General features: G+C 46.8%; 1 protein-coding gene across 1 annotated transcript; it reads right to left on the reverse strand.

Moving 5' to 3' along the window:
* Nucleotides 1–15,000: 15,000 nt before the first annotated feature.
* foxred2 (FAD dependent oxidoreductase domain containing 2) lies at nt 15,001–58,645 on the reverse strand. The gene is made up of 10 exons (XM_033013052.1): nt 58,547–58,645; nt 53,912–54,039; nt 51,702–52,251; nt 46,110–46,361; nt 34,442–34,726; nt 32,916–33,082; nt 26,468–26,633; nt 22,087–22,328; nt 16,718–16,888; nt 15,001–16,045 (listed from the first exon to the last, which is right to left on the reverse strand). The coding sequence occupies exons 3-10, from the start codon at nt 52,223–52,225 to the stop codon at nt 15,945–15,947; spliced, it is 1,908 nt and encodes a 635-aa protein (XP_032868943.1). The 5' UTR covers nt 52,226–52,251; nt 53,912–54,039; nt 58,547–58,645; the 3' UTR covers nt 15,001–15,944.
* Between the last annotated feature and the right edge of the window lie 338 nt (nt 58,646–58,983).

Raw genomic sequence — 58,983 nt, forward strand, 5'->3', positions numbered from 1 at the left:
GCCTACTCCTGCACCTATTGTCTATTGTCTATTCTAATAAGAAAATGGAATTCACTTTGTGAAACACGGGATGAGTAATGTTCAATCCTTTTGATAAAGTAATCCTTGTGTGCCGACCTGTACACGTGGAACCGACAGTTCAAGGGAATAGGTAAATGGGAATTAGTGAATAGCAGAAGGGATTACTGCAGATTCTCCGAGCTCTCCCCACCACCCTTCCCATTCACCGCCCAGGAATATAAAGGGGTAACAAACAGTCTGTTCAGCTGGAAAGGGTGTAGAGAAGATTTACGAGGATGTTGCCAGGACTTGAGGGCCTGAGTTATAGAGGAGAGGTTCGCCAGGCTTGGACTTCATTCCTTGGAGCACAGGAGGTTGAGGGGTGATTTTATCGAGGTGTATAAGATCATGAGGGGAATAGATACGGTAAATGCATAATCTTTTACCCAGAAAGGTCTATCAAGGTCCAGAGGACATCGGGTTAAGACGGGAAAGGAAAGATTCAATAAGAACCTGAGGGGCAACTTTTTCACACAGAGGGAACAAGCTGCCAGAGGAGATAGTTATCAGCCATGAGGCAGGTAGTTTAACAATGTTTAAAAGGCATTTGGACAGGTTATTGTATAGGGAAGGTTTAGAGGGATATATGTGGGCAGGTGGGACTACTGTAGATGGGGCATATTGGTCGGCGTGGGAACATTGGACTGAGGGGCTTGTTTCCATGCTACAGACAATAGACAATAGACAATAGGTGCAGGAGTAGGCCATTCGGCCCTTCGAGCCAGCAATGTGATCATGGCTGATAATCCCCAATCAGTACCCCGTTCCTGCCTTCTCCCCATATCCCCTGACTCTGCTATCTTTAAGAGCCCTATCTAGCTCTCTCTTGAAAGCATCCAGAGAACCAGCCTCCACCACCCTCCGAGGCAGAGAATTCCACAGACTCACCACTCTCTGTGTGAGAAAACATGTTTCCTCGTCTCCTTTCTAAATGGCTTACCCATTATTCTTAAACTATGCTGCATGAATCTAACAGTCAGCTGGGCTTCCTGTCCTGATTTAGGATAGAGGATTTCTGAAATAGCATGTCTCCACAATGTGCACGAGTGTGTAGGGTGTTAATTGAGAACGGGTTGAGGTGTGAGGGGTTCTCGACAAGGTGGAAAAATCCAAGGGATGAGTGGTGACTTGTGGGATGTATCATGGGCCCATCTTGGCCATGGGCTTGAAGGAAGCTGTAACAGGAGAGAAGTTTTGTGAAGATGTTGAATGGTAACATGTTAGCAGTGTTGGACAATACAGCTCACCCCCTCCATGACACACACTGGTCAACCTAAGGAGCACCTTCAGCAACAGACTGGTTCCACCAAGATGCAGCACAGAACGCCACAGGAGATCCTTCTTCCCTGTGGCTATCAAACTGTACAACTCCTCCCCCTTCTGTCGTGGGGTAGACTGACTCCCCTCTCCCCCCCCCCCCCCAAATCTTTCCACATCCCCAATCCTTTCCACTCGTCATTCAATTTCATGTTTCATGTACCTTGTGTTTTATGACTGTCGGCAGATCAATTTCCCTCCTGGGATAAATAAATCGTATCGTGTATTCAACAGATGTGTACTCCAGAGAGGTCAGTTGCAAGCTATTCAAGAAAGATGATTAGGTGACGAAGGGGCAGAATAAGCAGCATTCCTAACTTTTAGGGCTTGAAAAACGTGGACTGGATGAGGATTTACCACAGCTTCCTAAATGAAGATATACTCAGTGGGTCGGGCAGCGTCTCTGGAGACCATAGATAGGCGACGTTTCTGGTCGGGACCCTTCTTCAGGCTAGTTTTGGGGGGGGGGGGGGGTGGAGAAAGCTGGAAGATAGAAGGGGCTGGACAAAGCCTGGCCGGTGATAGGTAGATACGGGTGAAGAGGTTTTGATCGGACAGAGTTGAAAAGACCGAAGGTGTGAGATAAGAATAGAAGAGGTGGCAATTGTGAAGCCAGAGGAAAGGAAGGGGAGATATGGGTGTGAGTGCAGAAGGGAACAGGGAAGGAAGGATGTGGTGTTTGAGGGCTAGTTACCTAAAATTGGGGAATGCAATGTTCTTACTGTTGGATTGTAAGCTACCCAAGCGAAATATGAGGTGCTGTTCCTCCAGTTCGCATGCAGCCTCACTCTGGCAATGGAGGAGGTCTTCTTCTTCTTCTTGCGTATGGCGTGCACAGCCTAAAGTTGGAGGACAACTTGTTCTATTTGATCTTATTTGATTGTGCACACCGGGTTGATTGCATTCGTCGAAACAGGGCGGACCACGTGAAGGTTGCAATCTCCCACCCCAAATGGAGGAGGTCCTGGTTCGCTACTCTCAGTCTATCTTCAATGCAACACATTCTCTCTTGTGCATTAAATCCTCTCCCGTTTTCTCCTTAAGCAATATGCCTGTGAAGGGTCCGTGAGGTACACAGGGCTCCGTCCATCAGGGTCCAGTGCTCAGGACCTTAGACTGCGGCCCTTCCACATGGACCCTCTGCAGTGCGTCCCTCAGCAAGTAATCCTGCATCTTTGATCAGGCTCCTATGTAGCTCTTTAGAGTATCTTAAAACATTTCTGTGGCAGCTTTTACAGCCTTCGGTTAAGATTAAACTAGTTACAGCAACAATTCCATTTGAATTGTAACACAGAAAATGTTACTGTATTAAAGAAAGTATAAAATTGCAAATTGTTCTCGAACCACAAACTATTCAAGTTTAGAGACACAGCACTGACACAGGCCCTTCGGCCCACCGAGTCCATGCTGGCTAGTTCGATGTTATCCCACTTTCTCACTACCCACACACTACGGTCAACCTACAAACCCGCACGTCTTTGGGATGTGGGTGGGAACCGGAGCACCCAGAGGAAATTCAGTGATCACAGGGAGAACGTGCAAACTCCACACAGACAGCAACCGGGGTCTCTGGCGCTGTGAGGCAGCAGCTCTACCAACTGCACTACTGTGTCACACTAATAATCTTAAAGATCTTAACAGCTATGTCCTTTTAAAAATAATTTCATCTCTCCTAGTATATTTTTGCCGAATTCTTAAATCAACCTTTGTGAATTATCGTCCATTCCGCCCACAGAACCAGATTGCTCCTTCATTACTCTGCCGAGCTCTTAAAGTCAAGAGTAGAGTCGCTGAAACGCGTTCAAGAACTAGGAGATGCAGTGCAGCTTTGATCAGGCAATCAGGTTTTGTTATCTGTAGTTTCACGGATCAATGAACCCTCACACCTCCTTGGTTCACATTTCATTGGAATGTCTGCTGCTCATTGACCCCACAGCCACATTTATATCAACGGGTCGATGGTTGAAAGGGTCAAGAACTTCAAATTCCTGGGCGTGCACATCTCTGAAGATCTTTCCTGGTCCGAGAACACTAACGCAATTATCAAAAAAGCTCATCAGCGCCTCTACTTCCTGAGAAGATTACAGAGAGTCGGTTTGTCAAGGAAGACTCTCTCTAACTTCTACAGGTGCACAGTAGAGAGCATGCTGACCGGTTGCATCGTGGCTTGGTTCGGCAATTTGAGCGCCCTGGAGAGGAAAAGATTACAAAAAGTAGTAAACACTGCCCAGTCCATCATCGGCTCTGACCTTCCTTCCATCGAGGGGATTTATCGCAGTCGCTGCCTCAAAAAGGCTGGCAGTATCATCAAAGACCCACACCATCCTGGCCACACACTCATCTCCCTGCTACCTTCAGGTAGAAGGTACAGGAGCCTGAAGACTGCAACATCCAGGTTCAGGAATAGCTACTTCCCCACAGCCATCAGGCTATTAAACCTGGCTTGGACAAAACTCTGATTATTAATAACCACTTTCTGCTATTTGCACTTTACCAGTTTATTTATTCATGTGTGTATATATTTATATCATGGTATATGGACACATTTATCTGTTTTGTAGTAAATGCCTACTATTTTCTGTGTGCTTAAGCAAAGCAAGAATTTCATTGTCCTATACAGGGACACATGACAATAAACTCACTTGAACTTGAACTTGATCATGAAGCTGGCCCAGACCCCGGGTCAAGTTTGTCCCAAATTAAATGACCTTTGAAAAAGTCTTCACCAAGGCACCTTGTCTGCACTTTGACCTGGTTGCTAGGCAGCAGGTTTACATTAATCCAATAAAAGTATTTCACATTACATTTTAAGCTGGTGTAAAGTGCAGCTAAAAGCAGAAAGTTCACCCTGAGTGCGGCTTTAGTGGCAACGAGAGTTGGGCTAAGGACTATGATTTCTGCACCCTGTTGCTCCACAGACTATTATTGTTGTTATTGCACTATTATTCTTTGTTTCTTGTGTGTACATATGTGAGTGTGTGCGTGTGTGTATATATATATTATACACAAAAAGCTGGAGTTACTCAGCGGGACAGGGCAGCATCTCTGGAGAGAAGGAATGGGTGACGTTTCAGGTCGAGACCTTTCTTCAGCCTTCCTTCTCCCCAGAGATTCCTTCTCTCAGTCCTTCTCTCCAGAGATGCTACCCGTCCCGCTAGCCATTCCGTCCCAGCTTTTTGTATCTATCTTCGGTTTAAACCAGCATCTGCTGTTCCTGCCTACACACACATAAATATTTATATATATGGAACCGACTGACTGGCATCTATTGCAACCCCATTGACTCTCACAGCTAGCTAGACCACACTTCTTCATTATGTATATACTATATATATGTATACGTGAGGATGTGTATATAAACACACACACTGCACTGTTTTTTCTTGTTTATTATATTGTTTACAGTGTACTATGTTTACATATTCTGTTGTGCTGCTGCTAGTCTTGAACTGATGGGGCCAACAATTACAGAACACTGCTGAATATGGCACTAATGAATGTAGAGATGCTGAGCACGTCAGAAGAGGTTTTGTTTAAGAAGGAACTGCAGATGCTGGAAAATCGAAGGTAGACAAAAATGCTGGAGAGACTCAGCGGGTGAGGCAGCATCTATGGAGCGAAGTAATAGGCGACGTTTCGGGTCGAGACCCTTCTTCAGACTGATGTGAGGGTGGGGGGGCGGGAAGAAGAAAGGAAGATGTGGAGCCAGAGGGCTGAGGGAGAGCTGGGAAGGGGAGGAGAAAGTAAGGACTACCTGAAATTAGAGAAGTCAGTGTTCATTTGTGCACTGTTTTTGCACTGTTCTTGATTTTGTGAATGTGTAGGGAGGAACTGCAGATGCTGCTTTACACCGAAGGTAGACACAAAAAGCTGGAGTAACTCAGCGGGACAGGCAGCATCTCTGGAGAGAAGAAATATATGCACCTTCTCTCCAGATATGCTGACTGTCCTGTTGAGTTACTCGAGCATTTTATGTCGACCTTGTTTTGTATATATATTTTATTCTGAATACAATTCTTCCCCGACGTATGCAATGATGACGCATAAACTTACACTTGCGTAAACAATTCTGTACTCAGATCGTAGTGCGATCAAGGCAGTTTGTGATTTCCACCACACTATACGATACATCGGGATTTAAGAGAGAGTTAGATAGAGTTCTAGAGGGGCTAGTGGAGTCAATGGATATGGGGAGAAGGCAGGCACGGGTTATTGATTGGGGAAAATCAGCCATGAGCACAATGAGTGGCGGTGCTGGCTCAAAGGGCTGAATGACCACCTCCTGCACCTATTTTCTATGTTTCTATCTAGGTTGCTGCTATTTTTTCATCATGATTAAAACCGGCCTCGACTAAAAATAGGTTGCCGCTTTAAAAATCAATCATTTTTTCGTCGCAGGTCTAGTCGAAGCTGGTTTTCTTCATAGTCGAGGAAGGTTTTCAACATATGTATAGGAGGTGGTAGGAGGTTGCAGGTCACCTCTACTGTGATTTTTTTTTCTGGGTGGCAGCCAAGGTCACCAGAGGTTGCTGTTGTGGGAAAATTATTGAGAAACAAGATTCTGAATGACAGATTAAATCTACCCTTGTTAAGGCAGGGATAAATGGAATTTATTGAGAGTGTGGAAACAGACTCTCCGGCTCACTGAGTGCACGGCGACCATCATTCACCCGTACACTAGTTCCGTTAACGCACTTTGCATCCTACACACAGTAGGGACAATTTACAGAAGCTAATAAACATAAAACCTGCACATCTTTGAAATGTGGGAGAAAACCGGAGTGCCCAGAAAAAACCCCACGGACACAGAGAGAACGTACAAACTCTGTACAGACAGCACCTGAGGTCAGGATCGAACCCACGTCCCTGGCGCTGTGAGACACTGTGCCCCCCCCCCCCCAAGGATAGTCAACATGGTTTAGTGAGGGGGGGGGATTTCTGTTTGACCATTTTGATTTATTTATTCAGAGGAATCAAAAATGTATTGATGTGAATAATGTTGTTGTACAGCCCACACAGGAGACTGATCCTAAAGGCTACAGCTCACGGTATCCAGACCACACTGCTATATTAGATCCAGAACTGGTTGCTATTTAGAGAAGTGGTGGCAGAGTTGATTTTGGGATTGGACACCTGTGATCTGTGCCAGTTCCCTTACTGTTCGTCATTTACATTAATGATTTGGAATGAACAGAAGAGGAATGATTAGCAAGTGGGCAGATTACATGAACATTGGTGGTTATGTTGATAGTGAGGCGGGTGCTCTCGACTGCCAGAAGATATTTATCAATTGGTAAGATGTGCAGAGCAACGGCAGATAGAGTTTAATGTTTAATCCTAATGTATTTAATGGTCGGCACGGTGGCGCAGCAGTAGGGTTACTGCCTTGCAGCGCCAGAGACCCGGGTTCGATCCTGGCTATGGGTGGAAACAGGCCCTTCGGCCCAACTCACCCACACTAGCCATCAATGTCCCAGCTACCCTAGTCCCACTTGCCTGCGCTTAGTCCATAACACTCCAAACCTGTCCTATCCATGTACCTGCCCAAATGTTTATGAAACGATGGGATAGTCCCAGCCTCAGTTCGAGGAGTACGTTCTCTCCGTGACCTGCATGGGTTTTCTCTGAGGACCAGTTTCCTCCCACACTTCAAAGACGTGCTGGTTTAAGGTTAATTGGCTTGGTATAAATGTAAAATAAATGTCCCTAGTGTAGGATAGTGTGAATGTGCGGGGATCGCTGGTCGGTGTGGACTCGGTGGGCCGAAGGACCTGTTCCCGCGCTGTATCTCTAAACTATACTGAACTATTTTGGGAAGACTAACATGCACAAAGAATGGTAGGGGCCCCAACAATATTAAGGAACAGAGGGTTCAATGTAAAACTCCTAGGATTGCTGAAGGTGACAGCACAAATGGGTATGGTGGTGACGAAGGCATACGTGATTACATGGTTCACTAGCTAAGGCAGAGAGTACAACTCTATAAGATATTATTTAAACAACAGCTGGAGTATGGTGGGCACTTCTGGTTGCCATGCCATAGGATTACACTGGTGCAGAAGAGAATCACTGGGATATTGGCCGGGATGGAACATTTCAGTTGAAGAAAGTGTAGAAGACCATGGGCCAAGGTCCACTCCAGTGTGATTACTGTAGATAAATGTGTGATGATTTGCATGGACTCAGTGGGCTGAAGGGCCTGTTTCTCTTCTGTATTTTCTACAAATTAAAAAAAAGACACAAGAATTGCTTTTTTACCAAATTCGGTACAGAAGATTTTTTTAAATTCAAATTATTATTTTATTAGCAATACACATATGCTGGCAGTAGATGCAGACAGACAATGACATGTCATAGAAGAGTCCATGATGGAGGCAGACAAGGTTCTGGTCTTTCCTCTCGCTCCTACTGTACATCCCACACTGGGACTTATCTCCACACATCATAGAAACATAGATAATGGGTGGAGGAGGCCATTCGAGCCAGCACCGCCATTCATTGCGATCATGGCTGATCGTCCCCAATCAATAACCCGTGCCTGCCTTCTCCCCATATCCCTTGATTCCACTAGCCCCTAGAGCTCTATCTAACTCTCTCTTAAATCCATCCAGTGATTTGGCCTCCACTGCCCACTGTGGCAGGGAATTCCACAAATTCACAACTCTCTGGGTGAAAAAGTTTTTTCTCACCTCAGTCTTAAATGGCCTCCCCTTTATTCTAAGATCCTTTTTGCCTCCGTGCCCATGAAACCATGTTTCTCTGTGGTGAGCCGACAGGCCATTGAGCAATGGGGGCATCATATTGCAGACTATCTCCATAACTTCCACAGACTTATCCCGCATGGATTTCTCCACTGATCCAGGTCTACACAGAAAACACCTGGAATAAACATGTTCTAAACAGCTCAGTAAAGTCACTGGGTGCAGGAATACATTTGACAAATATCATTTGCTTCTGAAAAAATGATTCCAAAGAAAGGAATGGGGCCAAATGTAATCCTGTTTAGTGGTCCTACTTATGTGGAGAGACTGGAAAAGCCAGGCTACTGATCAAAGGCTCTATGGGCTGAACTTTCCCAGTTTCTTTCCCAGAGGATGCTGCTCGACCCACTGAGTGTTTCCAGCATTCCGATGGCTTCAGATTCTCGTCAACTGCAATGTTTTGCTCGGAAAGCCACGCTTCCTGGCTCCAAGGAGAAGCCTACGGGGAAATGTACCCTTGATGTTCAAAACCCTAGATAGACACAAGAAGCTGGAGTAACTCAGCGGGACAGGCAGCATCTCTGGAGAGAAGGAATGGGTGACCTTTCGGGTCTTGAACCATTCCTTCTCTCCAGAGATGCTGCCTGTCCCGTTGAGTTACTCCAGCTTCTTATGTCCATCTTCGGATTAAACCAGCATCTGCAGTTTCTTCCTATACAAGTTCAAACCCCTACAAGCTTTTGATATTTATAAGAACATTTCTTGAGGCAGGACAGTCAGCAAGTAGCGTAACTAGCAACGAGCCTGAGGGCAGATGTGCAGAGGGCAGAATTGTTTTAAAGCATGATTCAGGCCCTTCGGCCCACCAAGTCCACACTAACCATCTGTACCAGTCCTCCTTTCATCCTTTTTTTATTCTCCCTATATTCTCATCAACTCTTCCCCTCCCAGATTCTACCTCAGGGACATTTTACAGTGGCCACTTAAGCGACTGACTTGCACGTCGTTGGAATGTGGTTGAAAACCACGCGGTCACAGGGAGAACGTGCAAACACCACACAGGCAGCACCAGAAGTCAGCACTGAGCCCAAGTCTCTGGCGCTGTCAGGCAGCAACTCAACTAGCTGAGGAGAGAAGAATATTTTCTCACAACAAGTTTCTATCTGAATTCTGATGCCTAAAGCACTGTTCAAAGATGATTCAACAGTCACTTGTCAAAAGGGGGTTGGATAAATAATGAAAGTGGAAATGTTTGGAGTTCTCTGGGGGGGGAATGATTAACTGGAGTGTATTTTCATGGGGCCAAATTCTGGCAGGGTCTTGTATAGGACTGTTAAATCTCTGTTAGCCTTGCCTGCTCCAAGACACGTTGGATGTCTATCTTCTGTGGGTTATTATTTAATGAATTCCCTGAAAAAGAGAGGACGTGTTGATGTGGGAGACAGACAGGGGATCAGAGGCTCTCCAGTTCTGGCATGTCGCCGAGATTTACCCTGCGAGATTTAACGTGCATCTTTGTAGCAAGATATCTGTTGCTCAACTCTCAGTCCGACAGAGAGTGCTTTTGTTCTCTTATCTCACAGAGTCCAAAAAAAAACGCACGCCTCCCGGACTATAAATAATCGCAGCTCTGGAGGGGGGAGCCTGTCTTTCTGCAGGCAGGCTCTGGCTTGCCTTACCGTCTCCGTCAGTCCGCTCAGCTTACAGTCTCAGTTAGCTGATCCAAGTTTGGTTCACAGCAAACTTCCTGGGCTGGGACGGATAGAACAGAGACAGGATGAAGTACAGATGCTGTAATCTTCAGCAAAACATGAGCCTGAATCATTCTGAAGTCAAGTCAAGTCAAGTTTATTCGTCACATACACATACGAGATGTGCAGTGAAATGAAAAGTGGCTAAATGGGAACTCCACCAGTCCCTTCCCTCCACAGATGCTGCCTGACCCGCTGAGTTCCTCCAGCACATTGTGTGCTGCCAGGCTGGTTACAATTCTTGGTGCGGGTTCCTGCTTCCAGTCACCTTGCCATGAGCTGGTTGACAGAACACGATGGGCAAGGTGACAGAGAGGGCTCTGTTGATGCCTGGGGCCACTCACAATGTTGGGCGAGTCCAGAACCAGGGGCCACAGTCTTAGAATAAAGGGGAGGCATTTAAGACTGAGGCGAGAAAAAACCTTTTCACCCAGAGAGTTGTGAATTCGTGGAATTCCCTGCCACAGAGGGCAGTGGAGGCCAAATCACTGGATGGATTTAAGAGAGAGTTAGATAGAGCTCTAGGGGCTAGTGGAATCAAGGGATATGGGGAGAAGGCAGGCACGGGTTATTGATTGGGGACGATCAGCCATGATCACAATGAATGGCGGTGCTGGCTCGAAGGGCTGAATGGCCTCCTCCTGCACCTATTGTCTATGTTTCTATGTTACACGTTGCTGTCATCTTGTTCAGGGTGGGTGAAGGCACATGGGTGGAAGGTTCACAAGCGGTGATCGTCACACTCACTGCAGCTGAAAGCTAGGGTGGGTATCGTGGGGCAAAGGGTGGAGGGGGGGGGGGGGGGCGGGACACTCAGACAAACTCAATGAACAACTAAAAGGGAGAGTTGATGAGAACACACTCTGGAGGCAACAGTACAGTTGTGAAGAACACTATGGAGTTGGTTGCTGTCCAGACCAGCATCAGCTGCCATCTCCACAGTTGCTGATGCTACATATGCCTTAGAGCTGAGCGTCATCCAATACTGTTCCAGGTTTCAAAATACGTCCCCTTCGTTACTTTAGACTTTAGAGATACAGCGCAGGAACAGACCATTCTGCCCACTGAGTCGGCACCGACCAGCGATCACCCTGTATAGGGAGGTTGCACGGCAGTCGGGTCACGACCCGTGTGACCCGTACTGTTGCCACGCAACGCCAACTGGAGTACACGCGATGAACTGCAGGTAAGCACTCACAATGGATTCCAGTGTAGCGGGCCCGTCTTCTATCCCAGCATCCGGACTCCACAGTGACTGATTCAACACTCGCAGATCCCGAGCCTTCTATCCCCACGGCCGGGGGTGGGGACGAGGTCGGTGGGGGGGGGTGCCGATGCAGCACGGTCAGTGACTCTGGGTGGGCGGAGGGACCTGACTGTCCCCAACTCTGCTGTAGCTGACGGGGACGTAGCCAGGTTTACGTCCCCGTGTGTCCGCTGCCCCGCTCCACCCGGCCCGTGATAGTGCGGCCGCACATTGTGAGACGGGGCGGAGGGCGGCCGTGGCCGGACACCGCGAACCCCGGGGGGAGACCGGGGGCTGTCCCGAGGGATGCGCTCTTTCGGCCGCTTACACCTTGGTGCTCGGGTTCAGAGCAAAGATACTAGAGTATTTGGTTCAGCGCGCTCAGTCACCCTCCACAATTATTTACACCGCACAAATTGGCCATTTCGGCGTTTTTTAACAGGTAAGAAAGTACGCGTTTCATGTGTTAACAGTGTATGCCGGAGGCTGTCATGTCCTCCAGATGGATTGAGCTGCTCCGTGCGTCACACCCTTTGACCCGATGACCTTACGTGCAACCCCCCCCTGTACACCAGGGACAATTTAAAGAAGCCTATTAACTAACAAACCTGCATGTCTTTGGAGTGTGGGAGGAAACCGGAGCACCCGGAGAAAACCCACGTGGTCACAGATACAGATAGCACCCGTGGTCAGGATCGAACCCGGGTCTCCGGCGCTGTTCAGCGGCAACTCTACCGCTGCGCCATTATGCCGCCCAACATCAAGATTCACCCTGTGATCACATTTACATCCATCCAGGGCCATATGCAGGCGGGGGAGGGGGGAGGGCAGGAAATAGGAAATAGGTGGAGTTCCCTTGGAAGAAGAAAGCTAGATTTAAAACATTTACTACGGATCATAATCAGTGTGAATGAGACTTCAAGCTACAAGTCAGCATATGGTGCGTCTGGGGACTGTGAGCAACAGAGGTCACTGCAAAAGTGAGCAGACAGGGAAAGCAGAGAGACAAGTCACACCATGTCCACGAGGCTGGCAGGATTCAAGGGCATGATGGCACTGTGCCTGGTGCTCGTCAAGAGATCCAGTGACTAGACTGTACCCCTCCCACTTTCAACAGACTGCCTCATTGATTACAGCCCAGCACTCCACTGCGGATGCCAGAGAAAGTGAACAAGGGCAACTGTGAGGAGGAGACTCTCTTGGAGATTGGGCTGGCAGCGCTGAGGGATCAGGAAGTACTCTGCCAATACCGTACCTCCCTCAGCCTTCGCAGTTCACACAGCTCCTGATTTTACACCATAGCGGCAAACAGCAACACAGTACCGAGACAGGCCCTTCGGCCCGACCTGTCCATGCCATGTGGTACTGTGGCACAGCATCAGTCCCTGTTCCGATCCTGACAGCAGATTACGGAGTTTACACGTTCTCCCTGTGACCGCATGGGTTTTCTCTGGTCGCTCCGGTTTCCTCCCACATTCCTAGTGCATAGGATGCGAAACTGGGATAACATAGAACTAATGTACTGGTGATCAATGCTGGGCATGGACTCGGTGAGCCGAAGGGCCTGTTTCCATGCTATATCTCTAAACTAAACATCAAAGTTGGCATGAAGATGGACACAAAATGCTGGAGTAATTCAGCGGGTCAGGCAGCGTCTCTGGTGAAAAGGAATGGGTGACGTTTCGAGTCGAGACCCTTCTTCCGGGTCTTCTTCAGAAGAAGGGTCTTGACCCAAAACGTCACCTATTCCTTCTCTCCAGAGTTGCTGCCTGACCCACTGAGTTTCTCCAGCTTTTTGTGAGTCTCTTCAGTTGAAACCAGCATCTGCAGTTCTTTCCTACACATCAAGTGAGTCCCAGTTGCCTGCATTTGGCCCGTATCCTTCCTCTCGCTCCCTCACACAGAGGGTTGAGCAGGGACTGGTTCAGCCTGCCCTCCCATCCAGATGTTAGCAGGGCTGGGGGCTCTGATTCAGTTGGTCACCCACACTCACCACACCTTGGTTAGACAATAGACAATAGGTGCAGGAGTAGGCCATTCGGCCCTTGAAGCCAGCACCGCCATTCAATGTGATCATGGCTGATCATCCACAATCAGTACCCCGTTTCTGCCTTCTCACCATATCCCCTGACTCCGCTATTTTTAAGAGCCCTATCTAGCTCTCTCTTGAAAGCATCCAGAGAACCTGCCTCCACCGCCCTCTGAGGCAGAGAATTCCACAGACTAACCACTCTCTGTGAGAAAAAGTGTTTCCTCGTCTCCATTCTAAATGGCTTACCCCTTAATCTTAAACTGTGGCCCCTGCTTCTGGACTCCCCCAACATCGGGAACATGTTTCCTGCCTCTAGCGTGTCCAAGCCCTTAACAATCTTATATGTTACAATGAGATCCTCTCTCATCCTTCTAAACTCTAGAGTGTACAAGCCCAGCTGCTCCATTCTCTCAGCATATGACAGTCCCGCCATCCCGGGAATTAACCTTGTAAACCTATGCTGCACTCCCTCAATAGCAAGAATGTCCTTCCTCAAATTAGGGTCATGTGTGTTACAATCCCTCGGCCCTCTGACGCATTCGAACTGTGTAGCACTTTCCCGCTGCCTGCCTGCCTGCCTGCCCACTCTTCAGAGTTTGTTCCAAAACACTTGTATTAAATTGCTTCTGCTGGGCTGGTACCTTTCCCTCTGACGTACGTGACTTCCTGAGGCATCTTGTACCCTTTCCATTTGCCAAGCCTCTGCTGATTCATATCCTTCAAGCCGATTACTTGGCACGTGGCCCAGAATGTCCCTGCGTTTGTTCACCATAGTTCAGTAGCATCACCTGCAGCAGCCTCATGGAATTACATTTCTCTGCTGTTGTTTTGGATGAGAGACGGCAAGCGAAGGGCAGCATGGAGACAGGCCAAATGCAAATTGGAGGAACAGCACCTCACATTTCCCTTGGGCAGCTTACAACCCAGTTGTATGAACATTGATTTCCCTAACTTCAAGTAACCCTTGCTTTCCCTCTCTCTCTCCGTCCCTCCCCCCACCCTAGTTCTCCGACTAGTTTCACTGTCCTCCTGATTAATTTTACTGTTTGTTTGCCTCATTGTCAGCTTCCTTCAGCCAGCAATGAACCATTCCACATTTGTTTAAGATGCCGGAAACATCGAAGGTAGACAAAAAGCTGGAGAAACTCAGCGGGTGAGGCAGCATCTATGGGGCAAAGGGACAGTCAGACACGGCCTTGGACCTGGCCCTGCCGAAGATAGACACAAAATGCTGGAGTAACTCAGCGGGACAGGCAGCATCTCTGGAGAGAAGGGATGGGTGACGTTTCGGGTCTCGACCCTTCTTCAGACTTCTGTCTCGACCCAAAACGTCACCCATTCCTTCGCTCCATAGATGCTGCCTCACCCGCTGAGTTTCTCCAGCTTTTTACCCACCTTCCACATTTCCTCGATCATCATCTGCTTTGATCTGTCATTTTTCACACCTTACCCTTCCGTATCTCCAGTTTCCCTCTCCCCTGAATCTCGGTCTGGAAAAGGGTCTCGACCCGAAACGTCACCCATCCCTTCTCTCCAGAGATGCTGCCTGTTCCGCTGAGTTACTCCAGCATTTTGTGTCTATCTTCGGCGGGAACAGGTCCAAGGCCGTGTCTGACTGTCCCTTTGCACTGGGGCCGAGCTGAGTTCAACCACAGATCCAGAAAGCCCGTCGTACGAGGTCTCCGGTTAGAGATAAAGACAAGTTCCCCCAAAACAGAAACAAGAAAAGACAAGAATTCCTTGGAGTCTTGCAAGACTGCATTAAATCTCTTTTGGAATGTGGAGAAGAAGGCAGTGTGTTGCTGAGAACAAGCTTGCCCACACAGAACTTCAACAAAACACAATCTCTCTTAGTGCCTTTGGCTATAAAGCTGAAACATTAAAATCCGACAATTGGGAGGCGCTGATGGATTTATTGTACTTCATTCACATCCTGCCTTTAAAATGTTTCAAAGCCGGATTTGACGTACAGAAACGTCAAGTCTGCAATCTCAACGTTATAGAATAAAGGGGAGGCCATTTAATACTGAGGTGAGAAAAAACGTTTTCAGTTGTGAATTTGTGGAATTCCCTGCCACAGAGGGCAGCGGAGGCCAAATCACTGGATGGATTTAAGAGAGAGTTAGATAGAGCTCTAGGGGCTAGTGGAATCAAGGGTATGGGGAGAAGGCAGGCACGGGTTATTGATTGGGGACGATCAGCCATGATCACAATGAATGGCGGTGCTGGCTCGAAGGGCCGAATGTCCTCCTCCTGCACCTATTTTCTGTGTTTCTATGTTATATATAACGGGATCAAATCTGCAATAAGAAACTTCTTCAAAATGTTTCAGGCTAGCCCCGTAACAAGTAGCAAATCTAATAATATAAAACGGTCTCCCTGCTCTCTGAATGGATATTTTTGGCTCGAATTTCACATATAAATATTACATTGCACAAAATCTAAGCCGGTCGGGGAGATCTCTGGAGAGGTGCAGTAAGGTTCTGATTAAACTGTTCCTCTCTCAGGAGATGCTGCCTGACCTGACGTATACTTACAGCATTTTCTGTTTAATGTCTGAATTTCCCTTATTTGCAGTGTTATGGCTTTGTTTCATCGTATAAAAGTTTGGCGAGTCCCTTGTATATAACAGCAGCGTGGAATCTTCCTGGAATCGTTGCGGCCTGCGAACAAGGAGAAGGTTTGTGTGCACTCTGGTTGTAGTGCAGCACTGGTGCTCAGACCACATGGTGCCTCCTCCCCCATCTTGCAGCTGCAGAGGTGGATGTTGCAGCCACCGGCTTCTCCCTCTGCCCATTAGGGGTCACCACAAAGATGGCAGCCTTCTTGAGCCTGTGCTACAAGCTATCGTTGCCCAGCAACCCTTGCCCGTTTAAGTATCCGTGGCGACAGGAAGGCGGCAGATGCTGTTGAGTCAAGGCAAACTTGAAGCAGGATTCTGCAGGGACAATGGAAACACATAGGGATGAAATCTTTCCCATCAATTCTGATCTTACAACTAAGTATTCTTCAAATCCCATTCCCTGTGTTAAAAAAATGCCGGATCACATTGAATGGCGGTGCTGGCTCGAAGGGCCGAATGGCCTACTCCTGCACCTATTGTCTATTGTCTAAAAGACTTGTAATTAGATAGAACTCTTCCAGAGATGCTGCCTGACCCAAGGAGTTGCTCAGCACTTTGTGCCTATGTTCGGCACTTCACACAAGTGTGTGTGTGAGAGAGAGGGAGTGCGAGTGAGTGAGTGTGTGAGAGAAAGAGTGTAGGTGAGTGTGAGTGGGTGTGTGCGTGTATGTATAAAAGATAGGTAAACATAGTACTAAGAAGGCATTACCCATTCCTTCTCTCCAGAGATGCTTCCTGTCCCGCTGAGTTACTTCCAGCTTTTTGTGTCCAGTTGGGATTGAACCAGAGTCTCTGGCGCTGTAAGGTGTTAGTGTTAATGTGCGGGGATCGCTGGTCGGTGCGGACTGGGTGGACCGAAGGGCTTGGTTCCGCGCTGTATCTCTAAACTAAACTAAACATAGGACTGTCCCCAGCCTAGGGCGAGCAGCTGGAGATACGGGCGTTTTGTTCGCGAGGAAGCGACTTTGTTCCAAGAGGATGTGACACCTGCAAAGTAGTTTCTGAGGTCGGTGTGCAGGCAGGTCTCCAGGAAGCGACGCAGGGGCAGGATGTGAGCTCGTGCAGCGGTCCAGTCGGTCAGGAAGTCCTCCACCACGTGGTGGATGCTGCTCGGTCGCGGCAGTGGCCACTGCTTCGGTCTCTGCGTCATCTCTGTCTCTGGAAACAAGCAAAGAGTCGATCTACTCTCGCCCCTGGTCAGCATGGGCTGCCTTCTCTGTGCCCCCACAACGTGCCCTGTTCATGCACACAGTCAAGGGCTTGTCCCACTTGGGCACCATTTGTGCGTCATTCACGCGACAGGCCGGTAGTGACTGACGTGCGACTGTCGCGTGAAAATCTTCTAGCAGTACGACAGTCGCGCGCCAAGTGCTCTTGAGGGCCCTGCTTCTTTTGGGAGCCATTTGCGATGTTGTTCGTACTTAGTCCGATCTCCGTGGCAAGGATTTTCCCAGTGAAAATTCTTCAAAACTATGTGCGCTTTATACCCGGGTGGTCACGTGGTGCGGCGCTCATATGACACGCAAATGGCGCGCCGACGGCGTACGGGCGGTGCATGGTTACAGACGTTGACGCACGGTGACGCATAATAAATTAGCAGACAATGTTCGTGCGTCACCGTGTGTAACCATGCGTCACCACACGGTACACTACGCCATCAGTACGTCAGTGTACGCCATCAGTACATCAACGTGCGCAAGGGATACGTCACGCAGGTGGCGCGCAAGGATTTTGAGCATTCCAAAATCCTGGGGCGCCGCACATTACCGTGTGTCACTGCATACGCCACCACGCCTCACCACACAAGCGTCACGATGCGACAACCAATTTTCAGGATGTCGCATAAATGACGCGCAAATGACGCCCAAGTGGGCCAGGCCCTTCACTCACACACGTTCACAAGCCCACTCTGGGTGCACTCTGAAGATAGACCGGCACAATTCCCCACACACAGACAAACTGTACACTCCATACAAGGTACTGTATCCGAGAGACTTAGCTCACTGCTATCAATCACATGCCACAGGCTTGTGTGATTGTTTAGTTTTTCAATCCAGGGAAAACCTGATTGAGTGAATAATGGATACTTTACATGTTGGCTCTCAGTGTCAGCTTCAAGCCCATAAAGTGGAAGACATGATCTAGCAGCACGATGGCACAGCGGTAGAGCTGCTGCCTTGCAGTGCTAGAGACGCAGGCTCAATCCATTCATTCATCCTCTGAAAAAAATCTTCCTCACATCCCCTCTGAACCTTTGGCTCCTCACCTTAAATCATGACTTAGTCTTAGACATCTTCTGTCATGGGGGAGCTTCTCATAGATAGAGTAGATCCAATGACCTACATCCTCATCAGTCTGGGTACCTTCCAAGGGAAACAAACCCAGCATATCCAAACTCTGCTCACAATGGATCGACTGGGCTTTAGGCTGAGAGAGGATCTTATAGAATAATAATAATAATAATGGATGGGATTTATATAGCGCCTTTCTAATACTCAAGGCGCTTTACATCGCATTATTCATTCACTCCTCAGTCACACTCGGTGGTGGTAAGCTACTTCTGTAGCCACAGCTGCCCTGGGGCAGACTGACGGAAGCGTGGCTGCCAATCTGCGCCTACGGCCCCTCTGACCACCACCAATCACTCACACACATTCACACACAGGCAAAGGTGGGTGAAGTGTCTTGCCCAAGGACACAACGACAATATGCACTCCAAGCGGGATTCGAACCGGCTACCTTCCGGTTGCCAGCCGAACACTTAGCCCATTGTGCCATCTGTCGTCCCCGAAACATCATAGAATCATATAACATTCTTAAGCGATTGGACAGGCTAGATGTAGGATAAAATGTTCCCAATGTTGGGGTAGTCCAGAACCAGGGGGTCACAGTGTAACAGTAAGGAGCAGGCCATTTAGGACTGAGATGAGGAAAACCGTTTTCACCCATTGTTGTGAATCTGTGGAATTCTCTGCCACAGAAGGCAGTGGAGGCCATTTCACCGGATGTTTTCAATAGAGAGTTAGAAATAGCTCTTAGGGCTAACATAATTAAGGGATATGGGGAGAAAGCAGGAACAGGATACTGATTTTAGATGTGCCATATCATATTGAATGGCGGTGCTGGCTCGAAGGGCCAAATGGCCTACTCCTGCACTTATTTTCTATGTTTCTATGTTAACCGAAACATTTTTTCCCAGGCAACATCCTGGAGAATCTCCAGTAAAATGTAATCCTTATTATAGCGTGGTGACCAGAATTATACACAATTAACGTATGATGAGCGTTCGTCGGCACTGGGCCTGTACTCGGTGGAGTTTAGAAGAATGAGGGGGGACTTCATTGTAACATACAGGAGAGTGAAAGGCTTGGATAGAGTGGATGTGGGGAGGATGTTTCCACTAGTGGGAGAGTCTAGGACTAGAGGTCATAGCCTCAGAATTAAAAGACGCTCTTTTAGGAAGGAGATGAGGAGAAATGTCTTTAGTCAGAGGGTGGCGAATCTGTGGAATTCTTTGCCACTGAAGGCTGTGGAGGTCAAATCAGTGGATATTTTTATGGCCGAGAGAGATAGATTCTTGATTAGTACAGGTATCAGAGGTTATGGGGAGAAGGCAGGAGAATGGGGTTAGGAGGGAGAGATAGATCAGCCATGATTGAATAGCAGAGTACACTTGATGGGCCGAATGGTCTAATTCTACTCCTATCACTTATGACTGACCTTAATATTTCAGTCGTGGCCTTGGCAATGTTTCAACGCTGTTATATTCTAAGCCTCAGCTAATGAAGACAAGCAACAAGTGTGCCTCGTCCATCAGCCCATCTACCCCATCGGAGATCTGTGGTCCACAGAAAGACTTCCCCCAAAACTATCGTTCATTATGTATGTCCAATCTGCCTTGGATCATCCAAAATGTATCACTTCATATTAGTCAGGATTAAGATCCCTCTCCACTATCCTGCCTAATTTACAACTGATCAATATTTTTGAAGATTAAGCCGACCCTCCTCGCCATCAACTACCAATTTTACTTCTTCTGCAAACTTGCTGACTCTGCTGTAAATTCCATGGCCTTTAGCCTTGTGGAGAGGAAGGACATTCTTGCCATGTTTACGAGGATGTTTCCGTAACCGGCTTCCGTCTCCGCACTATTATCCTATTGTAGGTATGTTGCAAAGACTACCTGAAGCGTCGCTGAATATCTGCCGCTGAGGTTGTGCGCGATTTTGGCGCCGTTTAGAGGGGGCGGGTTTAAAACGCGATTTTCTCTAAGCTGTTCCAATCGAAAATGTTCAGCCTAGTTAATTATTAACGAAAAATCGCTGATAGACCCCGTCGCAAAAGCTATTATTAGGTTTAAAGGCCTTGAATAATAGTTATAGTAGTTTAAAAATCAATCTCTAAACCCGCGACCGTCAGCAACCGCAGGGTCTCATAAAGAAAATAGCAGAAGGTAGGTTGTATATTTTTACATTCAAAAGGGCTTCTAAAGATCCTTTTATACAAAATTTAATATTGCGAGTAGCTCATTTTGGGCCCATTATATTCGCGCAGTATTTTTCTGGGCATTTGAGGCACAAATCTACCGCAATGTGAACGTTCTAAACCAGCGCGTTCCACAGGATCCCACTGGAAAGCTGATTTAAATGGGCATTTATTTACAGCAATTGAACACTGAATTCCTTCCATTTGGCCTATAAATTAATGTAAATGAGATTTAAAAATCATGTTTTATTGTGAATTATTTGTGAATATTATTTGGACATTTAGGCTATTTAAAAATGTTAATCATTTATTAAGAAATGGATAGATGTTTAGATCTAGTAATTGAAGTCTGAAATTAGCTACAATTAGGTAACTAACTAATTATATGCTTTAATTTCAGGTCATCCAAGTAAGATTATTTTATATTTGTTTCAGAATGCTTCAATCTATGATAACTGAAAATTTCATTCAGTTCTCTTAATTTTTAAGAAAGTTATGGGCTTTTGACTGTTCACGATCACAACTTTTTTGTTATGTCCATAGAAAATCAATAGGGAACAAGATGCTCATTTCCGAGTATGAAAATGGCCATAACTTTTTAAATACTTGAGATATGAAAGTGAATTAGATGTCAAATTAAACTTATTTTTATGCTTTATCTGATGGGATAAATTACAGACTTGATTTTTAAAATCTCAAAATTTTGTAACATTGCTACCTATTGGATCTTTGGTGCGGAGACGGAACCCGGTTACCGAAATGGGGCCGAAAATTACCCATGAATCTGCCCATAAACGTACTACGTCTTTTTCGTCGAGTGGACCAACTTGCTCGCTATAGGATCTTTGGTATAAACCAGCATCTGTAGTTCTTTGTTTCTGCAAGGTGGACGTTGGGGCCTGCATCCCTGCTGTTTAATACAGTGACTCTGCGAGTAAGGATTGAGTATAGGAGCAGGGAGGTTCTACTGCAGTTGTACAGGGTCTTGGTGAGACCACACCTGGAGTATTGCGTACAGTTTTGGTCTCCTAATCTGAGAAAAGACATTCTTGCCATAGACATTCTTGACAGAGAAGGTTCACCAGACTGATTCCTGGGATGTCAGGACTTTCATATGAAGAAAGACTGGATAGACTCGGCTTGTACTCGCTAGAATTTAGAAGATTGAGGGGGGATCTTATAGAAACGTACTAAATTCTTAAGGGGTTGGACAGGCTAGATGCAGGAAGATTGTTCCCGATGTTGGGGAAGTCCAGAACAAGGGGTCACAGTTTAAGGATAAAGGGGAAGTCTTTTAGGACTGAGATGAGAAAAACATTTTTTACAGAGTGGTGAATCTGTGGAATTCTCTGCCACAGAATGTAGTTGAGGCCAGTTCATTGGCTATATTTAAGAGGGAGTTAGATGTGGCCCTTTTGGCTGATGGGATCAGGGGGTATGGAGAGAAGGCAGGTACAGGATATGTACCTTGTTGGATGATCAGCCATGATCACATTGAATGGTGGTGCAGGCTTGAAGGGCCGAATGGCCTACTCCTGCACCTATTTTCTATGTTTCTATCTTTTCCATGGGAGCCTGGTCAAAGACCTTACTGGAGTTCATGTAAACCACATCAATGGCACTGGTGTGGTCAGCATACTCCGTTACTTCTTCAAGAAACTTAATCAGTCATTCAGGATCTCCCACCAACAAATCTGGGGCGACTAAACATGTTTAACCTCTGTATTAGATCATTTGTGTACCTCGGGGACATTTTTCCCCCCAATACTGTTGACACGTCCATTGGATCGATGGTCAGACAAGACACCGACATGCAGGGGGATTTGAGGCAGCAAAAGGGGGACACAGGGAAGCACACACAAAACACTGACCTGTCGGGATGTGTCTGTAGAAGTAGACAACAGGGTGGAGGAAGTTGGAGAGCCACGCGTGCTTTGGGTCCCCCACGGAACGGCTAGGGTGGAAAACATCTGCCTCGGGTTTGGAGAAGTTGCTCCCGTATTCCAGGTTAATAACAAACAGTCCATTTTCTGCCTTTTTCCCGGTGTTTTGCCAAAGGTGCGGGAGCGCTCCGATCGGATATTCTTCCAAGTACTCGAACTGGGTGGCATTTCTAAACATCCAGAGCAGGAGCAATGTTAACAGGCGGCAGTCTCAGGAACTGTCCCAAATATTGGAGATGCACCGAGATATTTACTGTTAGCATCCCTTCACAAGTTGATAAGTAACAGGAGCAGAATTAGGCCATTCAGCCCATTTAGAGATACAGGGCAGAAACAGGTCTATCTGCCCACCGAGACCTCCCTGTGACCTGCGTGGGTTTTCTCAGAGATCCTCGGGTTTCTCCCACACTCCAAAGACGTGAAGGTTTGTAGGTTAATTGGCTTGGTATAAATGTATAAATGTATAATTGTCCCTAGAGTGTGTAGGGTAGTGTTAATGTGCGGGGATCGCTGGTCAGTGCGGTCTCGGTGGGCAGATTGTCCTGTTTCCGCGCTGTATCTCTAAAGTAAACTAAAACAACTCATGGGATCTTGATTGAACATAGTAATCAAACCTACTTTCTCCTTACAAGTAGGTTCTCCTAAGATAGACACAAAATGCCGGAGTAACTCAGCGGGACAGGCAGCATCTCTGGAGAGAAGGAATGGGTGACGTTTCACGCCGAGACCCTTCTGAAGAAGGGTCTCGACCCGAAACGTCACCCATTCCTTCGCTCCAGAGATGTTGTCTGTCCGGCTGAGTTACTCCAGCATTTTATCTATCTACAGTGTAAACCAGGATCTGCAGTTCCTTCCTACACGAGTAGTTTCTCCTGCTCACTAACTCTTGAGCCCACTCAGTGTTAAACATCAGTCTGAGTCAATAGGCTAAACACAATGAGTGGCCAGAAACCTGGTGTCTTGGTCCCTGTTGCTTTCTTGAAGATTGGCGCAGCGGTAGAGTTGCTGCCTTACAGCACCTGCAGCGCCAGAGACCCGGGTTCGATCCCGACTATGGGTGCTGTCTGTACGGAGTTTATATGTTCTCCCCGTGACAGCATGGGTTTCCTCCGAGATCTTCGTTCTCCTCCCACACTCCCAAAGACGTACAGGTGTGTAGGTTAATTGGCTTGGTGTATGTGTAAATTGTCCCTAGTGTGTGTAGGGTAGTACGCACTCGGTGGGCTGAAGGGCCTGTTTCCGCGCTGTATCTCTAAACTAAACTTCTTCTTCTTGAGAATGAAACATAAATAAACCAAAGGAATAGTTGGATCTCAAGCCGGGTGTTGAGCAGCCAGGTTGTTGTCTCTGTTGGCGTCAATGTCTGCCAGGCCCTGACACAGCTCCATTTGGGATGGGTGATAGAGCGGGCACCCAGAGATGACATGGTTGGCTGTCTGTTGTTCTGCTCCACAGACTAAACTAAACTAAACATGTGGCACCCTCAAGAGAGGGCTGTGGTTGTGGACTACAGATGCATAAAGGCCTGTGTCATGTTATTATGAGATAAGACAGCAATTCCTGGAATGGATCTGAAGATAATCAGTTCAGTCCCATCATGAGCACATGTGGTAATGAGGAACAAGCAGGCAACATCAACAAATGTGATTCATTGGCTGTGTTTGAGAGGTTGCAAGTGGAGGCCATATTGGCAACACTTTTCCGTAAGACTTCACCCTTTTCTGTAGGGACTCTGCTGAGCAGAATAACCTAGATTAGATTTGTGGGGTATTAATCCAGCTAACTTTTCATTTAAGCAATAGGCAATGGTTCCTTCATTAGTAATAGTAGTCTCATTAGTCTCATAGTAACAGCTATAGTAATAGCTGTAATTACCATAGTCTCACAGTAATAGCCCCAGCAAACTCTGAGCCACTCAGGCCCGTCATCAGTGTTTTATTCACAAAATGCTGGAGTAACTCAGCAGGACAGGCAATAGACAATACACAATAGGTGCAAGAGTAGGCCATTCTGCCCTTCGAGCCAGCACCGCCATTCAATGTGATCATCCCCAATCAGTACCCCGTTCCTGCCTTCTCCCCATATCCCCTGACTCCACTATCTTTAAGAGCCCTATCTAGCTCTCTCTTGAAAGTATCCAGAGAACCGGCCTCCACCGCCCTCTGAGGCAGAGAATTCCAGACTCACAACTATCTGTGTGAATAAGTGTTTCCTCGTCTCTGTTCTAAATGGCTTTCCCCTTATTCTTAAACTGTGGCCCCTGGTTCTGGACTCCTCCCACATCGGGAACATGTTTCCTGCCTCTAGTGTGTCCAAACCCTTTATAATCTTATATGTTTCAATAAGATACCCTCTCATCCTTCTAAATTCCAGAGTGTACAAGCCCAGCCGCTCCATTCTCTCAGCATGTGACAGTCCCGCCATCCTGGGAATCAACCTTGTAAACCTACGCTGCACTCCCTCAATGGCAAGAATGTACTTCCTCAAATTAGGGGATCAAAACTGCACACAATACTCCAGGTGTGGTCTCACTGGGGCCCTGTACAACTGCAGAAAGACCTCTTTGCTCCTATACTCGACTCATCTTGTTACAAAGGCCAACATGCCATTCGCTTTCTTTACTGCCTGCTGTACCAACGTGCTTACTTTCATAGACTGATGAACTCTTGGCTCTTATTTCACAAACAGTGCCGGGAAGGCCAATCGCAGCTAGAACAATCTAGACTGGCAGAGAGACACAATATACTGGAGAGCCTATATCTTTGGGATAAACCAGCTTCAGCAGTTCCTTCCTATACAATCAGACTGACCTGGCCTGTCTTCAGTAATGTGGACTAGGGAGGGGGAAACTACACTAGTTACACCCCAATTCCTATGTACAGACACTTTGCAAGAACAAGGTGGAGTCCCCTCTCACATAGATGAAAGGCTTATACATTGCCTGAGTTCATACATATTTTCATACATCATACTGTATGCTCATGAAACAACGAGGACATTAGGTCAAAGGGAAAATAACTGCAGCTTTTCTGTAGTTGCCCTTCATTAAGCTTCATGATAAGCTGACAGGCACGGAGCTTTAATGGTTATTCTTTAACCCAATTAACCTTCACCTTAAAATGACAAAGTGCTGGAGTAACTCAGCGAGTCAGGCAGCATCTCTGGAGAACATGGATAAGTGATGTTTCAGGTCGGGACACTTCTTCAGAAGAAAATTTCACTTGTTCTCCAGAGATGCTGCCTGAGCCGCTGAGTTACTCCAGCGTCGTGCGTCGTGACGCGTAAATGATGTCGCGTAATTTACACGCAAATGACGGCCAAGCGGGACAGGCCCTTTAGCGCCCAAGCATGCTTCTGTTCTGTCTCAACCCGAAACGCCACCCATTCCTTCTGTTCAGAGAAGTTGCCTGTCCCGCTGAGTTACTCCAGCATTTTGTGTCTATCTTCTGTTAGAAGTGAGCCTGACTCACTCAGGTAGGCACTGACCTCTGCAGACGCAGGTGTCTGCTGAGGACAGAGTGAAGGCTCTTCAGACCAGGTAGGACCAGACCAGGGAGATCCACGGGGGCTGTCCAGGATAAGAGAACTGAGCCCGACACAAGGTTCAAGAGATTCAAACTTCAGCAATAGACACTGTGCTCTCCTCCAGCTTGAGTTACTCATTATTAACCAGTTAACAACCCACATAGAGAGTAATTTTAAGCTAACCATGCACGGACAATAATGCAGCACTGATAGGAAACGACTCCATTTATAGGATACCTCTGGATCTTGACACATACATTGGAAATGAAAGCAAAGCAACATATAAAAGAGGAGATGGACTCAAAATGCTGGAGTAACTCAGTGGGTCAGGCAGCATCTGTGGAGATCAGTCTGAAGAAGGGTCTCGACCCGAAATGTCACCCATTCCTTCTATCCAGAGATGCTGCCTGACCCGCTGTTGCTCCGGCTTTTTGTGTCTGTCTTCGGTTTAAACCAGCATCTGCAGTTCCTCCTTAGACAAAAACAATGTTTTTTGTAAAGAGCAGTTGCCCTGCGGAGTTGGCCATTGCTGGAGTCGGGCTTCCATCCCAACTATTTAATCAGAAACAGGTTGTTGCAAATATGTAGAACATTGATTTTTGGGGTTAGATTGAACTGTACCAAACAAACACTATTGTATCACATTATAAACATGGCCACATTGGGTGAAGGAATTCAAACTAAAGAGGCACGAGGTCTTACTCAACAATGGGGAAACATTCCGCTGTATATTAATTAATAATACACCCTTCTGATCGGAGAGAGTAAAGTGAGGGTTACTCACTTCTGCAGCAACACCACGTCAGCAAGGACGCTGAACATCTGATAAATGCCGGAGGCCTCGTTGATGCGCTTGGTGATCATGTTGGTGAGCTGGGAGACGGGCAGGACAGTTGCCGGCCAGTGGACACCATGGTGGCGATGCTCCAGCAGACGGTGAACTGCACGGGCTGGTGGAAGCAACCAGAAACACGGGGTCTCACAAGGGCTCCGTAACCAACATGGCACGGTGGTGCAACGGCAGAGTTGCTGCTTTACAGGGCCAGACACCCGGGTTCGATCCTGACAATGGGTGCTGCCTGTGTGGAGCTTGTACGTTCATAGAAACATAGAAAATAGGTGCAGGAGGAGGCCATTCGGCCCTTCCGAGCCAGGACCACCATTCATCGTGATCATGGCTGATCGTTCCCAATCAATAACCCGTGCCTGCCTTCTCCCCATATCCCTTGACTCCTCTAGCCCCTAGAGCTCTATCTAACTCTCTCTTAAATCCATCCAGTGATTTGGCCTCCACTGCCCTCTGTGGCAGGGAATTCCATAAATTCACAACTCTCTGGGTGAAAAAGGTTTTTCTCACCTCAGTCTTAAATGGCCTCCCCTTTATTCTAAGACTGTGGCCCCTGGTTCTGGACTCGCCCCACATTGGGAACATTTTTCCTGCATCAAGCTTGTCCAGTCCTTTTATAATTTTATATGTTTCTATAAGATCCCTCCTCATCCTTCTAAACTCCAGTGAATACAACCCTATGACCATGTGACCGTGTGGGTTTTCTCCTTGGAGCTCCGGTTTCCTCCCACACTCCAAAGACGTACAGTTTGTAGGTTAATTGGCTTCAGTAAGTTATAAAAATGGTTCTAGTGTGTGCAGGGTGATCGCTGGTCGATACGGATTTAGTGCTGTACATCGAAAGTCTAAAGGCAATCAAACATCACGTCTACGACAGTGATTGGGGAGTTTAACATTATTTTGTAAGTGTTTAGGAGCTGTTCTCAATTAACTGAACCATCCTATCATCAACTAGAGATCAGTTTGGGCCTACCATTTACCTCATAGGAAGCCCTCAGACTATCTTTAATCAGACTTTGCTTGATTTTATCTTGCACTAAACGTCATTCCCTTCATCCTGTATCTGTAAACAGTGGACGGCTTGACTGTAATCATGTTGAATCTTTTTGCTGACTGGATAGCACGCAACAAAAAAGCTTTTCACTGTACCTCGGTACACGTGACAATAAACTAAACTCAACTGAACTGAACACCTGTGACTTCCTTGGTGAGGGTACCCATTCAATTAACGTCACAGATCTCACTGCATATACCAGAGCATCTGATAAAAACTTGCAGCCGCTGCCTGACTTTCACACGTTTTTGTCCCAAGGTGCTTGCTCTGATAGAAGAACCAGGAACTGCACTGCAGGTCATGTGGCCCAGCTAAAGCAGAAATATAGAGAAGTTACTAATTGCTTTACTAGTCACCCATAGCATTCTCTCCTCCTCCCCCCTTTCCATTGTTCTGGGAAGAAAACTAGCACCAAATTACTTTATGGTCTTCTGAACCTAAAAACGATTTGCTTGATCGCCCAAGCATAAATCGAACGACCTTAGGGAAATCTGGTTCTCAGCACAAGTCTGCTGCTGCACAACTAAAAGTCAAAGAAGATATATAAGTCGGGGCAGACAATAGGGGCAGGAGTAGGCCATTCGGCCCTTCGAGCCAGCACCGCCATTCATAGAAACATAGAAAATAGGTGCAGCAGTAGACCATTTGGCCCTTCGAGCCTGCAGCGCTATTCAATATGATCATGGCTGATCATCCAACTCAGTATCCTGTACCTGCCTTCTCTCCATACCCCCTGATCCCTTTAGCCACAAGGGCCACATCTAACTCCCTCTTAAATATAGCCAAATGAACTGGCCTCAACTACCTTCTGTGGCAGAGAATTCCACAGAATTCAATGTGATCATGGCTGATTATCCCCAATCAGTACCCTGTTCCTGCCTCCTCCCCATATCCCCTGACTCCGCTATCTTTAAGAGCCCTATCTAGCTCTCTCTTGAAAGTATCCAGAGAACCGGCCTCCACCGCCCTCTGGGGCAGAGAATTCCACAGACTCACAACTCTCTGTGAGTTTATACGCTTGATTCTAACTTTATTAACTTTAATATATAATTCAGGCCAAGACCTTGCCTTGGCTGAGCAGTGGATTGGCCTTTGTTAGAGGTTCTTTGCTGATCCAGTGATGCAACATCAGACGCTGGGCCAAGATGTCTAAAAGCTATTAGTGGAGAAGATAAAGTATGTTCGGCCTTTTTGTTGGTCTCGGTCCAGTAACCCATTTGATTGTCACGAGCCATTTTTCTGCCTCGCTTACTTAATATTAGATTATCTCTCTACCCAGAGTTAAGACAGATGAGGTAAATCATTTAAAATCAAACAGTAGGTTGGCAACACAGAGTGCTGAGCGAACAGAACCGTGATGCAAGCTGGGACAAAAGTCGCAGAGCTTCAGAGGGAGAAGTATACTAAATATGCAGGATAACAGGCGGGCCCAGACAGCATTCCAACACCATCGGTTTTATCTGATTCTCGACCAAGATAAACAGGACGGTTTCTGAAGCAACATGTGCTGCAATAACTGCAAGAAGTGACACATAAGTATAATGGCCCTGTCCCACGGTACAAGCTCATTCCAAGAGCTCTCCCGAGTTTAAAAAAAATCAAACTCGTGGTAAGCACGGAGAATGAACATAGCGGGTACGTCGGAGTTCGGGGACGTCTCTTAGCGGTTCGTTACGCAAACGGCAGGTGCTCGGGAAGATTCGCTAATGGCAGGTAAGCTCGGGAAGACTAGTGAAGATTTTTCAACATGTTGAAAAATGTCCACGAGAGCCCCGAGTACCGTCGAGCGGCCATTACCGTAAATCTCTGAGTTCGAATCAGGGCAAACTCGGGAGAGCTCTTGGAATGAACTCGCACCGTGGGACAGGGCCAGAAGGCAGCATTGATACGCAGCAGCAGAGTGCACACCCAAGTTCAGTTCTGTTCAAGAGGAAACCCTCCAACTAATGTGAAAAATCTCAGGGCCAGAGCAGATTCCTTGTATCCAGTGCACGAGATGATGCGGCAATTCAAAAGTAGCTGACTTGGACCAAGCAGGGGGTTCATTAGTGAGCTCTGCTTCCGAATCCCCATTGACCTTCATTGGGTTGGCACTGAACTTTACTGCAATTCACGACAATGACATCGGTCGTCATGGCGGAATTCAGGAGGACTTCTAATCGTATTATAAAGATTGGGGAAAGCGAACAAAATTGGGAGTCCTTGAATCTTCTTATTATTATTTTGGGTGGGAGATTGCAACCTTCACGTGGTCCACCCTGTTTCGACGAATGCAATCAACCTGGCGTGCACAAAAAGTAGTTTAAACAGAACAAGTTGGCTTACAACTTTAGGCTGGGCAGCATCTCTGGAGAGAAGGAATGGGTGATGTTTCTGGTCGAGACCCTTCTTCAGATTTATGTAACACCTTCTGTAACCTTAGGATGTTTAGTTTAGAGATACAGCTCGGAAACGGCCCCTTGTGCCCACCGAGTCCGCGCCGACCTGTGATCCCCCCATACACTAGCACTATTCTACACACTATGGACAATTTACAATCTTTACCAAAGCCAATTAACCTTCAAACTCTTTGGAGTGTGGGAGGAAACCGGAGCACCCGGAGGAAACCCACGCGGTCACAGGGTTAAACAAAATTGTCTTCAGTTGTCGCCGACAGTGTCGTTGCTTGTCGCGGGTGGACGTAGGTTGACATTGGTTGTCGTAGGCTGTCACCTGTATGATTGTAGGTGGACATCCTAAGTCGCAATGATTGGGTCGCCGGTTGTCAGTAGCTTGCCATAGCTTGACATCGACTAGGTGGTAGGTCGTCGTAGACATTGTCGTAGGTGGGGGGAGGATCCAGTCGCCGCTTTTTCGGCGACCTGCTACGACTGTGAGTCGCCGGCAGTTGCCGAAAAAAATCACCTAAGTGGGACAGGCCCTTTAAGTATTCACTTTATCCTGTATATTCCCTTTATCTTGTATATTTCAACATGTATATTCCCACTGTGGATGGCTTTATTGTAATCCTGTATAGTCTTTCTGCTGACTGGTTAGCGCGCAACAAAAAAGCTTTACACTGTACCTCGGTACACATGACAATGAACTAAACTAAAAAACTAAACTAAATGTATTAGAAAATATGTTAGGGGAAACTAGAGAGGCAAAAAGGTGATAAAGGAGTATTAAGGTCTGCCACTGGGGTGCAATGAGCAGTGTAAACACAGTCGCAGGCCAGATGGACAAATGGTTCTGTTTCTATGCTGCCAACACAATGAAACGTTACCCATTATTTAGGTATGCTACATTCGGAGGGGGCGCTGCTCTGGCAGCAGCCATGTCATGCAGCTCGTCAGTTTTTCAACTTTTTTTTATTTTTTTAGTATGTTTTAAAGTCTGTATTTAATGTTTCTTTGTGTGTTTTGTGTGGGGGTGGTGTGGAGGGGGGGAGGGAAGGGGGAACCGCTTCGGTCGCCTCCTCCACGGAGAGGCGAGTTTTTCCAGGTCGCCTCCCCCGTGGCCTAACATCAAGGATCGACGCGGCCTTTCCCGGAGACGCGCCCGGGGCTTCAGCGGCGGGCGCAGCGTGGACTCTCGGCGTGGAGCGGGTGAGCCCTCGCTGGGGCTCGCTGGAGGGGAGCGCTCCGTTTCGCTGGCCCGGGGCAGCCGGCAGCCTGAAGTCGCAGCCTGAAGTCGCGGTCTGCAGAGCTCCAGCTGGTGCGGCGTCTACAGCCCGGGATCTCACGTTGGGGACCCGGGGGAAGAAGAAGCCATCACTGCCGGCCCGCGGCCGACTTCTATCGCGGGTCCGGCATGGACTTACCATCACCCCTGGAGGGGAGCTTCGACCGCCGGCCCTGCAGTCTACGGTGCTTCTGGCTGCGGCGGGGACTTAAATCTTGACCGCCGGTCTGAGGCCTACAACAACTTAAAGCCGCGGTCTCCGGTGAGGAAGAACCGATCCTGGACTGACTCTGGACTCTGGTCCTGACCACGGGGGGGAAATGGAGGAGGACTGGCCAAATTTTGTGCCTTCCACCACAGTGATGAATGCTGTGGTGGATGTTTGTGTTACAGTTTTATTGTGGTTGTGTGTTCTTTATTATTGTATCGCTGCAGACAACCCAAATTTCCACCAGCCTGGCTGTGTGGCAATAAATTATATCTAATCTAATCTAATCTAATACTTATCTTCAGCGGCGCTGTAGTTCTGCCACTGGCCGTGTTGCGGCTTTGGCGCCTTTGAGGGGGGGGCGCGGGATTAAAATGCCATTTTCTCCTGCCTGTCGGAGTCGATCATTCTCATGCTGCTAAACAGCTGCAGAATAATCGCTCCGACATACGTTCTCGGAAGTTTTTTTTTAAAATCGCTGGACAATTTAATCGTTGGAGTAAAATAAAAATCTACTTCTAACGCCGACAACGGGACGGATCTCACGTACGGGACAAAACATAAGGTAAGTCTTTTATTTTACATATAAACTTGCTTCTTAGAATTGCTTAATCCAAATTTCATTGGCGAAAATGTGATTATGGCCCCATACGAACCGGCAGTGTTTTTCCTGCCGATTTGGTGTTCAAATTCACCGCAACCGCAACTTTCCAAACAATCTCACTCGCAAGATGATTTAAATGCCCATTAATTTACGGGAATTAAACACTAAATTCCTTCCATTTGGCCTATAAATTCATGACATTGAAATTTAAAAATCATGTTATATTGTGAATTATTGTGTGAATGTTATTTGGACACTTAGGCTATTTAAAAATGTTAACCTTTTCTTAAGAAATGGATAGACGTTTAGATCTAGTAATTGAATTTTGTAATTAGCTACAATTCAGATTCAGATTCAGATTCAACTTTAATTGTCATTGTCAGTGTTCAGTACAGAGACAACGAAATGCAGTTAGCATCTCCCCGGAGAGTGACATAGAATATGATTTCAATAAATAAATCTATTTAGGTAACTAACTAATTATATGCTTTAATATCAGGTAATCCAAGTAAGATTGTTTCATATTTGTTTCAGAATGCTTCAATCTATATTAACTGAAAATTTCATTCAGTTCTCTTAATTTTTAAGAAAGTTATGGGCTTTTGACTGTCCTCGATCACAGCTTTTGAGTTAAGTCAATGGAAAAGCAATAGGGAACAAGATGCTAATTTCAGTATGAAAATGGCCATAACTTTTTTAATACTGAAGATATTAAAGTGAATTAGGTGTCAAATTAAACTTATTTTTATGCTTTATCTGATGGGATAAATTGCAGACTTGATTTTTTAAATCTCAAAATTTTGTAAGATTGCTACATTATTTCAGTTCAGATGCCGCAGCCGGCCCTGATACTCACCTGTGTAGCGAAACCCATGGATAAAGCCGCCGGCTGCCTTCCTGTAATCAACGGAATGACTTGCTGTCCCGATAATGAACATCCCTGGAAGGTTTACTGCTTCATAGGTGGCTTTGACCAGTGGGTATTTATCCATGCGACCTCGACCTCTCTGAGGCATAGCAACACTGTTGGGAAGAGCATAGTTGAAGAAATGAATGCTTTATATTTTCTCTTCGACGATTAAGGGTCAGCACAATGCAATCAATCGATCAGATTTATTCATCACATACACATATAAGTGCAGTGAAATGAATTTGCCAGCAGCGGTACAATCAAAAAAGAACACACAATACACAATATAAATGTGACACAAATATCCACCACAGCATTCTTCACTGTGGTGGAAGGCACAAAGTACAGTCAGTCCTCCTCCATTCTTCCCCCGTGGTCGGGGCCATAAACCTGCGCAGGAGGTCAGATAAACCTACGGGAGGCCAGATGTACAGGCCCTCTCGTCAGGACGGTCGAACACACGTCCCGCGGCTCGGAAGTCCTTCAATAAACCGACTTGTAAGATACACTCACCGCTGATTTTCAAGCTGTTTTATTTTGTCCATGCCAATCTAATTAAAGCCAAATACAGGATACGGATGTAGCACAATATTCCCCCCTGCATAAGTAAATTGGTCCCAAGCTACTTCCTAATATCTACGCTGAGTTTCATAGCTTCATGCCTACAAGGTCTTAGTCCAATGTTTGGTTATTTCCCCGAGACTGTCCAACCAACAGAAATATCAACTTCCCAGTTCCATCAAAATCTTGAAAACTTCAATCAAATCATCCCTTCAGTGTCTAAATTCCACAGAATTGAATCTCAGAACATACTTTTCGGTAGATCAGAACTGCGCTTCCTCCAATTGCTGATATATCCTCCCCAACATACCCGTAAGCAAATTCATTGTGTGTTCAGGGCATGAGTGAGTTAGAGTCAAGACCAGAAACGTCACCAATTCCATTTCTTCAGAGATGCTGCCTGTCCTGCGACTGTGTTACTCCAGCATTTTGTGTCTGTTTTAGGTAAGATGAGATACTCCTCTTGGAGATATATACAAGTAGGAAAGTGTAGTGTCCAACAGATTGCATAAATAACAGGTAAAGGTGAAGGGAAATTTTCTGAAGTTTCTACCTGGGGCCTGTCCCACTTTCCCGAGTTATTCACGAATTCTCCCGAGTTTTCAAACTCGCAGAATGTTCGTAACAAGTCCGTAGGAGTCCGTGGATATATCGTAGCGGCTCGTTATGCCAGCTGTAGGTACCCGGGGCTATTTTTTTACTCGTGACATTTTTCATCAGGCAGGAAAATACGTCCCGACTTACCTGATGCCCCGAGTACCTACGGCTGCCATAACGATATATCCACGGACTCCTACGGACTCGTTACGAACATTCTGCGAGTTTGAAAACTGAGGAGAATGCGTGAATAACTTGGGAAAGTGGGACAGGCCCTTTAAGATGTCAAAGGCTTTTTGCAACCACACACTTACTTGCTGAAAATGGAAAAGTCAAATGTCCACCCCAAGCAGCGGATGACACGGTCGTAAGGCAGACGCACCGCAAAGTTATCCGCTCCTTCTTCAGACAGGAGGCGCTGGTCATGAATCGTCATTGACATATCTTGGGAGGCATTGCTCTTGTTAAGGTGATGTTTCAGCCGTAAGTGCAACTTTCCCTTTTTGTCTCGGATTATGACAATGTGGCTCAGGTCTCCCTCCAGCAAGCCATCCAGCGACTTCAGCTGATAGGTGTCCAGTAGGCCATTGTTCACTGCCCTGAGAAGTGCAAGATTGAACAGAACTGTAAAGAGATGTCAGGCACCGAGTACTTCACCTACCACACTCTGTGGCGCAACCACCCAAAGCACTTCTAAACAAAGACACACAATGCCAAAGTAGCTCAGCAGGACAGGCAGCATCTCAGGGGAGCAGGAATGGGTGACATTTTGGGTCGAGACCCTTCTTCAGACTGAGAGTCAGGGGAGAGGGAGACTAGAGATATGGAAGGGCAAGGTGTGAAGACAACAGAACAAAGCAGACAGTGCTAAGGAAATGTAGAATGGTTCATTGTTAGCTGAAGGGAAGGTGACGTGGTGGGAGATTGCCAACCTTCACGTGGTATTCCCTGTTTCGACGAATGCATATATACGAGTGCACAATCAAATAAGATCAAATAGAACAAGTTGTCCTACAACTTTAGGCTGTGCACGCCATACGCAAGAAGAAGAAGAAGAAGAGGGGAAGCTGACAAGGAGGCATACAATCAGTAAAATTAATCAGAATGACAGTGAAACTAGTCGGAGAACTAGGGTGGGGGAGGGACAAAGACAAGCATTACTTGGTCAGAGAAATCAATATTCATACCATTGGGGTGTAAGCAGCCCAAGCAAAATATGAGGTGCTGTTCCTCTGATTTGCGCTGGGCCTCACTCTGACAATGGAGGAGGCCCAGGACAGAAAGGTCAATGTGGGAATGAGAGGGGGAGTCAGAGTGTTTCGCAACCGGGAGATCGCGTAGGCCTCGGCGGACTGAGCGGAGGTGGTCAGCGAAACGATCGGCGAGCCTGCGCTTGGTCTTGCCGATAGCGCGTTGGCCCCAGGACCTCAAGTGGGCAGAGGAATACAGTTCTGGACACCATGCTATCGCAAAGATGCAAGAGCACAGGAGAGGGTCCAGAAGAGATTCACCAGGATTTGACATGGGATGGAACTTTTTCAGGTCATAAGGTCATGTGTGACAGGAGTAGAATTAGGCCATTCGGCCCATCAAGTCTACTCCACGATTCAATCATGGCTGATCTATCGCTCCCTCCTATCCACATTCTCCTGCTTTCTCCCTATAACCTCTATCATCTGTACTAATCAAGAATCTATCTATCTCTGCCTTAAAAATACCCACTGATATGTTGCCCAAAATATTCCAAATGCTGCCTTACCAGCGCCTTATGGAGCCTCAACATTACATCCCTCTATTTGTATACAAACCCTCTTGAAATAAATGCTAGCATTGAGTTTGCTTTCTTTACTACCAATTTGACTTAGAAACATAGAAACATAGAAAATAAGTGCAGGAGTAGGCCATTCGGCCCTTCAAGCCTGCACCGCCATTCAATATGATCATGGCTGATCATCCAACAGTATCCTGTACCTGCCTTCTCTCCATACCCCCTGATCCCTTTAGCCACAAGGGCCACATCTAACTCCCTCTTAAATATAGCCAATGAACTGGCCTCAACTACCTTCTGTGGCAGAGAGTTCCAGAAATTTACCACTTGCAGATTAACCTTTTGGAAATCCTGCACCAGCACTCCCAAGTCCCTTTGCACATCCGATTTCTGGATTCTCCCCCCATTTATAAAATAGTCTGCGCCTTTATTCCCACTACCAAAATGCATGACTCCACACTTTGCTACACTATATTCCATCTGCCACTTCTCGGCCCACTCTCCCAGCCTGCCCAAGTCCTTCTGCAGAGTCCCTGCTTTCTCTACACTACCTGCCTATCCACCTATTTTAGTATCATCCGCAAACTTGGCCACAAAGCCTTCAATCCCCTTGTCCAAATCATTAACATACAACTTGAAGAGTAGCGGCCCCAGCACCGAGCCCTGCGGAACTCCGCAAGTCACTGGCAGCCAACCAGAAAAAGCCCCCTTTATTGCCACTCTTTGTCTTCTGCCATCCAGCCAACCTGCTATCCATGCTAGCATCTGCCCTTTGATACCGTGGGCTCTTCCTGTCCCACTGGGGCGTCATTTGCGCGACATAATTTACGCGTCACGTTACGCCATGCAGCCTCATGTGTGCACCTTATCAAAGACTTTCTGAAAATCTAAGTAAACAACATCTACTGGCTCTCCTTTGTCTGTCCTGCTATTTACTTCTTCAACAAATTCCAGCAAATTTGTCAAGCAAGACCATCCCTAGATTCGATTTTAGACTGCAGAGGTTACATTTGTTTTTCTTGGATAAGAGGAGGCTGAGGGAAATTTTGATAGAGGTACATAAAATTATGAGGGGTATTTGGGAAAAATTGTCTAAAACATTGAAAACAAAAATAAATAAAAATTAATACACCTTAAAAGAGCAGTTAACACTGAAAATTATGTGAAAATCCCCAAAGAACTGCAACTGTAGATTCTGGAAAATCTAAAATAAAAGCAGAAAATGCTGGAATTAATCAGATGATGGGGCCGCATTTGTGGGAAGATAGAGTTCATGTTGACAATGTAGTCTCCTCCACAATGGAGAAACCAAACACAGATGGGATGACTTTCCCTGCGGAGCCCCAGTGGCAACTCCAAGCTTGTCACTTTAATATTCCATCACACTCCCATTCCGATCCACCAGTCTGTGGCCTCTTGCACTGTTTCAATAAGGCCCGGAGCAAGCTTGAGGAACAGCACCATTTATCATTGCACCTTGCAGCCTTCTGGACTCAATATTGAATGACACAGATTCAGGTAACTTAATTTCTCTGTAGATAGACAGACACAAAATGCTGGAGTAACTCAGCGGTTCAGGCAGCATCTCTGGAGAAAAGGAATAGGTGACATTTTGGGTCGAGGTGCTTCTGCAGACCAGAAACAGCTAACAATGGCTTGTTTCCTTCATTTTCGTTACTTTTTTGCATATCTTTCATTCATTGTTCTACATTTGTCTGCATCGTCGTCTATATCTCTCGTTTCCCTTCCCCGTGACTTTTAGTCTGAAGAAGGGTCTCGACCCGAAGCGTCACCCATTCCTTCTCTCCAGAGATGCTGCCTGTCCCGCTGAGTTACTCCAGCATTTTGTGTCTATCTGCTTTGCTTAAGCAAAGCAAGAATTTCATTGTCCTACACAGGGACACATGACAATAAACTAACTTGAACTTGAACTTGTGTAAACCAGCATCTGCAGTTCCTTCTTACACAACTGAATTTCATTATCTGCATCAGTTGTTCATCAGTTGTAGTAGCTTAGTTTGTTTTTTTCCTCCAAATATTTCCCCTCTGGGAGTGCAGAACATGCCCAACCAGACCTGCAGGGCCCATCTTCAGGCTCTGCATTTCGGTGGCACGGTGGCACAGCGGTAGAGTTGCTGCCTTACAGCGAATGCAGCGCTGGAGACCTGGGTTCGATCCTGACTACAGGTGCTGTCTGTACAGAGTCTGTCCCTTCTCCCTGTGACCGCCTGGGTTTTCTCTGAGATCTTCGGTTTCCTCCCACACTCCAAAGACGTACATTGGCTTAATAAATGTAAAAATTGTCCCTTGTGGGTGTAGGATAGTGTTAATGTGCGGGGATGGCTGGTCAGCACGGACCCGGTGGGCCGAAGGGGCCTGTTTCCGTGCTGTATCTCTAAATAAAACTTCACAACTTTCAGAGGTAGACAAAAATGCTGGAGAAACTCAGCGAGTGAGGCAGCATCTATGGACGAAGGAAATAGGCAACGTTTCGGGGTGGAAACTCTTCTTCAGACTGATGTGAGGGCGGGGGGGGGGGGGCGGGAGAAAGAAAGGAAGAGGAGGAGCCAGAGGGCTGAGGGAGAGCTGAGAAGGGGAGGAGAAAGTAGGGACTACCCGAAATTAGAGTAGTCAATGTTCATGCCGCTGGGGTGCAAACTGCCCAAGCGAAATATGAGGTGCTGCTCCTCCAATTTACGGTGGTCCTCACTATGGCCATGGAGGAGGCCAAGGACAGAAAGGGCGGCTTCGGAATGGGGAGTTGAAGTGCTGAGCCACCGGGAGATCAGGTTGGTTATTGCGAACCGAGCGGAGGTGTTGGGCGAAGCGATCGCCAAGCCTACTCTTGGTCTCACCGATGTAGATCAGCTGACACCTAGAGCAGCGGATGCAATAGATGAGGTTGGAGGAGGTGCAGGTGAACCTCTGCCTCACCTGGAAAGACTGCTTGGGTCCTTGAATGGAGTCAAGGGGAGAGGGGTAAAGCGACAAGTGCAGCATCTCTTGCTCTTTTGTCTACGCACTCTGTCTCTAACTGGTACCACCCACCCATTGACCTGCTAACCTTGTTTACAGCTTATCCTCCATGGTCATCTCCGTGGTCATCTCCATGGCCACTCCCTCCAAACCAGAATCTTCTCTCTCTTTCCCAGTTTAAACAACTGCACAATGGGCGGTGGGTGTATGGAACGGGCTGCCGGAGGAAGTAGTTGAGGCCAGTACTATCGCAGCGTTTAAGAAACATTTGGACAGGTACATGGATAGGACAGGTTTAGATGGATATGGGCCAGGTGCAGGCAGGTGAGACTAGTGTAGATGGGACATGTTGGTCGGTGTGGGCACGTTGGGCCGAAGGGCCTGTTTCCACATTGCCTGTGTCTGTGACTAATTAAATCATTTTTTTGTATTTACGTCAACAATGAATGACTTTAAAATTCAATATAAAAAAATATATAAATCTTCCGGGTTACCTCCAACCCTCAAGGCTGTTTTCTCCCTCATTGAAATGAATGGAGATCTCTGAGCTGGCACAGGGCCAGGAGGCAGAGGCATGAGTGTAACTGCTGGAAAACCACAGGGCGTTGGTGTTCCACCACAAGGCTCCAAGGAATGCGATGTTGGAGCCCCGTCAGAAAGATGGCTAGCAGCCTCTTCAGTAAACTGGAGGCTTCCACAGTTCCACAAGCGGCCTTCAGATGACATCCCACTGTCATCTGGCACTCCCTATAAAAATATTTGCACGAATGTTTTGTGGACTTGGTTTGTGTTATCTGGACTCTGTGTTCTCGTCCCATCCCTTGGTTTAATGACCACAGGTTGATCAGAGGTCACGGGGAGGTTGGTGTAACTGCAAAAGAGGCAGGTAAAGGGATGCATAAGGAATAGGAGTAGAATTAGGCCATTCGGCCCATCAAGTCTACTCCGCCATTCAATCACGGCTGATCCATCTCTCCCTCCTAACCCCATTCTCCTCATAACCTCTGACACCTGTACTAATCAAGAATCTATCTATCTCTGCCTTAAAAATATCCATTGACAGCCTTCTGTGGCAAAGAATTCCACAGATTCACCACTCTCTGACTAAAGATTCTTTAATTCTGAGGCTGCGACCTCTAGTCCTAGACTCTCCCACGAGTGGAAACATCCTCTCCACATCTACTTTATCCAAGCCTTTCACTATTCTGTATGTTTCAATGAGGTCCCCCCTCATTCTAAACTCCAGCGATTGCAGGCACAGAGCCGACAAGCGCCCATGCAAAGGGTGGTTCTGGAGCAGCCTCAGCTCTAACTCTTATCCAACTGTTTGGACCAGGGCAGCAGGGAAGTCCAAACACTGTTCAAGGCAGAGGTAACAAAACAAGTGGAGGGGGTAGGGAGGGTTGGGGCGAAAGAGTGCTAAGAAACATTGTATGCATTGTGGATGACACAGTTAAGGGCCTGTCCCACTTTCACGACCTCTGCCGAGTTTGCCCTTGACTCATACTCGCAGCGTGGTCGTCACAAGGTTGTAGGTAGGTCGTAGGTAGGTCGTGATGCTAGTCGTAGGTACTCGTGGCATCAAGTAGATCGGGACGTTTTTCTAGCAAGATGAAAAATGTCCACGGGTAAAAAAGATCGTGAATTAGGTCGTGAAAGTGGGACAGGCCCTTTAGAGGAACAGACATTGTTCTCTGCAGCAAAGACCCCATGTCCTGATACCAAGGGTAAAGATTCACTTATGGGATGGGGAGGGACTTTTTGGAATGCTGATTTAGTTGTCGGGGTCCGCCTTGGCATGAGGGACATCGGTAAGACGAGGGAGGTGGTTTGACTGAAGAAGTGGTATTAGTTCTGGCAAATTGTAAAGCAGCACCACTTGGATAATACTTCCTGCCTGATGCATGTGACAGAAGGTAAATAATATTAGAGAAATAAACGTACAGAGCAAAGCCTGATGTGAGAGATATAGGTTTTGTTTTACAGGGCACTTAGCACCAAGACTCAGGAAAGTGAAGCAGTGCCAGTAGGATGGGCTTCATTTCAATCACGCTGGCAATTTGCATCGTTAGTGATGTCGAACAGGCTTTAAAATAATCGAAGAAGAAGTTCCCGTGATAGTTTAGTTTAGTTTAGAGATACAGCGCGGAAACAGGCCCTTCTGCCCACCGAGTCTGCGCCGACCAGCGATCCCCATACATTAACACTATCCTACACACACTAGGGACAAGTTATAATTATATCAACCCAATTAGCCTACAAAACTGTACGTCTTTCGAGTGTGGGAGGAAACCGGGCTCCCCAGAGAAAACTTTGGCGGCGCGACTCACCCGTTGCAGCGGCCCCTACAGCCTGTCTGTCTTTTTTTTATTTTTTGTCTAGTTAAATGTAGTGTTGGTGTTTTTTTAATACTGGTTTTAAATGTGTATATGTGGGGGGCGGGGGGGGGGGGAGGGGGAAACTGTTTAAAATCTCTTCCCTGTCCGGGAGACCTGACCTTTTCCCTGTCGGGTCTCCGTTGTCGTTGGGGCCTAGCACCATGGAGCGGCCTCCAACCTGAACGACCCGGGGGCTCGGGAGACTGCAGAGATGCGGACTACTCACCATCGTGGGGCTGGCCGGCCTCGCAGCTTGGGGAGCGGTGGTGACTCGCTGCTGCGGCCCGACTCCTGGGGCTCGGAGGCTCCAGCTGCAGCCGCAGGTCCGGTGGACTGGGACATCGGGAGCTCGCGGGTCCGGGGGGAAAGACCGCTTCCCGGAGCTCCCGCAATGCGACTTCTCCAGCCCGGGTTGGAATGACCCGGAGCGGGGACCTACATCGCCCGGCACGGCTTCATGGCCGTGGGACATTCCAGCGCCCGCCGGGGGCTCCAACATTGTGACTTTTAGACCGGGAGCGGGGCCGTAAATCGCCCGGCACGGCCTAAAATGGCCGTGGGACTTAGCATCGCCCGCCTGGGGCTTGGACATCGGGAGAGACATGGAGAACAGGGGAGACAAAAGACTTTGCCTTCCATCACAGTGGGTTCACTGTGATGGATGTTTGTGTGAATTAAATTGTGTGTATGTCTGTAGGAAATTGTCTTTGTTTGTATGGCTGTGGAAACGGAATTTCACTGAGGCTCAAATGACAATAAATGGTATTGTATTGTATTGTATTGTATTGTAAAACCCACGCAGGTCACAGGGAGAACGTACAAACTCCGTACAGACAAGCACCCATAGTCACGATCAAACTCGGGTCTCTGGCACTGTGAGGCAGCAGCTCTACCACTGTGCCACTGTGCCGGGTGGCTAGGAAGCTAATAGGAGCTAATAGGAAGCTTAATAAATCTAAAAGTAACAGAGAGCAGTGGCAGAGAATAAACATTCAAGCCGTGACAGGTAGAGGCAAAAAAAAGCAAAATTGTGTGACAGAAAGTAACTCAAAATTGTAATAACTCAAAGTTTAATGGGCCTGTCCCACTTAGGCACCTTTTTTGGCTACTACCGGCACCCGTAATAGGTCGCCGAAAAATGTTCAACATGTTGAAAATTCAGCGGTGACCAGAAAGACGCTACGACTCTTTGGGTGATTGAGGAGACTACTCACGACATGAAGCCTGTACGGTTGTGAGTAGTCGCCCAAAGAGTCGTACTTTGTCCTGGTCGTCGCTGGATTTTCAACACGCTGAAAATTTTCGGAGACCTGCTGCGGCTATGACGGGTGCCGACAAGTCGCCGAAAAAAATCGCGTAAGTGGGACAGGCCCATAAGGCTTTTTACTTGATATCATGAGACATTTCTAATAAGATAAATGATTGATGGCACAATTAGAAATACACAAGTTTAATTTCATTACTGAGACCTGGTTGCAGGTTGACCAGGGCTGGGAACGCTTTTTTTCCCGGGAATACAGTGTTCCAAAAGAACGGGCAAAAAGATAATATTGTTACTTCATGAATGTATCGACTGGACGGTGAGTAATGATATAGATGTAGTGGATTGTGATGTGAAATTGGTTTGAGCTTGTTAAGGGCTTGGACACACTAGAGGCAGGAAACATGTTCCCGATGTTGGGGGAGTCCAGAACCAGGGGCCACAGTTTAAGAATAAGGAGTAAGCCATTTCGAATGGAGATGAGGAATCACTTTTTCTCACAGAGAGTGGTGAGTCTGTGGAATTCTCTGCCTCAGAGAGCGGTGGAGGCTGGTTCTCTGGATGCTTTCAAGAGTGAGCTAGATAGGGCTCTTAAAAATAGCGGAGTCAGGGGATATTGGGAGAAGGCAGGAACGGGGTACTGATTAGGGATGATCAGCCATGATCACATTGAATGGCGGTGCTGCCTCGAAGGGCCAAATAGCCTACTCCTGCACCTATTGTCTGTCTATTGAGTTGAAATTAGTAGTCTATAGGCAGCCCCTCTCCCCCAAATTGTTGCCACCTCATGGGACCAAGTGGAATATTAATTGTAGTTTATTTCTTACATGCCTTTATCATAGATTTTAATTTACACATCCGTTGAACAAATCAAAGCAGCAAGGGGAACATTGAAGAGGAATCTGTGTAGTACATCAAGGATTATTTCCTACAGCAATGTGTTAAAGAATATGTTACCCAGGAACAGATTATTTTAGATTTAGTCACATGATATGAGGTAGAATTAATAAGGTATCTTGTAGTTAAGGATCGCCTAAGGACAGCGATTTCTGTGTTGATGGGCCAAAAAAAAGTGGGCTCAACTTAAATAATGACACTTACAAAGCCACGAGGAAGAATAGTAAAGGAGATGTCAATGGATGAGCAGTGGCTGATATTTAAGCAGCCATTCCGTAACATTTAGCAGAAATCTGAGGAGGCAGTTCTTTAGTCAGAGGGTGGGGAATCTGTGGAATTCTTTGCCACAGAAGGCTGTGGAGGCCAAGCCAATGGATGTTTTTAAGGCAGAGATAGATAGATTCTTGATTAGAACGGGTGTCAGGGGTTATGGGGAGAAGGCAGAAGAATGGGGTTAGGAGGGAGTGATAGATCAGCCATGATTTAATGGCGGAGTAGACTTGATGGACCAAATGGCCTAATTCTGCTCCTATCACCTATGACCTTATCGCAATTAGAAAGAAGAACTCAATGAGAAAGAATAGCCATCTGTGGTTAACAAAGAAGGTCAGAAAAATGTTAAATTAAAATCTAGACAATGTGGCTAAAGCTAGGAATAGTCAAGACTGGCATTTTTAAGGAACCAGCAACGAGAAACCTTTTTGGAGTTTGGAAGAACAAGGGGTCATTTTAATGACAAATAACATCCAAGGGAGCACAACAGTGTAGACGTCTGAAGAAGGGTCTCAGCTCAAAACACCACCCATTCCTTCAATCGAGAGATGCTGCCTGTCCAGCTGAGTAACTCCAGCTTTTTGTGTCTATCTTAGATGAGAATGTCTCGAACAAGGAATATTTCAACAAGATACGGGCGGTGGGCATATGGAACGAGCTGCCAAGAGGAGGTAGTTAAGGCTGGGACCGTTTCAACATGTAAGAAACAGTTAGATGGGTACATGGATAGAACAGGTTTGGAGGGACATGGGTCAAACGCGGACAGGTGGGACTAGTGTAGCTGGAACATGTTGGCCGGCATGGGGTAGTTGAGCCGAAGGCCCAAGTGGAAGTGTCCACACTGTATCACACTACAGAGGCAGTAATTTAAATCTGAGGCCATCAGAATTTCTTCACACAGAGGGTAGTGAATCTCTGGAATTCTCCACCTCAGAATTTGTGGGAATGAGATGACTTGAGGTATTTGAAGAGAAGGAACATTATTTTTTGAAAGATCAGGCTTGACTGGTGCAAATGAACCATGAAAAAAGTGAATGGTGGGGCAGGCCCATGGGCGGACATTGGTTTTAAAACAGGGGGGGGGGGGAGGAGGCAGGCCCGCCTGTCCCACCCAGGATTCCCACCCATAGGCAGGCCTTCTTGCCTTACTGTTGGTGGTTAAAAAAGTGAAATAATCTCTGCAGAATAATTTTTTTTAATGAAAGGGATAGTTTGAGGACGCAGACAAAGGGAGTCACACACATACGATGGTTGGCGTGGACCCGGTGGGCCGAAGGACCTGTTTCCACACTGTATCTGTAAAAACTAAAAAACGATCTCTCCTTTCAAAACACTTTATGAACTTAAAAGCCAGACTAGCAGAAATCACTGGTTGAAAATTTGGCTTGTCCCACTGAAGCGCCACTTCCTGTCTCCACTCTCAACACTAGCTTGCAATTATACATGACCGCGAACCCAGCAAGATAGTTCAATGCATTCACAAGAATTGGATCAAAGACAGTCCAACACCAAACCGCACTGGCAGATATTAGGACAAGTGATCACAACCATATTCAAAGAGCTTAGTTTTAAAGAATATATATTAAGTTTAGTGAAGGGAGGAACTGCAGTTTAACCCGAAGTTAGACACAAAATGCAACTCAGCGGGACAGGCAGCATCTCTGGATAGAAAGAATGATAGAATCTCTGCAGAGAAGGAATTGGTGACGTTTTGGGTTGAGACTAGGAGTCTGAAGAAGGATCTCGACCCGAAACGTCACCAATTCCTTCTCTGCAGAGATGCTGCCTGTCCTACTGAATTATGGCCCTGTCCCACTGTACGAGTTCATTCAAGAGTTCTCCCGAGTTTGCCCTGTTTCGAACGCGGAGAATTACGGTAATAGCCGCTCGTAGGTACTCGGGGCTCTCGTGGACATTTTTCAACATGTTGAAAAATCTTCCCAAGTCTTCCCGAGCTTACCGCGTTTCCCGAGTGCCTGCCGTTAGCGTTTTGAGCCGCTAAGAGACGTCCCGAGCTCCGACGTACCCGCTATGTACATTCTACTTGTTTCCACAAGCTTGATTTTTTTTTAAACTCGGGAGAGCTCTTGAATGAACTCGTACAGTGGGACAGGGCCATTACTCCAGCATTTTGTGCCTATCTTAATCTTAGTGAAGACAGCCTTTTGGTCGAAGCCCCACGAGGTGTAACAATAAAAGTGGGAATGCATATATGGCCAGAATTGGAAAGTGGTGACGCACAGCTAGAGAAGGTTATATGGACAGTAACATCCACATAATCAAGTCATTTTTTTTACAAAAGTTCTGATCTCAATCAATCCTTACTGCTAATGATAAAAACATAAAGCATTGAAATCTGAAAGTGTTTCCGAGTGATTTAAGACAGATCAGCTCCCGCTGGAATGAATGAACTGCCGTGTTTGACTTACCGGATGTCTCCCACATAATGCGTGGCCCAAGCGAGCCGTAACCGGGAGCGACTCACGGCGTGGATGAAGTTGGTCACTCCGACAATGTTGTCGGCTGTCTCCAATGCCGCATTGCCCCGACCTAGGATGAGCACCGATTGCCCCACAAAGTCGGTAGGATCCACGGAAACGTTCTCGTAGCCCTCCACGTGCTGGGAGCCTGGGAAATCGGGCACGTTGGGGACCCACACTCCGGTTGCCACCAGCAGGACGCTGTTAGGAGGGAAACAAAAGCCGACGGCAAGGCATGAGAAGAGGTGGCAATCACGTGAACCCGCCTGGCCATCCCCAGACCTTAGGCTGCACGGTGGAGCAGTGGTACAGTTGCTGCCTCACAGCGCCAGAGACCCGGGTTCGATCCTGACTACGGGTGCTTGTCTGTATGGAGTTTGCACGTTTTCCCTGTGACTGCGCGGGTTTTCTCTGGGAGATTCGGTTTCCTCCCACACTCCAAAGACGTACAGGCTTGTGGGTCAATTGGCTTGGTAAAATTGTAAATTGTCCCGAGTGTGAGTAGGGTAGTTCAAGTTCAAGTTCAAGTTCAAGTGAGTTTATTGTCATGTGTCCCTGTATAGGACAATGAAATTCTTGCTTTGCTTCAGCACACAGAACATAGGCCCTTGGTATTGTCAAAAACCAGCATTGACTACAAAACAGATAAGTGTGTCCATATACCATAATATAAATATATACACACATGGATAAATAAACTGATAAAATGCAAATAACAGATAATGGGTTATTAATAATCAGAGTTTTGTCCGAACCAGGTTTAATAGCCTGATGGCTGTGGGGAAGTAGCTATTCCTGAGTGCGGGAATCGTTGGTTGGTGCGGATTCGGTGGGCCGAAGGGCCTGTTTTCTTGTTGTTTCTCTAAACTAAGAACTTGGCAATCCAATTTAGCACCTAGTCCAGGGGTGGGGAAACTGCAGCCTTAAGGCTGCATGCGGCCTTCTAGGCCACTAAGTGCGGCCTTTTAAATGAGACCAAATTTTGTAGAACAAATCCTTTTATTTTTATTAATATGTTTTTGTTCGTCTTTTAATATTTTTAATTTAATCTTAAAATGAACATACTTAAAATACCAAAGAGTAAAAGAAATTCAACAAAATAATCCTATATCTAATTGAAGTTTCTTGGATGCAGCCTTATTAATATTACTTAATCAGCATTTTACCACTTTGCACTCTGGTTAGATGCTAAACTGCATTTCGTTGTACCTGTACTTGTACTATGTGCAATGACAATAAAGTTGAATCTAATCTAATCTAAAAAAAATTAGATTACAGCTAACTTAATGCGGCATTCCACCATGAAAAGGTTCCCCACCCCTGACCTAGTCCTTGTCTAACCTGGTGGAAAGCACCTTCAATGGTCAGGTCAGTGGGCAAGGTCCATTCATCGAGGACCAGCAACAGCAGTAGCAGTAGCAGTTCAAACTTGGAATAGCCTTAATTCAACTGTGTGGTATAGATTTAAGAAGAAAAAAAAATTCTGCACTAGAGATAATACATCCTGCAACCCTGAGCCAGATTGAATACATCTGATAAACACAAAATGCTGGAGTAACTCAGTGGGTCAGACAGCATCTCTGGAAGCTTCGAAGGGTTCTCACCCAAAGAGTCTCCTATTCTTTTTCTCCAGAGAAAAATGCTGATGCTGATCCGCTGAGTTACTCCAGCATTTTGTGTCTGTTAAACCAGCATCTGCAGTTCCTTCCTATACAGAATAATAGATGCAGTCAGCTGGTCACTGATCCCCTTCTAACCTCTCAGCTTCCCTAGTGTAACCTTGTTCAGTTTAAACCCCCTGCTGTACACCTCAGATCCAAGCACATCTCTCCTTGCTGTGATAGAGTTAAGGGGCTGTCCCACGGATGTCCTAATTGGCGAGTTTAGAAGAGATTAGGAGAGTTTGAAAAAAATGTTATGTTGAAGACCTCCTTCGACTAAGTAGAAGATGTCCTTCGACCTCCTTCGACTATGTTGAAGACCAGCTTCAACTAGCTACGACTAGCTACGGGAAAATTGGACACCGAATAGTGGAGAGTGAAGACGACCTCCTTCGATCTCCTTCGACCTCCCTTCGACTATGATGAAGACTATCTACGACTACCTTCGACTACCCTCAATTACCTACGACTAACATGCCGACCTACTACGACCTACTACGACTAAACCCACGAGTAAAAAAAGTATCGATTTTTACTCGCGGGCATTATTCAACATGTTGAAAAATACGCCGCGATCTACCCGAGGCCTCGAGTATGCGGAGACCACTCTCGAGCATGAAGGAGAGTTACAAAGACCTCCTACGACCTCGTGTCGACCATGTTGCAAGTATGAGTCGAGGGCAAACCCGCCAGATCTCGCGGATTAGGTCACCCAAGTGGGACAGCCCCTTCAGGCCTTAACACAGGCCCTTTAAGCCTCATTTACCCCTATTTGGGTGACACCCCAAAATAGTGCAGGCATTTGTATGGACCTTGAGCACTGGTAGAACCAAGTCAGAAAGCTGTAGATTCTGGCCCCGCTGCACAAACTGGGAATGTGACCAAATTGGCACTCAGTGCAACACTGATTGAAAACTGCACAAATGAAGTGTTGTCTTTCTGATGAAACGTGGAACTAAAACCATCTGCCCTCTCGGATGGATGTAAAGATTAACTCTGCCGTTTTTTTTAATAAGAGCAGTTAATTTGTTCCTGATGTCCTGGCTGACACTTACGTTCTGTAACTAATAACACTAAAACAAACAGCATTTGTTCATCATCATATTGTTATTTGTATGAACTTGCTCTGCACAAACTGCCTTCTATATCTCCTATTTTGGCAACATTTTAAAGTGCGCTGGATGCCCTTAGCGTGTTCCATCAATTCAAACTTGTTCCTCCCCATGAGCCGAGGAGAAAGGAGATAGAATCATTGTTCGGAGCTCCCACTCCTGATCAGTAACATGGTAAAATACAAGAGGATTTCAGTATAGGAGTAAAGAGGTTCTTCTGCAGTTGTATAGGGCTCTGGTGAGACCACATCGGGAGTATTGTGTACAGTTTTGGTCTCCTAATTTGAGGAAGGACATCCTTGTGATTGAGGCAGTGCAGCGTAGGTTCACGATATTGATCCCTGGGATGGCGGGACTGTCATATGAGGAAAGATTGAAAAGACTAGGCTTGTATTCACTGGAGTTTAGAAGGATGAGGGGATATCTTATAGAAACATATAAAATTATAAAAGGACTGGACAAGCTAGATGCAGGAAAAATGTTCCCAATGGTGGGCGAGTCCAGAACCAGGGCACAGTCTTAGAGTAAAGGGGAGGTCATTTAAGACTGAGGTAAGAAAAAACGTTTTCACCCAGAGAGTTGTGAATTTATGGAATTCCCTGCCACAGAGGGCAGTGGAGGCCAAATCACTGGATGGATATAAGAGAGAGTTAGACAGAGCTCTAAGGGCTAGTGGAGTCAAGGGATATGGGGAGAAGGCAGGCACGGGTTATTGATAGGGGACGATCAGCCATGATCACAATGAATGGCGGTGCTGGCTCGAAGGGCCGAATGGACTCCTCCTGCACCTATTTTCTATGTTTCTATGTCTATGTTTTGTAAAATGTGCAGGAAGGAACTGCAGATGCTGGTTTACACCGAAGATAGACACAAATTGCTGGGTTTAACTCAGCGGGTCAGGCAGCATCTGTGTAGAGAAGGAATAGGTGACATTTTCCAAAAGGAATATGTGACATCATCTATTCCTTTTCTCCAGAGATGCTGTCTGACCCACTGAGTTAAACGAGCATATCGTGTCTATCTTCGATGACATGGTAACCTTGTTAAGCACAAACACAGGGAGCTGAGACAATCCACACCGAGTGGTCACTGCCTCTGCACTCAATGTCAAAGAGTTACGCCTGTGTTGGCCAACAGATGAACAAAAACGTATCAAAGTGTCTATTTTGAATCAAATAAAAGAAGCAGTAAAGGGCGTTTAAGTGAAGAAGTGAATCAATGGAATATTTTTAATGTAGAGGTAGATAGGTTCTTGATAGGCTGAAATACAGAGCTGAAGGTACAATCAGATCAGCCAGGAGCTTACGAAATGGTGGAGCAGGTTTACGGGGGCCTACTTAGTTTAGTTTAGAGATACTGCGCGGAAACAGGCCCTTTGGCCCACCGAGTCCACGCCGAGCAACGATCCCCGTACACTAGCACTATCCTACACACTGGGGTAAATTTACAATCTTTACCGAAGCCAATTAACCCACAAACCTGTACGCCTATGAAGTATGGGAGGAAACCTGAGCACCCGGAGAAAACCCACACGGTCACGGGGAAAACGTACCCGCTCTGTACAGACAGCACCCGGCTGAGGATCGAACCCTGGTCTTTGACGCTGTAAAGCAGCAACTCTGGTGGTGCCACCATTCATACACTGAATTTTGGGAACTTGGAAAGTTCTCCCTGGAATAATTTTTAAAGGGAACTGGACTACTACTTGAAGATAAAGAATACATGTTACAGATAAAAACAAAGGGAGAGTATCTCGTGACGACCGTGCTGCGAGTATGAGTCACGGGCAAACTCGGCAGATGTCGGGAATTAGGTCGTGAAAGTGGGACAGGCTGAGTTCAGTTCAACAGCAAACTACAGGAAACAAATGCATAATACTTCAGGATGCTGCAAAAATGAAACTAAACAGAAAATTATAGAATTCTCAACAGATCAGGCACAGTCATAAGAGAAACAGAGTTAACTTTTACTTCAGGTCAATTGCCTATTCACAGCACAAAACGTTAACTCTCTCTATGGATACCGTTTAATCTGCCCGGTTATTTCCAAATTTTTTTTTGTTCCATTTCACTACAGGAACCAGTCTACGGGATGCATTTAAAATGAATAGGAAGGAACTGCAGAAGCTGGTTTAAACTGAAGATAGACACAAACGGCTGGAGTAACTCAGGAGTCAGGCAGCATCTCTGGAGAAAAGGAACAGGTTTCCGAAACCTGTCGAGATGCTGTCTGACTCGCTGAGTTACTCCAGCATTTTGTGCCTATCTTTGTATTTACAATGAAGCTGATAGAGCCCATGATCAAAACTACAGCAACATCTACTGGGTAAAAGCTAAAAGTACTGCTCTAAGTGACAGTGGACAAAAATGCTGGAGAAACTCAGCGGGTGAGGCAGCATCTATGGAGTGAAGGAATTAGGCGATGTTTCGGGTCGAGACCCTTCTTGCTCTAAGTGACAGCGATTTGTATCTCCACTTGTGCAATTGGAGAGTTAAGGGCCTGTCCCACTTACGCGATTTTTTCGGCAACTTGCCGGCACCATTTCAACATGTTGAAAATTTTCGGCGACCTGCTGCAACTATGATGGGTCGCCGAAAAAATCTCGTAAGTGGGACAGGCCCTTTGCTCAAAAACTTTCTGGCAGGGAATAGCAAGGTTACAGTATGCGGCCTGGCCTAAGAATAAATATAAAGAACCAAGAATTAGGCTGAAACTACCTGGCGCCATCAATAGATGGCGCTGTCTCAGGTAATAATGGCCTTACGTACCTGCACCTGTAATGATGGTGATTCTGATCTGTCAGAAAGAAATGATGCCCATTCCAAGCCTCGGAATCCCTTTCAACTTCGATCCTCTTTATCTCTGTGTTGTACTGAACCTTCAGCGCAAATATTCTAGTAAAGTCGTTCAAGTAGAGGACCATGGTGTCAGCGTGGGGGAAGAAATCTTTGGAATAGTGCTTGTACAGCAGGTTGTCATCATGGCCGAGCAGTGAGTTCCAGTCATGGCGGAGGTTAAACTCTTTGTTCTGTTTCCCGGTATAACGCTTGTTGATGCTGATGAGTTTGCGGTGGCGGGGGTACCGTACAAAAAAGCTCCCAGAGACATCACTGCGCTCAAAGACAAGATATTGTCTGTGGGACTGCTGCAGAAAGTAAGCAATCTGCAGGCCACCGGGCCCGGCCCCGATCACACAGTAGTCGAGGTGCAGGAAGTTTGATGGTTCGGCTCCACACACAGAGGCAAGGACAACACCGGCCACAAGGGTAGAACTCGCCCATGATGCTGGCATGCTGCTCCCACGGCATCAACGGCCAACTGGAAATGAAAGAGAAAGACATTCATCGTGAGCCTTAACAAGGTTCGCCATGGCACAGTGGCACTCAACTAGTTCACAAGAACATGGGTTCAAATCAACACTGTAATCACAAGTCATGTTAATCATATTACTACTTGACATTAGTAGCTGATACTTAAATAGACATGGCATAGATACAGTGGTTCTTAACCTGGGGGTCGTGACCCACTATGAGGATGGTTTGGGGCTTTGCCGGGGGTCATGAAGGGGACACAAATAACATACCAATTTGTTGAGCCCATGTTTAGGAACCTAACAAAGGTACACAGCACATACAGTATTTTGTTCACGTACTGGTGCCAAAAAGGTTAAGAACCAATGGCATAGAAGTGGTAAAATTGTATTAGCGTAGATGGGCAAAAAGGTTGGCATGGATGTGATGGCCTGACCCGTGGGAAGCACAATGGCACTGCAGTAGAGTTGCTGCCTTTCAATGCCAGAGACCCGTGTACAATCCTGATTATGGATGCTGTCAGTATGGACTTTATACATTCTGCCTGTGACCACATAGGTTTGCTCCGGTATCCTCCCACATACCAAAGACGTGCAGGTTTGTAGGTTAATTGGCTTCGGTAAAAATTGTAAATTATCCCTAGTGTGTGTAGGATGGTGTTTAGATTGTTGGCCGGCGCGGACTTGGTGGGCCAAAGGGCCTGTTTCCACACTGTGTCTCTAAACTAAACTAAACTCTATGATACATCTCAAGTCAAGTCAAATCAAGTGAATTTATTGTCATTCCCAGATAGGACAATGAAATTCTTACTTGCTGCAGCACAACAGAATATTGTAGCCAAAAATACAGAACAGTTCAGTTCAATATATACATCAATAAGCAGATAAAGTGCAATAGGCTGTTACAGTTCAGAGTCTGTTTGTTGGCGAGTTTAATAGCCTGCTGGCTGTGGGGAAGAAGCTGTTCCTGAACCTGGATGTAACAGATCTCAGGCGCCTGTACCTTCTGCCCGATGGTAGCGGAGAGATGAGTGCGTCGCCAGGATGGTGTGGGTCCTTGATGATGTTGGCTGCCTTTTTGAGGCAGCGACTACGATAGATCCCTTCGATGGTGGGGAGTTTCAGAGCCGATGATGGACTGGGCAGTGGTCACAACTTTCTGCATTCTGTTCCGCTCCTGAACGCTCAGGTTGCCGAACCATGCCACGATGCAACTAGTCAGCATGCTCTCTACTGTGCACCTGTAGAAGTTCAAGAGTCCTCTTTGACATGCCGACTCTCCGTAGGAGTTCGTGGATGTCTCGTAGCGGCTCGTACGAGTAAAAAGTAACAATTTTTTCATCACGAGTATTTTTTTACTCGTGGACATTTTTCACAGTGTTTACCAGATTTCCCGAGTACCTACCGTTACTCGTACGAGCCGCTACGGGACATTCACGGACTCCTATGGACCCGCTACGGACATTCTCCGAGTTCGAATCAGGGGAAAACTCGGGAGAACTCTTGATTTACCTCATACAGTGGGACAGGCCCTTTATGTGATTGCCAGGACAGTAGAAGGCAAAGATGGCCCTCAGTTTTTTTTCACAATTCCCCTGTTCCTTCCGTGACATGACAACACTGTGAGAGAGTGTGACCACTTCATGAAACCCCACAGAGGATTATTACCTTCTGTTTGGAACGTGAACATGCATATTGTTTCCAGCCTTCCCAGCGTGGTGGAGGTTAGATCCATGATCACCAACGTCCCACAGAGTGCTTCTCTCACACTTCTAATCCTTGTTTATGTAAGGCATCTAGACAAAAAAACATCACAGGGTACAAGTTTAAGAAGGAACTGCAGATGCTGGACAATCGAAGGTAGACAAAAATGCTGGAGAAACTCAGCGGGTGAGGCAGCATCTATGGAGCGAAGGAAATAGGCAACTTTTCCGGTTGTGACCCTGCTTCAGACTGAAGTGAGGGTGGGGGAGATGGTGGGCTGAGGGAGAGCTGGGAAGGGGAGGGGAAGGAGGGAGAAAGCAATGACCAAAGATCCTATAGCAAGCAAGATAGATCACTTGACGAAAAAGACGTAGTACGGTCATGGGCAGATTCATCGGTAATTTTCGGCCCCATTTCCGCAACTGGCTTCCGTCTCCGCACCAAAGATCCCATAGGATACTAGTGCTGAGACGGAAGCCGGTTACGGAAATATCCTCGTAAAAATAAAAGTTATTTGGGAAAAATCTTCTCCTCATTTTCAGAATTATAATTTATTAACACAAACTGTTTCCCCGCAACGTTGATTACACTGCGAGTCGGGTCGGGTTACTGAAATGGATGGAAAAAAGGCCCACGTTCCGCTCCGTTGCGTACCACACGTCAGCCCATTGCATTTAGAAGGAGTGATCTATCTTGCTCCGCTATAGGATCTTTGGCAAGGACTATCTGAAATTGGAGAAGCCAATGTTCATACTGCTGGGGTGTAAACTACCCAAGTGAAATATGAGGTGCTGCTCCTCCAATTTACGGTGGTCCTCACTCTGACCATGGGGAGGCCCAGGATCAACCCAATTATTTCACTGTGTGAATACTTGATAACATTCATTTCACACCAACATTAGCAAACGTTACCTCTCTTTTCTGCTGTGCCCAGAGATCACTAGAATTCAATCAGGGGTCATGGTGATAGCATCTCCAAAGAAAATAATGATAAATAGAGAGAGGGAGTGGGCATTTCATGTGATTTAATCAGCACATGGGCATGCAGAGAATGGAGGGATATGTGCATGTGCACCCAGAGGAGTTTAGTGAAACTTGGCATCATGTTCAGCACAGAATTGTAGGGCCATGGTCCCTCACTGTTGCCGTACTGTTCTATGTTCACGTCAGCCACCTTCCATTCCCCTTGAACTACATTGCCAAAATGCAACGGAAAAATGAATGCCGTAACTTACACGTTTTCCTTCTCGTGTAGGGAGGAACTGCAGATGCTGGTTTACAAGCGATCGTTTCGCTGAACACCTCTGTTCAGTCCGCCTAAATCTGCCTGATCTCCTGGTCGAAAAATACTGTAAAGGGCCAGTCCCACTTGCCGATTTTGCCGGCGTCATATCAGTGTCGCCAAAAGATTTTGAACATTTCAAAATCCAGCGGCGTCAAAAAAAATGTTGCGACACTTGAAAAATACCGCGCGTCAATACGTCATCACGCCACGTCACTGCCGCGTCAAATATTTCCATCCTGCAAACTTTACTTCTAATTTCCATCCTGCACTTAAATTTCACTTGGACCATATCAGACATTTCTTGATCTCACCGTCTCCATCACAGGAGACAAACTATCAAATGACATGTATTATAAACCCTTTCTTCTTCCCGCCCCCCCCCCCCCCCCCACCCCCACATCAGTCTGAAGAAGGGTCTTGACCCGAAACGTCGCCTATTTCCTTCGCTCCATAGATGCTGCCTCACCCGCTGAGTTTCTCCAGCATTTTTGTCTACCTTCAATTTTCCAGCATCTGCAGTTCCTTCTTAAACATTTTGCCTACCTTCTATTATAAACCCACTGACTCTACAGAGGAGACCTTAGTGAGGGCATCATCTATGATGGAAGAGGGACAAAAGAATGAGGACATCTCAGATCTCCTGGTGTGGAACACCTCATCTTGGGTGCAGAGGCGGCGTGGTTGGAGGGATAGTAAGGAGGGATAGAGTCTCTACAGGAAACGGGGTGGGAAGAAGTGGGGTCTAGATAGCTGTGGGTAGGTAAAAATGCTGGAGAAACACAGCGGGTGAGGCAGCATCTATGGAGCGAAGGATCTATGGAGCGAAGGAGCGAAGAATGTAGGTCCCTTGCAGTCAGAAACAGGTGAGTTGATCATGGGGAACAAGGATATGGCGGACCAATTGAATAACTACTTTGGTTCCGTCTTCACTAAGGAAGACATAAATAATCTGCCGGAAATAGCAGGGGACCGCGGGTCAAAGGAGTTGGAGGAATTGAGTGAAATCCAGGTTAGTCGGGAAGTGGTGTTGGGTAAATTGAATGGATTAAAGGCCGATAAATCCCCAGGGCCAGATAGGCTGCATCCCAGAGTACTTAAGGAAGTAGCTCCAGAAATAGTGGATGCATTAGTAATAATCTTTCAAAACTCTTTAGATTCTGGAGTAGATTCCTGAGGATTGGCGGGTAGCAAACGTAACCCCACTTTTTAAGAAGGGAGGGAGAGAGAAAACGGGGAATTACAGACCAGTTAGTCTAACATCGGTAGTGGGGAAAACTGCTAGAGTCAGTTATTAAAGATGGGATAGCAGCACATTTGGAAAGTGGTGAAATCATTGGACAAAGTCAGCATGGATTTACGAAAGGTAAATCATGTCTGACGAATCTTATAGAATTTTTCGAGGATGTAACTAGTAGCGTGGATAGGGGAGAACCAGTGGATGTGGTGTATCTGGACTTCCAGAAGGCTTTCGACAAGGTCCCACATAAGAGATTAGTATACAAACTTAAAGCACACGGCATTGGGGGTTCAGTATTGATGTGGATAGAGAACTGGCTGGCAAACAGGAAGCAAAGAGTAGGAGGAAACGGGTCCTTTTCACAATGGCGGGCAGTGACTAGTGGGGTACCGCAAGGCTCAGTGCTGGGACCCCAGCTATTTACAATATATATTAATGATCTGGATGAGGGAATTGAAGGCAATATCTCCAAGTTTGAGGATGACACTAAGCTGGGGGGCAGTGTTAGCTGTGAGGAGGATGCTAGGAGACTGCAAGGTGACTTGGATAGGCTGGGTGAGTGGGCAAATGTTTAGGCAGATGCAGTATAATGTGGATAAATGTGAGGTTATCCATTTTGGTGGCAAAAACAGGAAAGCAGACTATTATCTAAATGGTGGCCGATTAGGAAAAGGGGAGATGCAGCGAGACCTGGGTGTCATGGTACACCAGTCATTGAAAGTAGGCATGCAGGTGCAGCAGGCAGTGAAGAAAGCGAATGGTATGTTAGCTTTCATAGCAAAAGGATTTGAGTATAGGAGCAGGGAGGTTCTACTGCAGTTGTACAGGGTCTTGGTGAGACCACACCTGGAATATTGCGTACAGTTTTGGTCTCCAAATCTGAGGAAGGACATTATTGCCATAGAGGGAGTGCAGAGAAGGTTCACCAGACTGATTCCTGGGATGTCAGGACTGTCTTATGAAGAAAGACTGGATAGACTTGGTTTATACTCTCTAGAATTTAGGAGATTGAGAGGGGATCTTATAGAAACTTACAAAATTCTTAAGGGGTTGGACAGGCTAGATGCAGGAAGATTGCTTCCCGATGTTGGGGAAGTCCAGGACAAGGGGTCACAGCTTAAGGATAAGGGGGAAATCCTTTAAAACCGAGATGAGAAAAACTTTTTTCACACAGAGAGTGGTGAATCTCTGGAACTCTCTGCCACAGAGGGTAGTTGAGGCCAGTTCATTGGCTATATTTAAGAGGGAGTTAGATGTGGACCTTGTGGCTAAGGGGATCAGAGGGTATGGAGAGAAGGCAGGTACGGGATACTGAGTTGGATGATCAGCCATGATCATATTGAATGGCGGTGCAGGCTCGAAGGGCCGAATGGCCTACTCCTGCACCTAATTTCTATGTTTCTATGTTTCTCCAGCATTTTTGTCTCCCTTCGATTCTCCACCATCTGCAGTTCCTTCTTAAATACAGGCGTGGTAGTCAGTCCGACAACAAAAGCTCACTCCAGCTCCAGGACGAGCAGTTTCATGTCCCATTCCTTATGGAAAATGCTAGGGGTACCTCTGTGGGACAGGCAGCATCAAAGATACTAGAGGAGCCTCGTATCTTTAGGCAGCATCTCTGGAGAAGAGGAGTGGGTGACGTTTGGTGTCTCCAGAGCCTCACAGAGAGAGTTTTCTACCATCTACATTTTCCTTAATCTCCATCCCCTTTGTCTCCCTTCTTTCAGAGAGTTAGATTCAGGTCTCAGGGATATGGGGAATCAAGGGATGTGGGGTGAAAGCATGATTGGGGATGGTCAGATCAGCCATGGTGATCGTGTTGAATGAAAGGCGGTGCTGTCTCGAAGGGCCGAAGGGCCTACTCGTGCTATGTCTCTATGCTGCTCCAGTAAAGTTGGGACATGGGGGGGGACGACGATGCAGAGCGGGGACATGGGGATGAGGGAGGGGAGGGGAGCGGGCCGATGTGGGTGGGCGCAACCGGGCGAGAGGCCTCCACGGTCGGCTGATCTATCTGCCCCCCCCCCCCGAGGCTTCTCCTGCTTGGGGCCCTCTCCCCTCCCATCGCCTGACCGACCTGCAGCCGCTGCCGGAGCGGACAACCGGTCACCGACCTCCTTCCCGCCGCCGACGCCAGACCGTCCGTCCACACACAGCTCCGGCGCTCCCCCTTCAGGCAGGCGCCTGTACTTCAGGAGCAGTCAGTCGGGAAGAAGTTCCCGTTCGGCCCATCGCGCCAGTGCTAGACCAGAACAAAATATCTGCCAACGTCGATTGAAGTTGTGCAACTTGGAGGCAGGTGGTGCATTTGCATTTCTATCGCTTTCAAGAGGGAGCTCGAGTTCAAGTGAGTTTATTGTCATGTGTCCCTGACAGGACAATGAAATTCTTGCTTTGCTTCATCACAACAGAACATAGTAGGCATTGACCATTGACTACAAAACAGATCAGTGTGTCCATATACCATTATTATACTAGATAGGGCTCTTAAAAATAGCGGAATCAGGTGATATG

This window comes from Amblyraja radiata, chromosome 38 (assembly GCF_010909765.2).
Source record: "Amblyraja radiata isolate CabotCenter1 chromosome 38, sAmbRad1.1.pri, whole genome shotgun sequence".
NCBI classification, from domain to species: Eukaryota; Metazoa; Chordata; class Chondrichthyes; order Rajiformes; family Rajidae; genus Amblyraja; species Amblyraja radiata.

Coding starts and splice junctions, on each gene's coding strand:
- foxred2 (XM_033013052.1), bottom strand. CDS start 52,225: ATGCCAGCATCATGGGCGAGTTCTACCCTTGTGGCCGGTGTTGTCCTT. Junction 34,727..46,109: donor CATTATGTGGGAGACATCCG/GTAAGTCAAACA, acceptor TGCACTTCTCAG/GGCAGTGAACAATGGCCTAC. Junction 26,634..32,915: donor CCATGGGTTTCGCTACACAG/GTGAGTATCAGG, acceptor TGCTTCCACCAG/CCCGTGCAGTTCACCGTCTG.